Raw genomic sequence first — 61,717 nt, forward strand, 5'->3', positions numbered from 1 at the left:
TTAGGTGTTTAAGCGTCTCATGATCTGTATGAATAACAAACTCTTTAGACAAAAGATAATGTTGCCAAGTTTCAAAGTGATCTCACTAGAGCATAAAGCTCTTTATCATAGTAGGTTGGTAGTTCAAGGTTGCTCCACTCAGTTTTCTTGCTGAAGTAGGCCACTGGAGTCGTCCTTGGTAAGACGGCTCCTATACTGTCCCTTTGAGCATACATTCAATCTTCAAAAGTTTTTATCGAAGTTAGGAAGAGTAAGGACTGGTGCATGAGTCAACTATATTTAAGCTTGTTCTAAGACTCTTCTTGGGCTGGTCCCCAAATAAAGGATACGTTCTTCTTGATCACAGAGGTCAAGGCAGCGGCTATGGTGCTGAGTTCCTTGACGAACCGCCAATAGAAACTGGCCAGGCCGTGGAAACTGTGAACATGGCCAATGGTGGTAGGTGTAGGCCAGTCTTGGATCGCCTTGATCTTCTCTTCATCTACCTTCAGGCCCTGTGAACTAACAACAAAACCTAAAACACCAATTCATCAGTGCAAAACACACATTTCTTTAAGTTGGCATAAAGGCCTTCTTGCCTAAGAACTTTGATCACTTGTTCAAGGTGTCTAAGGTGGTCATCTAAACAGCGGCTATAGATCAGTATGTCATCAAAGTACACAACCACAAATTTCCCTATGAAAGGTCGAAGAACCTGGTTCATGAGTCTCATGAAGGAGCTGGGGGCGTTGGTGAGGGCCAAACGGCATGACCAGCCATTCGTATAGACCTTCCTGGTCTTGAAGGCTGTCTTCCACTCGTCTCCCTCCTTCATTCGAACTTGGTGGTATCCACTCCTGAGATAAATCTTAGAGAACACAACAGACCCACTTAGTTCATCCAGCATATCATCTAGTCTAGGTATTGGGTACCGATATTTGATGGTTATGTTGTTGATGGCCCGGCAGTCCACCCACATGCGCCATGTTCCATCCTTCTTTGGAACCAATAGAACCGGAACAGCACACGGAATAAGACTCTCCCGGATGTAACCCTTATCCATGAGGTCTTGGACCTGTCTCTCCAACTCCTTGGCTTCTTCTGGGTTAACTCGGTAGGCCGCTCGGTTTGGCAAGGGTGCGCCTGGCACAAAATCGATCTGATGTTCTATGCCTCCGATAGGAGGTAGGCCGGCTGGGATCTCATCAGGAAAGACGTCCTTATATTGCTCCATGAGGCCTTGTACTTCGGCTGGTAACTCCGTGGCCTCAATCTCTGCAAAACAACTCTCTCTAAAGACCATTAGCAGCACCTGCGTCTCATGGTGTAAAGACTTAACTACTAGGCTGGAAGTGATGTATAAGTTAGTCTTACTTACCTTGCTGGCATGATCCATTGCTTGTTGCATCTCATAAACCTCTTGAGGACTTAAAGGTACTAGGCTGTGCTTCTTGTTGTTGTGGCTGAAGCTATAGACATTGGTCCGACCATGATGAATGGTCTCCTTATCGAACTGCCATGGCCGTCCTAGAAGTATGTGGCCGGCTTTCATAGGCACAACGTCACACTTGACCTGATCATGGTATTTACCAATACTGAAAGACACAACCACTTGCTCGGCTATCCGGAGGCTCAGTCTCATCATTGAGCCACTTGAGCCGATATGGCCGCGGATGGGGGCGTCTTGGCCAAACCTACCTTATCAACAAGATACTTGCTGGCCACGTTAGTACAAGAACCACAATCTATGATCAAGCTACATACCTTTTGTTCCACGCTACATCTTGTATGAAAGATGTTTTCTCTTTGAACGGTTTCAGGATCGAAGAGAGCACTGAGAGATCGTCTGGTAACCAGTAGATCTCCGGTCTCAGCATAATCGACTACCTCTTCATCAGAAACCATGGTCTCAACTTCGGCCTCGTCTTGGGATTCATACTCACCATCAGCCTTGAGGATCATTACACGCTTGTTGGGGCAATCTCTGGCATAGTGTCCCTTTCCCTGACATTTAAAACAAGTAATGTCACGGGTACGTTGATTTTGACCTTGGGTCTTACCTTGGTCGGATGTGCCAGACTTGGACGGTTCGGTCTGATTTTTCTTGAACCGGTTCTCCACATCCACGGACTTGCCCTTGTCCACTCCTTTGGAAGCCGGTTGCGTCCATGTTCCTTTGCCTCTGGCTGTGGACGCGTTCTTCCGTTTGATGTGTTGTTTGGCCTGGACGGCAAAGTGAAGCAGGTCGTGGAAGGTCTCATACTGCTGGCGCTCGACCTTTCGGGCAATGCGGTCTTGTAACCCATCCATGAACTGAGCCATCAGGGTCTCTTGCGTCTCGCGTGTCTTGAGCTTGTTCCTGAGGGACTCAAACTCCTCATAGTACTCTTCTACAGTCCGCGTTCCCTGAGACAATTTACGAAAACGTTTCTGTAAGTCTCGTTGATAATAAGCAGGAACATACCTTGTGCGAAGCTTGGATCGCATCTCTTCCCAAGTCTCAACTCTATAGACTCGGCTGGTCTCGGACACTTCTCTGTCCCACCAAGATAGAGCGTTCTCGGTCAGTTGGGCCGCGGCTAAGGCTATCTTCCTGGCCTCAGAGTAATTGTAGTACTCGAAGATGTATTCCATGCGCCTTTCCCATTCAACGTAGGCGCCCGGGTTGACCTTTCCAGCAAAGGTTGGTGGGTTAAGCTTGAGGTCCTTTCCTCCTTGCCAAGGGATTTCATCCTCTCGGCGTCTCCTCCTGATCGGACTCCCATCTCCTTGGATCCGATGCTCTCGTCGGCCTTCTCGTCCGGCGTGGGCGGGTCGAGGCTCTTCTCGATCAGGTGGTTCAGAATCTGAACTGTCCTCATCAGAGAACAACCGTGGATCTTCCAAGTAAGGATGGTTCCTTCTCCTAGGAAGCGGATCATTGGGACGGTTGCGTTGTTCCAGTCAAGCCAGCTGCTCGGTCACGGCATTCATAGTGGCCGTAAGTTGGGCTTGGCCGGCCATTAGCTGTGCGTTGATGTCAGCCTGGGTTGGAACAGCATTAGCATTGACATCTCCCATGTCTCTCCTGTGTACAAGAAAGAAAAGAGATCAAGTGCAAAAGGGAAATAGAAGATATAAGAAGAGAACAATCAAATAAATAGATGCAAATGACTTGTTTATTTTTTTTTTAAAATATGAAAGATGAATTTCGAAAAGTTTAAAAAAAGGAAAGTTGATATATTTTTTTTGTTTGTTAAAGAAAATATGAAATTAGAATCTAAATTTTTAATTGGAAACTGGAAATCTTTTTTTTTTTTTTTAACTTTGAAAAGAAAAAATCAAATCAATCAAGAAAACAAAAGAGGAAAGTATAAATGCAAATGCAAATCAAATTTCGAATTTGAATCAGATGGAATATATATTTTTTTTTAAATTAAAAAGGATTGGTAATCAAAACTAAATGCAACTAATCAATCTAGCTAACTTGGTCAAGTAAGAATCAAATTTATTGCAAATTGGTCAATCGACCTCCCAATAAGGAAAGCTGGTCGATCAATCTCACAAACAGGTTGACTATCTTACTGATGCACGAAAATGATCTAGAAAAACTCTAGGATAAACAACCAAGAACAGCAAGAACAGCAAGAACAATTTTTTTTTAAAATGCAACTAGTTGATGAACAGAAAACCGGCAGACAAGATGTCTTAAGGAGAAGATGTAACCGATTTTTCAGGAGACTTAGGCTCTGATACCAAATGTTACAGGCTGGGATTCAGACTGCTAAAATGGACGATCAGAGGTTCAAGAACCGGACTGGACAGGACGGACGCACAGACGGCTAGGGCGCGGCTTGGTCGGACGCGAGAGATGGAGATGGCCGATCTGGTTCCTGAAACAAATGAGAAATATTTTTATGAGTTTTATGAATCAAAAATGATGAACAGGAAGAATACTAAATGAAAAATGAAGAACAGAAAGTAAATATGACTTTTATGGGTTTTTATATCAATGGATGATCTATAACTATATGATGCTGAAATGAAACAAAAACAAAAGAAGGATAGGGATGGAGGATGGATTCAGGTTGCTGGACTGAAATCTCTCTCAACAAGAACAGGGGATGGAGATGGCGTGAAGGTGGAATCAGGCTTGCTGGACTGAAGTCTCTCTCAAGGCCGGATTGATGGATGGAATGGAATGAAGAATCGCCACAAGTTTGGTGATGAAAACTTGATAAGATTCAAGGCTCTTTCTAGGTTGGCTTCTCATGCAAACTAGAGAGAAAAGTAAGGGTTTTGCTAGGGCAAACTATCTCATATATTTCATAAGCTAAAAAAAATACAAGGCTGCTTATAGTGGGGATTAAATACCCTGCAGCTATGCCCTTCTAGGGGACTTGAAGCAAAAACAACATGGACTCTCTTGGACAAGCTAAAATCGACAAGGCCTAAACAAAGTGGGCCGACTCTACTAGGACAAGCTAAAACAAAGGTTAAACAAAGGCCTTGAATTATTGGACTCAAGAAAATAAAGACTTAAACAATTTGCCCATGAGTTTTTGAATTGAAATTAAAAAGAACCAACACAAACCAGAAACATAAACCGGTTAGAAATCATAATTGAAATCTTACCTGCTTACCTTAAATGGATTGGGTGGATTACTCAGAACCGGCTGAGCTTGGGGAGGTGTCTGAACCGAGATCACATGTAGAGATGGTTAGCCGGTTTGGTTCTGGCCGAGTGATCTGAATTGGAGGGAACTGGCTTTGTCTTGAACCTCTATTGGACCGGCTGGATCTTGAATCTTCAATTGGACCATCTCTTCAATCAGCAGCTCTTCATCTTGATCAAGGATTTGTTGGACAGCTTTAGAGAATCCAAGTCTTATGGCCTTGGCTCCACTCCGGGTAGTTGGACCACTAGTAACTATGGGAAACTCTACTTGGATAGCCGCATCAGAGCGTGCTGAGTCCAAGGACCAACATGCTGATATGTGTACTGATGGACAGCCACTGATGTCATATGTGTGCTGACGGACAGCCACGGATGTCCTGTGTGTGCTGGCGGACACCCACGGACGTCATGTGTGTACTGAACAGACAGCCCACGTGGGCCAAATTCACCCAAACAGTCCACGGGAAGGGCCAGCGTGCTGAGTCCAAGGACCAGCGTGCTGATATGTGTACTGGTGGACAGCCACAGACGTCATGTGTGTGCTGCGGACACACACGGACACACACAGACAGCCACGGACGTCTTGTGTGTTCTGACAGACAGCCACAGACGTCCTGTGTGTCCTGGCGGACACCCAGAGACGTCCTGTGTGTACTGAACAGACAGCCCTTGTGGGCCAAAATCACCCGAACAGTCCACGGGAACGGTCAGCGTGCTGAGACCAAGGACCAACGTGCTGATATGTGTACTGATGGACAGCCACTGACGTTCTATGTGTGCTGACGGACAGCCATGGACGTCCTGTGTGTGCTGACGGACACACACGGACACACATGGACACACACGGACAGCCACGGACGTCCTGTGTGTGCTGACAGACAGCCACGGATGTCCTTTGTGTGCTGGCCGACACCCGCGGACATCCTGTGTGTACTGAACAGACAGCCCAGGTGGGCCAAAATCACCCAAACAGTCCAAGGGAAGGGTCAGCGTGCTGAGGCCAAGGACCAACGTGCTGATATGTGTACTGATGGACAGCCACGGACGTCCTGTCTGTGCTGACGGACACACATGGACTGCCACAGACGTCCTGTGTGTGCTGACGGACACACACTGATGTCCTGTGTGTGCTGACGGACACCCACAGACGTCCTGTGTGTACTGAACAGACAGCCCACGTGGGCCAAAATCACCCAAACAGTCTACGGGAAGGGCCAGCGTGTTGAGTCCAAGGACCAGCGTGCTGATATGTGTACTGATGGACAGCCACGGACGTCCTGTGTGTGCTGACGGACACCCACAGACGTCCTGTGTGTACTGAACAGACAGCCTACGTGGGCCAAAATCACCCGAACAGTCCACGGGAAGGGCCAGCGTGCTCAGTCCAAGGACCAGCGTGCTGATATGTGTACTGATGGACAGCCACATACCTCCTGTGTGTGCTGACGGACACACACGGACACACATGGACACACACAGACAGCCAGAGATGTCATGTGTGTGCTGATGGACAGCCACATACAGCCACGGACATCCTGTGTGTGCTGGCGGACACCCACAGACATCCTGTGTGTACTGCATAGACACCCCACATGAACCAAAATCATCCAAACAGTCCACGGGAAGGGCCAGCGTGCTGAGTCCAAGGACCAACGTGCTGATATGTGTACTGATGAACAGCCACTGACGTCCTATGTGTGCTGACGGACAGCCACGAACGTCTTGTGTGTGCTGGCGGACACCCACGGACGTCATGTGTGTACTGAACAGACAGCCCACGTGGGCCAAATTCACCCAAACAGTCCACGGGAAGGGGCAGCGTGCTGAGTCCAAGGACCAGCGTGCTGATATGTGTACTGGTGGACAGCCACAGACGTCATGTGTGTGCTGCGGACACACACGGACACACATAGACAGCCACGGACATCTTGTGTGTGCTGACGGACAGCCACGGACGTCCTGTGTGTCCTGGCGGACACCCACAGACGTCCTGTGTGTACTGAACAGACAGCCCACGTGGGCTAAAATCACCCGAACAGTCCACGGGAACGGTCAGCGTGCTGAGTCCAAGGACCAACGTGCTGATATATGTACTGATGGACAGCCACTGACGTCCTATGTGTGCTGACGGACAGCCACGGACATCCTGTGTGTGCTGACGGACACACACAAACAGCCGCAGACGTCCTGTGTGTGCTGACAGACAGCCACGGATGTCCTGTGTGTGCTGGCGGACACCCGCAGACATCCTGTGTGTACTGAACAGACAGCCCACGTGGGCCAAAATCACCCAAGGACCAACTTGCTGATATGTGTACTGATGGACAGCCTCGGTGTCCTGTGTGTGCTGACGGACACACACGGACTGCCACAAATGTTCTGTGTGTGCTGACGGACACACACGGATGTCCTGTGTGTGCTGACGGACACCCACATACGTCCTGTGTGTCACGCCCCCAATCCTGAATAGGATTGTCGGGACAGCCATGGTTCGAGGAAACATGCAAGCCAGTCTTAGGACATCAAGGCAAGCGTTCCATGGTCGAGAAATAAGGTTAAGGACATAAGGGAACTTAGACTTAACCTTATACAAGCTAAGAGACAGCTAGGACGAGTAAGACGGTAGCTGGACGAAGTGGACGAGTAGCTCGGACAGCTCAATGAAGCTAGGTTCAGTTCACACCAGCTCAGTCCCTACTAAGTCAGCTCCACTAGCTGGACTACTAGCTCACTCAGCTGAGGCAGCTGAGAGTCAGCTCATCTCAGCTAGACGGACTGTCCGGGCTTTAGGCAGATGGTTTGGGTCCGGGTCAGTGGCGGGCTGTGAGGTCCGGCCATGAGGCCATGGGCTGTTGGGTCTTTGGACAAGGCCGTGGGCTAAGTCCAGGAGGCCTGGGGCGTGGTTTGGGCTTGTGACCGACCCCAAACCCCATCAGAAAGGGCAAAAGGATGCAAGTGGCCGAAAGGGGACAACCCTTGGCCGATGGTGCCCATTCGCTAGCAAGTCGTGCCTGTTCATGGGGCAAGACTTACCCCCTCGTTTTCTATAAATATGGAGGCTCTCTGGTCGATTTCATTATCTAATTCCAGAGTAAAAATGCTCAGAGAAAAACGTAGAGAGAAAGAAAGAGAAAAAGAGAGAGTTTCGGCCAAGAGAAAGGCCGATTGTGGTGGTGTTGTGTTCCGGCGACTCTGATCGTTTGAGAACTAACTCCGGTGAAGAATGGGAGATCATGACAAGGAGAAGAGCATGGAGAACCCAGACGTGGTTCACAAGGTATGTGATGGGCCGTGGCTCCATTAGACCGAACGGACGGTCCATGCGACCGCACCGCGGCTCTGCTCGGTTCCTAAGTCCCATCCGGCTCTCCTTATCTGTTTCAATTCGTTTCTCTTCTCTTCTCTCTGGTTAAACACGAAAGGTTGTGTTGGTTGAGTCCAAGGGACACGTCCCTAGGCTTTGGCCGAACATAACCAAACCGCTAGCCTAGATATGGGTCGGTTAGTTGGATGATCCGATCGCACCAAGACTGGGCGGTTGGGAATGACCCAAAGGGCACGAGTTGTCAAGAGTCATGAGTGTCCAAGAGGCACGAATGGCCAAAGGGTGCATGTTCCAAATGGTGTCTTTCGGGACAGGTTAGGACCGATCCTTATGGATCAGCCTATGACTTGTCTAGTTAAGACAAGGTCACGGTTTGTCTAAGCCAAGATAGAGTCGCAAGGTCTGACCGGTTGCTAAGCCTTCCGGATTAGGCTTGACGCTTACTCGGCCGATTGGATCCAGGCCTAAGGCCGGATCAGGTAAGGATGTCCGTTGGGCCATTGAGCCGGACTTCATTGGCCGGTCGCACTTAGATTCTATCCGGTTAGACGGATTAGTCTTTGGGGACGATCCGGATCTGTTAGTGTGTTCTGTTTATCTGTTCTGGACTATCTATCTGATTCTAAGTCAAGGGGTGGTTGGTTGAATGACTTAGGATACGGTAGGTAGGTTCATACGTTTTATGATTATGTTGACTGAGGTTTATCTAAGTTCTAGGAACCAAGCCAAGCATTGTGGAATCAATCCGTTCTATTCTCGGTTATGATTAATGCTTAACTGGTTGTGGTTTCAGGAACTAAGGATGGTTCTGGTCAAGCCAAGGAGCCGTGGAGGCTCGGTCAGTGAGAGGCTGTGTAACGTGTGGTTAGATGATGCTAGGGATGAACTAGTGATTGTCTATGAGACTATTAAGAAGTTGTGTATTGAATCTCATGTTTCTAAGTAATACAAAGTTTATACATTGTTATTCCGCTGTGCAAATCTGTTCCTTTGTTTATGAACCTCATATTCGAATATGACTTAGTAAATAAAAGAATTGAAATGGATCAAACAAGCAAAGAAATTAATAAGGAAGTCTGGGGACTCCATAAGGTCGAGAGGCCACGGTTCGGGTCTTACACTGTGTGTACTGAACAGACAGCCCACGTGGGCCAAAATCACCCGAACAGTCCACGGGAAGGGCCAGCGTGCTGAGTCCAAGGACCAGCGTGCTGATATGTGTACTGATGGACAGCCACGGATGTCCTGTGTGTGCTGACGGACAAACATGGACACACACGGACAGCCACAGACGTCTTGTGTGTGCTGGCCGACACCCACGGACGTCCTGTATGTACTGAACAGACAGCCCACGTGGGCCAAAATCACCCAAACAGTCCATGGGAAGGGCCAGTGTGCTGAATCCAAGGACCAGCATGCTGATATGTGTACTGATGGACAGCCATAGACGTCCTTTGTGTGCTGACGGACACACACGGACACACTAGGAAACATATGGACATCCTGTGTGTGCTGACGGACACACACGGACGTTCTGTCTGTGCTGATGGACAGCTACGGACATCATGTGTGTCCTGGCGGACACCCACGGACACACACAGACACACATGGACAGCCACGAACGTCCTGTGTGTGCTGACTGACAGACAAGAACATCCATGAACAGCAACGGACGTCCTGTGTGTACTGGCGGACACCTACGGACGTCCTGTGTGTACTGAACAGACAGCCCACATGGGCCAAAATCACACAAACAGTCCTCGGGAAGGGCCAGCGTGCTGAGTCCAAGGACCAACGTGCTGATATGTGTACTGATGAACAGGCACTGACGTCTTGTTTGTGCTGACGGACACACACGGACACACACGGACAGCCACGGACGTCCTGTGTGTGCTGGCGGACACCCACGGACGTCCTGTGTGTACTGAACAGACAGCCCACGTGGGCCAAATTCACCCAAACAGTCCACAGGAAGGGCCAGCGTGCTGAGTCCAAGGACCAGCATGCTGATATGTGTACTGGTGGACAGCCACGGACGTCATGTGTGTGCTGCTAACACACACGGACACACACAGACAGCCACGAACGTCTTGTGTGTGCTGACGGACAGCCACGGACGTCCTGTGTGTCCTGGCGGACACCCACAGACGTCCTGTGTACACTGAACAGACAGCCCACGTTGGCCAAAATCACCCGAACAGTCCACGGGAACGGTCAGCGTGCTGAGTCCAAGGACCAACGTGCTGATATGTGTACTGATGGACAGCAACTGACGTCCTATGTGTGCTGACGGACAGCCACGGACGTCCTGTATGTGCTGACGGACACACACGAACAAACATGGACACACACGGACAGCCACGGACGTCCTGTGTGTGCTGACAGACAGCCACGGATGTCCTGTGTGTGCTGGCGGACACCCGCGGACATCCTGTGTGTACTGAACAGAGAGCCCACGTGGGCCAAAATTACCCAAACAGTCCACGGGAAGGGTCAGCGTGCTGAGGCCAAGGACCGACGTGCTGATATGTGTACTGATGGACAGCCACGGACGTCCTGTGTGTGCTGACGGACACACACAGACACACACAGACAGCCACAGACGTTCTATGTGTGCTGACGGACACACACGGATGTCCTGTGTGTGCTGACGGACACCCACAGACGTCCTGTGTGTACTGAACAGACAGCCCACGTGGGCCAAAATCACCCGAACAGTCCACGGGAAGGGCCAGCATGCTTACTCCAAGGACCAGCGTGCTGAATTGTGTACTGACGGACAGCCACGGACGTCCTGTGTGTGCTGACGGACAAACACGGACACACACGGAAAATATGGACATCCTGTGTGTGCTGACGGACACACACAGACGTTTTGTCTGTGCTGATGGACAGCTACGGACATCATGTGTGTCCTGGCGGACAACCATGGACACACACGGACACACATGGACAGCCACAGACGTCCTGTGTGTGCTGACGGACACCCACGAACAGCCACGAACAGCCACGGACGTCCTGTGTGTACTGGCGGACATCTACTGACGTCCTGTGTGTACTGAACAGACAGCCCACGTGGGCCAAAATCACACAAACAGTCCACGGGAAGGGCCAGCGTGCTGGGTCCAAGGACCAACGTGCTGATATGTGTACTGATGGACAGGCACTGACGTCTTGTTTGTGCTGACGGACACAGACGGACACACACGGACAGCCACAGACGTCCTGTGTGTGCTGGCGGACACCCACGGACGTCCTGTGTGTACTGAACAGACAGCCCACATGGGCCCAAATCACCCGAACAGTCCATGGGAAGGGTCAGCATGCTGAGTCCAAGGACTAACGTGCTTATATGTGTACTGATGGACAGCCACAGACGTCATGTGTGTGCAGACGGACACACACGGACACACACAAGGACAGCCATGGATGTCCTGTGTGTGCTAACGGAAAACCACAGACGTTCTATGTGTGCTGGCGGACACCCACGTACGTCCTGTGTGTACTGAACAGATAGCCCACGTGGGCAAAAATCACCCAAAAAGTCCATGGGAAGGGCCAGCGTGCTGAGTCCAAGGACCAGCGTGCTGATATGTGTACTGATGGACAGCCACAGACGTCATGTGTGTGCTGACGGACATACACGGACAGCAATAGACGTCCTGTGTGTGCTGACGGACAGCCACGGACTGCCACAGACGTCTTGTGTGTGCTGGCGGACACCCACGGACATCCTGTGTGTACTGAACAGACAGCCCACGTGGGCCAAATTCACCAAAGCAGTCCACGGGAAGGGCCAGCGTGCTGAGTCCAAGGACCAACGTGTTGATATGTGTACTGATGGACAGCCACTGACGTCCTATGTGTGCTGACGGACAGCCACGGACGTCCTGTGTGTGCTGACGGACACACACGGACACAAATGGACAGACACGGACAGCCACGGACAGCCACGGACGTCCTGTGTGTGCTGGCAGACACACGTGGACATCCTGTGTATACTGAACAGACAGCCCACGTGGGCCAAAATCACCCAAACAGTTCACAGGAAGGGCCAGCGTGCTGAGTCCAAGGACCAACGTGCTGATATGTGTACTGATGGACATCCACTGACATCCTATATGTGCTGACGGACAGCCACGGACAGCCACGAATGTCCTATGTGTGCTGGCGGACACCCACGGACGTCCTGTGTGTACTGAACAGACAGCCCACGTGGGCCAAAATCACCCAAACAGTCCACGGGAAGGGATAGCGTGCTGAGTCCAAGGACCAACGTGCTGATATGTGTACTGATGGACAGCCACGGACGTCCTGTGTGTGCTGACAGACACAGACGGACACACATGGACACACACGAACAGCCACGGACGTCCTGTGTGTGCTAGCGGACACCCACAGACGTCTTGTGTGTACTGAACCGACAGCCCACGTGGGCCAAAATCACCCGAACAGTCCACGGGAAGGGTCAGTGTGCTGAGTCCAAGGACCAACGTGCTGATATCTGATACCACTAAAATTACCCTAAGGAGTGTTACTCTCATCAAAAGAGGTTCAGATGTAGTACTTAGGGATCGAATCCACAAGGAGCTAGGGAACAATTAAATCTAGTGTTTATTAATTCTAAAGGTTGTAAATGTTTAAATGAAATAGCAATAGTAACAAGCGAGTAAATAATAAATGTAGCTTGGTTGGAAATGATATTAGATGTGCAGGGCCACTATTCAGGTGTTGGAGATTATAATACCTATAGATGCCTAACTGTTGCATGCATGATATATTAGAGCTCAATCGCTTAACCCAGTGATCAGCTGTCGCATGTATCACTGGTTAACAGACTAGATCTCGTATCCCAATGGTTAGTATGCCGACAGCGAGAGAGTGTCGATCGATGGTCAATTAAGATGTCGACCGATACACCTTTGCCAACGTCGATTGATTTTCAGTTGAGGACATCGATCGACAGGTTCTAGCCAGGCCTATGCGCGAGTATGAAATGCCCTATTAAGATACTAAATTGGCGGTTAACCCTCTCTAGCAGTCCTAATATGATAGATAGATGTCAGGATGGGATAACAATGGTGCTTGAATATGCAATCCTATGATCAAGTTCTAGATAGCAAAGCTAAAACAAGCAATGAATACAAATCTATCATGAATATCACAACAAGGCAGATCTATAGTTTGGGGCTAATCCCTCAAACCTATCTGAACCTTGGATCTAATAATTGAACTACTCAGACATAGCAAAGCAATTCATAACAATAAAGGAATAGAAACTCATAGTATAGATGAAAAGAAATGAAAACAAGGAGTTCCAATCACAAGTGATCTTCTCTCCCAATGAAACTTGTAACAAAACTGGGTCTAGAAAAAGCTCTCCTTGCCGTCAAAACACTTAGGCAGTATATAATCTACTAGGTTAAAAACTCGTCAGGGCATTTTGGTAATTTGGCTTGGCCTTGGTTTTTAAGTCTGCTGAATCCAAATGTCGCGTGCCTGGTGTCTCGACATCGATCGATGGTACTTGTGTACATCGATCGATATTAATCTTCATCTGTCAAGGCATCTCCTTATATCGATCGTCAGCACTGTTGCGCATCGATCGATTGTTCTTCCTCTCGTCGACCTCTACGTAATCAGCTCGGGTGAAATGTCCTTTAAGCTCCAAAATGCTCCAAAGTCATAGCTTTACTCCGAAATGCACCTGAACCTGAAAACATACCTAGAAGAGTAGAAAACATAGATATATATATATATATAATAAAATACTTATATACCATGGATAAAAATGGGTCAAATCCAAGGTATATCAACTCCCCCAGACTTACCCTTTTGTTTGTCCTCAAGCAAAACATACAGACAGTCTCTCTGAAAGAGATTTGAAAATATTGAAATCTTTCCTCAACAATTTTGTTGGGGTCAAAAACGGTTACGACAAATTTAAACATTCAAAACGTTCGAAGAAGAAAATAAGAGTTTCTCCGAAGAGTACTTTTCGAAATAGGTTCTTCCTTACGAAAAAGCTTGGCGGAAGAAAGAATCGAGACGTCCGACGAAAGCTCGAAACAGGTCGTTACGCAGCGACTGAACGTCCGTCCCGCTCGGTCGCTACGTAGCGACCGAGCGCTCGAGCCAAAGCTCGGTCGCTACGTAGCGACCGAGCGATCGTCCCGCTCGGTCGCTACGTAGCGACCGAGCTCGAGCCAAAGCTCGGTCGCTACGTAGCGACCGAGCGATCGTCCCGCTCGGTCGCTACGTAGCGACCGAGCTCAGCCAAGCTCGGTCGCTACGTAGCGACCGAGCGATCGTCCCGCTCGGTCGCTACGTAGCGACCGAGCTCGAGCCAAAGCTCGGTCGCTACGTAGCGACCGAGCGATCGTCCCGCTCGGTCGCTACGTAGCGACCGAGCTCAGCCAAGCTCGGTCGCTACGTAGCGACCGAGCGATCGTCCCGCTCGGTCGCTACGTAGCGACCGAGCTCGAGCCAAAGCTCGGTCGCTACGTAGCGACCGAGCGATCGTCCCGCTCGGTCGCTACGTAGCGACCGAGCTCGGCCAAGCTCGGTCGCTACGTAGCGACCGAGCGATCGTCCCGCTCGGTCGCTACGTAGCGACCGAGCTCGAGCCAAAGCTCGGTCGCTACGTAGCGACCGAGCGATCGTCCCGCTCGGTCGCTACGTAGCGACCGAGCTCAGCCAAGCTCGGTCGCTACGTAGCGACCGAGCGATCGTCCCGCTCGGTCGCTACGTAGCGACCGAGCTCAAGCCGAAGCTCGGTCGCTACGTAGCGACCGAGCACTCGTTTCGCTCGGTCGCTACATAGCGACCGGGCTCGAGCCAAAGTTCGGTCGCTGTGTAGCGATTGAACCTTTCCGAACATCGATACGACACCAGTCCTTGCATTCTCGTCAAACCTTCGAATGCTATCTCCCGAAGACCGTAGCAAGCTCAGTCTATGTTTCCCGCCATTCTAAATTCATCGATCAAACGTCGCGGATTAGAAACCGCGGAAAACTCGTAGTAAACGTGTCAAGTCGGAAGACGGCCCAAAGGGACCTAAAACACGACTCGAGGCCCATCCTACGATTTTTCCTAACCAAAAGCCCGTGAACCACAGCATGGTTCGCGCTTGGCCCGCGAGGAAGGATAAATGTCAAGTTTCCGCGGATAAATACGGAAGTTTTGAAGATAATTGTGAAGATCGGGAAAAATGGAATATCTCCATTTTTATGCTATGACGGCTTAAGGGCAGAAGAGTAAAAGCGTAAACCGACCTTGGAGCTAGTATATAAGGAGTCCTAGGCGAGGAGCAAGAAGAGAACTTTTTCAGAGCAAACTTAGCACTTAGAGCGATTTAGGCAACTTTCCGTTTTTGTTATTTCGAGCTGCGACTCAATTAGGTTTAGCCGTCTTAGGGTTGCTAGAACTAGGAATCTCGCCGACAGCTCTCGAGCCCAGGCTTATACCTTGTTGTAACGCTCATACGCAGATTCGGAATAAGATCTATTTTGCTCTCTTTTCGATTTCTTATTTTTATCGTTGTTATTCTCGTGTTCTGATTGCTTGACGTGTGGTAATTAACAGATATCCGGGTCCTCTGGGAAACTAGGGTTTTCTTAGTTTCCTTATTTAAACGGAAATCGACAGTGCGAATTTCGGTTCCCACAAATTTTGCAACCACATTTAAAAAGTCCTAATCACAAAAGTACACTATGCAATATCCTAGCTTAGCAACCATTTCTAACATACCACAACTCATCAATTCACGTCTGACATCCCCTCTACTGATTTCATTTCTTAGCATAAATATAAAGTGAATGCTTAACCTTGGGAGTATCGATCACAGGATGCAAGGATTTCAGACAGGTATTTGGAGCTGTAGGTAAAAGTTAGTTCCTAGTTTCTCTCTCTCTAAATTCCGCTCTTGAGTCAAAGTCTGCTTCCATTGCAGGATCACTGACCAAGATTGGACAGGCTTCCATGAATCAAAACTTAATGGTGGTTGCCACCAAGTTCTGTTCACTTCTTTTTGACCTATATCCAAGAGTTCTTTGCGAAAGCGAGCCTTGAAGATTACCGCCTCCATGTCCCGTTTCGAACTCTTTTATTTGAGTCTTTATGAATCAAGCCTTAATGGTTTTAGCCACCAAGTCCTGTTCAGACTCATCCTAATTAAACAATAGATCTTTTTTTGTTCATATACTCACTAACTAATCTAGGGTCAAAATTTAGAGAGAGAAAATATGATAAATAATCTAAACCAGGCGTTACCTTCCAGACCTGTATGAAGAATCCGATCCCATGTATACCAAGCCCCAAGACAAGCGGTTATGTCAGGTTTAGTGTTGGAAATCAGCTTTGGTTACTTCATACGGTTCAAGGCAAGTGTGTAGTTGATAGGTTGATCCTCTTTAGCATCTTTAGTGCTATCTGCAATAAGTAAATCTAAAATGGTGCTAAAGATTGGTTAGATATTCATGTTTAAATCAATATAAGGTTATAGTCCTTATTTTCAATAGCTAAGCATAATTTATTAAAATTCCTTTTTATATAAGAATAGAATAAATTATATCAGTAAATCTCCCCCCATACTTAAATTACACTGTCCCAGTGTAACTCAGCCGGAGTTATGATGAATAGTTCATTATGTAGGAAATGTAACATGTAAGAAAGATACATCTGACCGGATTAGATATCGATTGATGTGTAAGTGTTACATCGATAGTCGTGTGGTTGTCTATGTCGAGCTATTTCGACATCTCGTCGTCAGTCGATATTCAGGTCCTCCTACTTGGGTCTCCTAAATCTGAAAGAAATAAAACGAAAGTAAATAAATGCTAGCTAATAAAACCTAAATAAAATACCTAATAGTGGGTTGCCTCCCATTCAGCGCTTGGTTATAGTCATTTAGCTTGACTGCGGTAGTGATTGGCTATTGGGTGGAGAAACAGCTGCTTGTTGGAAAACAAGCATCCACGTCATCTCTGCACATTCTGGACCAAGATGCAATGAAACTTCTTGTGGCTTCATCATTTCTTGTCCATTTGTCATCCATCTTCTCAAGTACATTGGAGATGTTCTGTAGCCTTTCTTGAACGTTGTCAATACTGACCTGGTGCCAGCCTATGTTGTCATAGGCGTATGCTGAAAGATCTTTCAGTTCCTTTTGCATTGACTCTATCGTCTTGTGTATCAGTTGCTCGCTGATTGGTGTAGACTCGGCGTCGATCGATGCGATTATGTGTTGAGCTGCGAGTTGTCTGAAATCGATCGATTTCGCTCGTGTTCTGTCGATCGATGCTGATATCTGGTGTTGAGCTGCGAGTTGCCTCTGAATGGCTTTGACATCTTTCTGTAGCCATTCTGCGTGGCTGTCTAGTCCACTGATTTTGTTGTCTAATGGAAAGTAGATGTCATCGCAGTGTTTGTCAAGTTGTTCCTCCATGGTGTCTAGAGCAGTGTAGATCTTGGATGTGATCTTGTCAACTTCTGCTGCTATGTAAGGAAGTAACTCCAAAGGTTTCTTGCCATCGATCCAAGGCCCTCGTAGACTGTCCATCGATGCTGATTTTGCCTGCAAAAAACTTTGATTAGTAATGTTCTCAATATCATTTTGGGCATGAAGTAATTGACTAGACAATTTGTTTAAATCTATCGTGACTGGTGATATAAAGCGGTCATGCATGTCCTCGTAAGTCCTCAGCCTCTCATTCATGGCTGAGACTTTAGCGTCGAGCGATATGAAGGTACACATGTCGATCGATGTGGCTGGTTGTTGGTCCTTCTTGCGAATGGTGTCCAGATCTTGCTGTAGTAGCTCGATTTTAGTGTTGTTTAGAGGGCAGTAAACGTCGTTTATCCTTGTGTCGATGTATGAGATTTCCCATTCATCCATGTGTTGTGTTGAACATTGCGGTTTTGCAGGGATCTGAGCTGTAGGAAGACTGACGTCGATCGATGTTGCATGTGGTGCGTCGATCGATGCTGAGGTCGTAGCTTCCTTCTCAAGTTGCTGACGTAAACTCTCAATTTCTGTCCTCATTTCTGCCATACTTCTGAAAAACTCATTGTAGCCTCTATCCAAAGGATGATGTGTATCCTCTACCAATGTTTTGAGCTCCTCTCCCAGTTTCTCCTGAGCTCCACAAATACCAAACACCATCTCATCGATTTCATCTTTGGTGTAGTGTTCTGGTGCCAGTCTTGTGAGTGTGAAGGAAGTGGCATGTTCTGGAAGGCAGATGTGGCTCTCTTCAAAAAGAGATGCTCTTTCCAGTAATTTCCTGATGTTGTCCGTTGTGACAGGTATCATCTCACCAGCTATGCCTCGTGCATGTCCACACTCATCTCTGTAGACTCCATACTCGTCCCCTTGTTCCCAAGTGAACTTTCTGGCTCCGTACATGTCAAAAGCGCGGTTCCAAAATTCATACTGTCTGTCGATCGACGTCGGGTCATCTCTATCGATCGACGTCGGGTCATCTCTATCGATCGACGTTGGTGTTACCCTGTCGATCGATGTCTCGGTTGTTCCGTCGATCGATGCTTGCCTTTTTGGTTGGCGTGATAGATCTGAATTGATTTCTGTTGTGGTGACTCCTACGTGGTTGTTAGGATTTTTTTGAATGACGTCTGGAGTGCCACGTTGCTGTGACTTGTTTTTTTTTTTTTTTCTTGCATATCTTTTGATCCATTTTTGTGCATCTTTCATTCAAGTAACTTGTTTTTGGCATCCATATATTTTTACTTTCCTTTTTGATCGGATTTCCATTTAATTGCATTTAATTTTCTTGGCTTGCACTTCAAGTTTTTTTTTTCTCCATATTTAAAAAAAAAAAAATATTGTACTTTCCTATTTTTAAATTTTCGATTTTGAACAATAAAAAAAAAAGAAGATTTACATTCATTGCATACCTTAGTTAAATATCCTTTTCTTCTTCTTTGATTCTTTGCAAATCACCTTTTCTTTCCTCTCTTGTCGCAGGAAAAACCATGGGAGACCTTAATGGAGAACCAACACAAGCCGAGATTAATGCTCAGCTGATGGCTAACCATGCTGAACTCCAAGCCGCACTGGCTACTGTGACTGAGCAGCTGGCTCAGATAGCAGGAAGGGATCGAGCTAATGTTCCACGGCCAAGGAGGAGAAACCAACCCATTCCGGAGGAACAACAGTCCCAATCCAGTGAGGACAACTCGGACACTGACCATACCGAACCGGAAGAGCCACGGCGCGAACGGGCCGGACATGGGAACCGACGGGATTATCGGGTCCAAGGCGATGGGAGCCCGGTCCGAAGGAGATTCCGAGACGATGAAGTAGCTTGGCAAGGAGGCAAGGATCTCAAACTTACTCCTCCAACCTTTGCTGGAAAGGTTGACCTGGACGCCTACATTGAATGGGAGAGGCGCATGGAGTACATCTTTGAGTACTACCGCTATACCGAGGCCAAGAAAATTGCCTTAGCCGCAGCCCAACTGACGGACAATGCCCTAACCTGGTGGGACAGGGAAGTTGCCGAGGTTGGCAGAGTCTATAGGATTGAGACTTGGGATGAGATGCGAGCTAAGCTCCGTGCAAGGTATATTCCCTCATACTATCAGCGGGACTTACTAAAACGTTTTCGCAAGTTGTCTCAGGGTACTAGGTCCGTAGAGGAGTACTTTGAGGAGTTTGAGGCTCTCAAGAACAAGCTCAGGACGCGCGAGACCGAAGAGGTTATGATGGCTCAATTCTTGGAAGGCCTTCAAGACCGCATCGCTCGCAAGGTGGAGAGGCAGACCTACGTCAACTTCAATGATCTCCTCCACTATGCCATCCAGGCCGAGCAACACATTAAAAGGAAGAACGCCTCAAGTGCCAGGAGCAAGACGCCATGGGCTTCATCCGGATCCAAAGGGGCTGAGAAGAACAAATCCATTGAAGTGGAAAACCGGTTCAAGAAGAGCCAATCCGACCAGTCCAAACCAGGTTCATCCGAACCAGGTAAGGGACAAACCAAGCTCAAAGAACTCGTGATATTAATTGTTTCAAATGTCAGGGGAAGGGGCACTACGCCAGGGACTGTCCGAACAAGCGTGTCATGATCCTTAAGGCAGACGGCGAGTATGAGTCCCAAGACGAGGCCGATGTAGAGATGGCTGACTCAGGTGACGAGATAGTGGACTATGCTGAAACTGGTGAGCTGCTGGTGGTCAGACGAGCTCTCAGTGCTCTCTTTGATCCAGAAACCGTCTAACGAGAGAACATCTTCCATACTAGATGTAGTGTGGAGGGCAAGGTATGTAGTCTAATTATTGATGGTGGCTCTTGCACTAACGTGGCCAGAAGGTACCTTGTTGAAAAGTTAGGACTAGCAAAGTTGCCACACCCCAGGCCATACAAGCTCAAGTGGCTCAATGATGAGACGGAGCTTAAAATATCGGAGCAAGTTGTTGTTTCCTTTTGTATTGGTAAGTACCAGGACCAGGTGAAGTGTGATGTGGTTCCTATGCAAGCCGGCCATCTACTGTTAGGGAGGCCTTGGCAGTTTGACAAGGAGACCATTCACCATGGGAGGACTAACATCTACAGCTTTACTCACAACAACAAGAAGCACAGCCTGGCTCCTCTCAGTTCACAAGAGGTGTACGAGATGCAGAGGGCCATGGATCAGTCTGGATTGTTTAGTAAAACTAACCTTTACATCTCTTCTAGTAAATTGATTAAATCATTGCAGCAAGACACACAGGTGCTACTAATGGTTTTCAAGGAAGGTTGTTTTGCAGGCTTTGAGGCACCAGATTGTCCAGCTGAGATGCAAGTACTAATGGACCAGTACAAGGACGTGTTCCCTGAAGAGATCCCAGCCGGCTTACCACCCCTCCGAGGCATCGAACATCAGATAGACTTTGTGCCAGGCGCCCCACTTCCAAACCGAGCCGCATACCGAGTCAATCCGGAGGAGGCTAAGGAGCTGGAGAGACAGGTCCAAGACCTCATGGACAAGGGGTACATTCGAGAGAGTCTCAGCCCATGTGCAGTTCCCGTCCTATTGGTGCCTAAGAAGGATGGAACATTGCGTATGTGTGTTTATTGCCGAGCCATCAACAACATCACCATAAAATATCGGTACCCCATTCCTAGACTTGATGATATGTTAGATGAACTGAGTGGTTCCACAGTGTTTTCCAAGATTGATCTTAGGAGTGGCTATCATCAAGTTCGGATGAAGGAGGGAGACGAGTGGAAGACTGCTTTCAAGACCAAGCAAGGCTTGTATGAGTGGCTGGTGATGCCTTTTGGTCTTACCAACGCCCCTAGCACCTTCATGAGGCTTATGAACGAGGTTCTAAGGCCATACATTGGTAAATTTGTGGTTGTCTATTTTGATGACATATTGATCTATAGTCAGTGCTTATCCGATCACCTTAGTCATGTAGAACAGGTTTTGAAGGCGCTCAGGCAGGAAGGACTCTTTGCCAATCTCAAGAAGTGTGTATTTTGCACTGACCAGTTAATATTTTTAGGCTTTGTTGTGAGCTCACAGGGTTTGAAGGTCGATGAGGAGAAGATCAAGGCCATCCAAGACTGGCCCACACCGACCACTATTGGGCAAGTCCGAAGTTTCCATGGCCTAGCCAGCTTCTATAGGCGGTTTGTCAAGGACTTCAGCACCATTGCTGCTCCCATGACCTCAGTGATCAAGAAGAATGTGTCCTTTGTTTGGGGCCCTGCCCAAGAGGAGTCTTTCAATAAGCTTAAATATAGTTTAACTCATGCACCCGTTCTTACACTCCCTGATTTTAATAAAACTTTTGAGATTGAGTGTGATGCATCAGGTACAGGCATTGAAGCTGTCCTCACTCAAGGGGGCCGACCAGTGGCATTCTTTAGTGAGAAACTGAGTGGAGCTGCCCTCAACTACCCAACCTATGACAAAGAGCTATACGGTCTAGTAAGGTCCCTTGAAACTTGGCAGCATTACCTTTTGTCTAAGGAATTTGTTATTCATACAGATCATGAGACACTTAAGCACTTGAGGGGACAGACCACACTCAAGAAGAGGCAAGCCAGATGGCTCGAGTTCGTGGAGACCTTTCCCTATGTGATCAAGTACAAGAAGGGCAAGGACAATGTGGTGGCCGATGCACTGTCCCGGAGACACACTCTCATTGTGACCATGGAGGCCAAGATCATGGGTTTCGAACATATTAAAGAATCTTATGCCACTGATCTTGATTTTAATGAAGTTTTCAGGAACACTGAGAAGGGGGCTTTCGGGCCATACTACCAGCATGAGGGGTTCCTGTTCAAGGGAAGGAGGTTGTGCATTCCCAAAGGAGCCATGAGGGAACTGCTGGTTCGGGAGGCCCATGGTGGCGGCCTCATGGGACACTTTGGTTGGGACAAGACCTTGAGTGTCCTAACTGAACATTTCTTTTGGCCAAACATGAAGAGGGATGTGGAGAGCATATGCGCCAAGTGCACTACTTGCCTTAAAACCAAGTCCAGGTCACATCCTTACGGTTTACAAATGCCATTGCCGATTCCTAACCACCCTTGGGTAGACATTTCTATGGACTTTGTGCTGGGCTTACCCAAGATAAACCACAAGGATTCCATTTTTGTAGTGGTAGACAGGTTCTCCAAGATGGCCCATTTCATAGCCTGTAACACCACTAATGATGCCACTCAGACCGCCGACCTATTCTTCAAAGAAGTGGTTCGACTACATGGTGTTCCTCGAACCATTGTGTCTGACCGTGATGCCAGGTTCCTCAGCCATTTCTGGAGGACACTATGGGGGAAGTTCGGAACCAAGCTACTATTCTCGACCACTTGCCATCCCCAGACCGACGGCCAGACTGAGGTAGTAAACCGTACACTCTCTCAACTGTTGAGAGCTACGGTTGGTAAGAACTTAAGAAAATGGTTGTCTTGTTTGCCTTTTGTTGAGTTTGCTTATAACCATGCTAGGCACTCTACTACTAACCTGTCACCTTTTGAGATTTTTATGGGTTTCAGCCAGAGACTCCTTTAGACTTCACCGAACTGCCCAGCTCCATGTACCGCAGTCGTGATGGAGTCGCCAAGGCAGAGTTTGTTAAGAACATGCACCTGAAGGTCAAGGAGAGGATAGAAGCCAAGGCGGCTAAGGTCAAGGCCAAGTATGACCAGAAGAGGAAGGAGGTACTGTTTGAACCCGGGGACTTGGTGTGGTTACACATGCGGCCCGAGAGGTTTCCAGAAGCCCGGAAGTCCAAGCTCTCTCCTCGTGGGACAGGACCATTCCGCATCCTAAAGAAGATCAACGACAATGCCTATATCCTTGACCTCCCAGCTGAATTTAAAATTTCACATACTTTCAATGTCTCGGATTTGTCTCCTTTCCATGCAGATAGTAGTGATGACTTTGCAGATGATGGTGTTCTGAGGCCAGAACCTCTTCAAGAGGGAGGGAATGATGAGGCCATCCAAGTAGAGGTTCCCATAGTTAGGCGCGGTCCGACTACCCGGAGTGGAACCAGGGCCTTGCGAGAAGGTTTCACCAAAGCTGTCCAACAAATCCTTGATCAAGATGGACAGACTGACCAGGACCAGCTGCTGATTGAGAAGATGGTCCAGTTGAAGATTCAAGATCAAGCTGGCCCAAAGGAGGTTCAGGACGCGGCCGACCCGATCCAGTTCAGACTCAACCAAGCCGGACGTCTCATTTCCACATCCGAGCTTGGTCCAGACTCAGTTTCCATTTCATCCACTCCAACTCTTCCCGGTTCTGAGATCTAGCCAACCACCAAGGGGAGTAGCATGTGTTGTACTCTTTTTCCTCACCAGGTTTTGTCCCATTGGGTTTTCTTGGTAAGGTTTTAATGAGGCAACATGCAAGCATGCTATTAGCCTTGGTCTAGGCCTTCTCAAACCGATAACCAGATGTCTGGTTTATTTTAATGTATTTGGTTAAGACCTTGGGCTATTGTTTCAGCCTCATTTTCGGCCAGCTTGTTTAAGGCCTTTTTTCTTTGAGTCCCATAAGGGGTAAACCCTATATAACTCCATGAAGCTGGCGATTTTGGCCTAAGTCTTTTATGAAATAATTTTGCCTTTACAAACCTAAAACCCTAAGTCTTTTTCAGTGAGAAACAAGAGAGAGCAGCCGAATCTTCTCAAGCTTCAAACCACCAAGCTTGTGGCGATTCTTCACCTCCATTCCATCCATCGATTTGCCTTGAGAGTGATACACATCCAGCAAGCCAAATCCCATATCTATCCACCTCCATCCACTGTTCTTGTTGAGAGAGATACACATCCAGCAACAAGGATCCATCCCCCATACCTCTATCCTTCTCTTATTTTGTTTTATCTTGCACCATATAGTTCTAGATTTTTCCATTCATTATAAAAACCCATAAAAAGTCCTATTTGCTTCTGTTCTTCATTGATCATATAGTTCTCTTTCTGTTCATCATTTTGATTCATAAAAACTCATAAAAATAGCACCCTTTTGTTTCAGGAACCAGATCGGCCATCTCCCACTCCATCGCGTCCGTCTAGCTGTCCCATAGCCGTCCGTCCGTTCTGTCCAGTCCGAGTTCTTGAACCTCAGACCATCCGTCCGTGCAATCTGATTCCTGGCCTGTATCACCAACGTGCTGATATGTGTACTGATGGACAGCCACAGACATCCTGTGTATGCTGACGAACACACACGGACAGCCACAGACGTCTTGTGTGTGCTGACGGACACACACGGACGTCCTGTGTGTGTTGACGGACACCCACGGACGTCCTGTGTGTACTGAACAGACAGCCCACATGGGCCAAAATCACCCGAACAGTCCACGGGAAGGGCCTGCGTGCTGAGTCCAAGGACCAGCGTGCTGATTTGTGTACAGATGGACAGCCACGGACGTCCTGTGTGTGCTGATGGACACACACGGATAGCCACGGACATCCTGTGTGTGCTGACGGACAGCCACAGACAGCCACGGACGTCCTATGTGTGCTGGCAGACACCCACGGACGTCTGTACTGAACAGACAGCCCACATGGGCCAAAATCTCCCAAACAGTCCACGTGAAGGGCCGGCGTGCTGAGTCCAAGGACCAACGTGCTGATATGTGTACCGATGGACAGCGAAAGACGTCTTGTGTGTGCTGACGGACAGCCACAGACGTCCTGTGTGTGCTGACTAACAGCCACGGACGTCTAGTGTGTGCTGACGGACACACACGGACGTCCTGAGTGTGCTGACGGACACACACGGACGTCCTGTGTGTACTGAACAGACAGCCCACGTGACGTCCTGTGTGTGCTAACGGGAAGGGTCAACGTGCTGAGTCCAAGGACCAACGTGGTGATATGTGTACTGATGGACAGCCACTGACGTCCTGTGTGTGCTAACGGACACACACGGACAGCCACAGACGTCTTGTGTGTGCTGACAGACACACACGGACGTCCTGTGTGTGCTGACGGACACCCAAGGACGTCCTGTGTGTACTGAACAGACAGCCCACGTGGGCCAAAATCACCCAAACTGTCCACGGGAAGGGCCAGCGTGCTGAGTCCAAGTGTAAGACCCGTTCCTGGTCTCTCGACCCAACTGGATACGAATGCTTACTTATTAATTTCTTTGCTTGTCTGATTCATTCTAAGTATTTTCTTTACTAAGTCATATTCGAATATGAGGTTTATAAACAAAGGAATAGATTGCACAGCGGAATAACAATGTATAAACTTTGTATTACTTAGAAACATGAGATTCAATACACAACTTCTTATAAGTCTCATAGACAATCACTAGTTCATCCCTAGCATCATCTAAACACACGTTACACAGCCTCTCACTGACCGAGCCTTCACATCTCCTTGGCTTGACCAGAACCATCCTTAGTTCCTGAAACCACAACCAGATAAGCATTAATCATAACCGAGAATAGAACGGATTGATTCTACAATGCTTGGCTTGGTTCCTAGAACTTAGATAAACCTCAGTCAACATAATCATGAACGTATGAACCTACCTACCATATCCTAAGTCATTCAACCAACCACCCCTTGACTTAGAATCAGATAGATAGTCCAGAATAGATAAACAGAACACACGAACAGATATGGATCATCCCCAAAGACCAATCCGTCTAACCGGATAGAATCTAGGTGCGACCGGCCAATGGAGTCCGGCTTAATGGCCCAACGGACTCCCTGACCTGATCTGGCCTTAGGCCTGGATCCAATCGGCCGAGTAAGCCTCAAGCCTAATCCGGAAGGCTTAGAAACCGGTCAGACCTTGCGACTCTACCTTGGCTTAGACAAACCGTGAACTTGTCTTAACTAGACAAGCCATAGGCTGATCCATAAGGATCGGTCCTAACCTGTCCCGAAAGACACCGTTTGGAACATGTACCCTTCGGCCATTCGTGCCTCTTGGACACTCACGACTCTTGACAACTCGTGCCCTTTGGGTCATTCCCAACCGTTCGTCCTAACCGCCCAGTCTTGGTGCGATCGGATCATCCCTCTAACCGACCCGTGTCTAGGCTAGCGGTTTGGTTATGTTCGGCCAAAGCCTAGGGACGTGTCCCTTGGACTCAACCAACACAACCTTTCGTGTTTAACCAGAGAGAAGAGAAGAGAAACGAATTGAAACAGATAAGGAGAGCCGGATGGGACTTAGGAACCGAGCAGAGCCGCGGTGCGGTCGCATGGACCGTCCGTTCGGTCTGATGGAGCCACGGCCCATCACATACATTGTGAACCACGTCTGGGTTCTCCATGCTCTTCTCCTTGTCTTGATCTCCCATTCTTGACCGGAGTTAGTTCTCAAACGATCAGAGTCGCCGGAACAGAACACCACCACAATCGGCCTTTCTCTTGGCCGGAACTCTCTCTTTCTCTCTTTCTTTCTCTCTACGTTTTTCTCTGAGTATTTTACTCTGGAGTTGGATAATGAAATCGACCAGAGAGCCCCCACATTTATAGAAAACGAGGGGGTAAGTCTTGCCCCACGAACAGGCTTGACTTGCTAGCGAATGGGCACCATCGGCCAAGGGTTGTCCCCTTTCGGCCACTTGCATCCCTTCAGCCTTTCTGATTGGGTTTGGGGTCGGTCACAAGCCCAACCCACGCCCCAAGCCACCTGGACTTAGCTCACGGCCTTGCCCAAGGACCCAACAGCTCATGGCCTCGTGGCCGGCCCTCACAGCCCGCCACTGACCCGGACCCGGACCATCGGCCTAAAGCCCGGATAGTCCGTCTAGCTGAGATGAGCTGACTCTCAGCTGCCTCAGCTGAGTGATCTAGTAGTCCAGCTAGTGGAGCTGACTTAGTAGGGACTGAGCTGGAGTGAACTGAACCTAGCTTCATTGAGCTGGCCGAGATACTCGTTCACTTCGTCCAGTTACCGTCTTACTAGTCCTAGCTGTCTCCTAGCTTGTATAAGGTTAAGTCTAAATTTCCTTATGTCCTTAACCTTCTTTCTCGACCATGGAACGCCTGCCTTGATGTCCTATGACTGGCTTGCACGTTTCCTCGAACCATGGCCGTCCCGATAATCCTATTCAGGATTGGGGGCGTGACAAGTCTCCCCCCCCTTGGGATGGATTCGTCCTCGACCATTACAGTTTCCCAAGTGATTATATCCTGACCATTACAGTCCCAGACGACCTTGACCATCTGGACCGTCTTCTTCCTTGTTGCTTTTTCCATCCTATCTATGATTCGAACTGGCCTCGTTTCCAAGGTTAGGTTCTTACCAAGATCGTCTGGAATGACAGGAAGAGCGATGTCTTGGTCCGTCAAACATTTCCGAAGTTGGGAGACGTGGAACACATTATGAAATGCGTTCATCTTGGCCGGCAAGTCCAACTTGTAGGCCACCATCCCAACCCTTTCAATGACCTTGAACGGCCCCAAGTATCTCGGATCTAACTTCCGTTTTCTGGAAATCCGGACCCGTCCTTTGAAGGTAATCATTCTGAGATACACCAAGTCACCTACTTGGAACTCGAGATCTTTCCTTCTTCGATCCGCATAGTTCTTTTGGCGGTCTTGTGCCTGTCTCATCTTGTCCCTCAAGAACATGATCTTTTCGGTTGTCTCTTCGACAATCTCCGGACCAATCATGCTGCGTTCCCCAACTTGGGTCCAGCATAAGGGTGTCCTGCATGGATGCCCATACAGAGCTTCGTATGGCGACATGCCAATACTACTATGGAAGATATTGTTGTAAGCAAATTCTACCAGAGGTAGATGTTTCTCCCAAGAATCACCCCAGTCTAGAACACATGCTCGCAACATATCTTCCAATGTCTGGATCGTACGTTCAGACTGTCCATCCGTTTGTGGGTGATAGGCTGTACTCATGTTCACTCTTGTTCCTAAAGCCTTTTGGAAAGCCTTCCAGAAGTAAGATGTGAACCTTGAATCCCTATCTGAAACTATGCTTGCCGGCACACCATGTAGTCGGACGATCTCATCAATGTACTTACGTACAATCTGATCTACCCCATCCGACTTTTTGATAGCCAGGAAGTGTGCTGATTTGGTTAGGCGATCAACCACAACCCAAACCGCATCTTTCTTATTCCTCGTGGTTGGGAACCCAGTCACAAAGTCCATTGTGATGTGATCCCATTTCCATTTCGGAATAGGCAAGCTTTGCAATAACCCACTAGGCACTTGATGTTCTGCTTTGATGAGTTGGCAAGTGGAACACTTGGCCACCCATTCCGCGACATCTGCCTTCATACGGATCCAATGATAGAACTTCTTAAGGTTCTGGTACATCTTGGTCGCACCAGGATGAACCGAGAATCTGGACTTATGAGCCTCCCTCATAATCTCTTCCTTTAGACTTCTATCATTAGGAACACTGATCCGACCGTTTACTAGGATGGTACCATCCTTTGCAGTTTGGTACTCCGTCCTATCATTCTGAGCAACCTTGTTTAGGTTCTCGTCCTGACCTTGAGCCAACCGAATTCGGGTAAGCAGGTCGGCCTGATTGACCGCCTCTAATCCGAGTGGTTCAGACTCTTTGGTCGATGCGTTCAACCGTAGGGCACGAACCGTACCGTCCAGGTCGTCCGCTTCTCATTCGGCTGATACGTCGGCCCTTCTTCGGCTCAAGGCATCTGCGACCAGATTAGCCTTTCCCGGATGATAGGTGATATCCAGATCGTAATCAGCTACAAACTCCATCCACCTTCTCTCCCTTAAGTTTAACTCAGGCTGTGTGAATATATACTTAAGACTCTTATGGTCCGTAAGTATCTGAACCTTGGCACCATACAAGTATGATCGGCAAATCTTTAAGGCGAACACTACCGCGGCCATTTCAAGGTCATGGGTGGGGTAGTTTCCCTCATGTTTTCTCAACTGCCTTGAGGCATAAGCGATGACCTTCCCATGCTGGGTTAATACGCAACCTAGTCCTGTTATGGACGCGTCCGTATAAACCACATAAGGTTGGTCGGCCTCTGGAAGAACCAGAATGGGTGCGCTAGTCAGCATGTCCTTAAGCGCGGAAAAACATTTCCCACACTCCTCAGACCATGTGAACTTAACGTCCTTCCCGGTCAACCGTGTTATAGGCTGAGCCAAGCTTGCGAATCCTTTCACAAACTTTCTATAATAACCTGCCAGCCCTAGGAAGCTTCTGACCTCCGTGGCACTGCGTGGTCGAGGCCAATCCTTGATTGCCCTGATCTTCTCTGGATCCACCGAGACGCCCTCACCGGACACAATGTGGCCAAGAAACCCAATGCTCTTCTGCCAAAAACTGCATTTACTGAGTTTTGCATAGAGCTTGTGTTCCCGTAATCGTTCCAGCACGGCTCTCAGGTGTTTCCGATGAGATTCCTCTTCCTTGGAGTAAATCAGGATATCATCAATGAAGATGATCACTGGTTCATCCAGGAAGTATCGGAACACGCTGTTCATCATTTTCATGAATGCAGCAGGCGCATTGGTCAGACCGAATGGCATAACCATAAACTCGTAGTGGCCGTACCTGGTCCGGAATGTTGTCTTTCTAATATCATTTGGCTCTATAGGGATCTGATGATACCCTGAGGCCAAATCAATCTTAGAAAACCACTTGGCTCCTTTGAGTTGATCCAACAACTCGTCTATTCTGGGCAACGGGTACTTGTTCTTCACAGTAACCCTGTTCAACCCTCGATAGTCAATACAGACAGCCCACGTGGGCCAAAATCACCTGAACAGTCCACGAGAAGGGCCAGCATGCTGAGTCCAAGGACCAGCGTGCTGAGTTCAAGGACCAACGTGCTGATATGTGTACTGATGGACAGCCACAAATGTCCTGTGTGTGCTGATGGACACACACAGACACACACGGATAGCCACGGACATCCTGTGTGTGCTGACGGACAGCCACAAACGTCCTGTGTGTGCTGGCGGACACCCACGGATGTCCTGTGTGTGCTGGCGGACACCCACGGACGTCCTGTGTGTACTGAACAGACAGCCCACGTGAGCCAAAATCTCCCAAATAGTCCGCGGGAAGGGCCAGCGTGCTGAGTCCAAGGACCAATGTGCTGATATGTGTACCGATGGACAGCCACGGACGTCCTGTGTGTGCTGACGGACACACACGGACAGCCACGGACGTCCTGTGTATGTTGACGGACAGCCACAAACGTCTTGTGTGTGCTGACGGACACACACAGACGTCCTGTGTGTACTAAAGATACAGCCCACGTGGGCCAAAACCACCCGAACAGTCCATGGGAAGGGTCAGCGTGCTGAGTCAAAGGACCAACGTGCTGATATGTGTACTGATGGACAGCCACAAACGTCCTGTGTATGCTGACGGACACACACGGACAGCCACTGACGTTCTGTGTGTGCTGACGGACACACACGGACGTCCTGTGTGTACTGACGGACACCCATGGACGTCCTGTGTGTACTGAACAGACAGCCCACGTGGGCCAAAATCACCCGAATAGTCCACGGGAAGGGTCAGCATGCTGAGTCCAAGGACCAACGTGCTGATATGTGTACTGATGGACAGCCACAGATGTCCTGTGTATGCTGACGGACACACACGAACAGCCACAGACGTCTTGTGTGTGCTGACGGACACACACGGACGTCTTGTGTGTGATGACGGACACCCACGGACGTCCTGTGTATACTGAACAGACTGCCCACTTGGGCGAAAATCTCCCGAACAGTACACATTAAGGGCCTGCGTGCTGAGTCCAAGGACCAGCGTGCTGATATGTGTACTGATGGACAAGCAAGGACGTCCTGTGTGTGCTGATGGACACACACGAATAGCCACAGACATCCTGTGTGTGCTGACGGACAGCCACGGACAGCCACGGATAGCCACGGACGTCCTGTGTGTGCTGGCGGACACCCACGGATGTCCTGTGTGTACTGAACAGACAGCCCACATGGGCCAAAATCTCCCAAACAGTCCACGGGAAGGGCCAGCGTGCTGAGTCCAAGGACCAACGTGTTGATATGTGTACCGATGGACATCTAGAGATGTCATGTGTGTGCTGACGGACACACACAGACAGCCACGGACGTCTTGTGTGCGCTGACGAACAGCCACAAATGTCTTGTGTGTGCTGACGGACACACACGGAAGTCCTGTGTGTGCTGGCGGACACCCACTGATGTCCTGTGTGTGCTGGCGGACACCCACGGACGTCCTGTGTGTACTGAACAGACAGCCCACGTGGGCCAAAATCTCACAAATAGTCCACGGGAAGGGCCAGCGTGCTGAGTCCAAGGACCAACATGCTGATATGTGTACCGATGGACAGCCACAGACGTCCTATGTGTGCTGACGGACACACATGGACAGCCACGGATGTCTTTTGTGTGTTGACGGACAGCCACGGACGTCTTGTGTGTGCTGACGGACACACACGGACGTCCTGTGTGTTCTGACGGACACACACGGACGTCCTGTGTGTACTAAACAGACAGCCCACGTGGGCCAAAATCACCCGAACAGTCCACGAGAAGGGCCAGCGTGCTGAGTCCAAGGACCAGCGTGCTGAGTTCAAGGACCAGCGTGCTGATTTGTGTACTGATGGACAGCCACGGACGTCCTGTGTGTGCTGATGGACACACACGGACACACACGGAGAGCCACGGACATCCTGTGTGTGCTGACGGACAGCCACAGACAGCCACAAACGTCCTGTGTGTGCTGGCGGACACCCACGGATGTCCTGTGTGTGCTGGCGGACACCCACGGACGTCCTGTGTGTACTGAACAGACAGCCCACGTGAGCCAAAATCTCCCAAATTTTCCGCGGGAAGGGCCAGCGTGCTGAGTCCAAGGACCAATGTGCTGATATGTGTACCGATGGACAGCCACGGACGTCCTGTGTGTGCTGACGGACACACACGGACAGCCACGGACGTCCTGTGTATGTTGACGGACAGCCACAGACGTCTTGTGTGTGCTGACGGACACACACAGACGTCCTGTGTGTACTTAAGAGACAGCCCACATGGGCCAAAATCTTCCAAACAGTCCACGGGATGGGCCAGAGTGCTGAGTCCAAGGACCAATGTGCTGATATGTGTACCGATGGACAGCCACGGACGTCCTGTGTGTGCTGACGGACAGCCACGGACGTCTTGTGTGAGCTGACGGACACACACAGACGTCCTGTGTGTGCTGACGGACACAGACGGATGTCCTGTGTGTACTGAACAGACAGCCCACGTGGGCCAAAATCACCCGAACAGTCCATGGGAAGGGCCAGCGTGCTGATATGAGTACTGATGGACAGCCACAGACGTCCTGTGTGTGCTGATAGACACACATGGACACACACGGACAGCAACGGCCGTCCTGTGTGTGCTGGTGGACACCCACGGACTTCCTGTGTGCACTGAACAGACCGCCCACGTGGGCAAAAATCACCCGAACAGTCCACGGGAAGGGTCAGTGTAATAACCCTCACGAGCCAATAAATTTTTGGTCAAGAAAAATCCCACTCGACCAGTTTTTAGTTGGTTCGACCATGATTAATAAAAATTAAAATCGACCCGGTAAATTAATTTCTCGACGGGACTGTCTTGTGGTCGAAAGACCTTCACTTGATAGTTTGGTCGAGTCTTAAATATTTTGGTTGAATTTTTATTAAGTTGAACGAGACTTTCCGAGAACAAGACGAGAGACAAAGACAACGAATATTTGGTTGAAAAATTATTTAAATGATCGACCACCTGCGTAATTAATTTTGGACCAGACTCATGTCTTCCACCAGCCTGTTTGCTCAGTATTTAATCACATGACTTGCACCTGTCTGCTTACTTAGCTTCTTCAGTAAATGGCACATGACAATCACAAGCTGCCTGTGTGCTTGCTTCCTCCTTTAATTATTTATGATTGGGTGGAAACTGCTTCATGGGAGGGAAAGGACAGTATGGTGTTGATGATGAAACAGGTTGCCAGCTGTCTGCTCCTAGCCAAGCTTTGTTATGAGCTAAACCCTCAGGTGAATCAACCACAGCTTGTATTTAACCCTCCTCCAGCTGCTTCCCACGTTCTGAAACCTACAGAAAAACCTAGAGAATTTCAGAGAGAAAGAGAGAAAGAAGAACAGAAAAATCAGTGAGAAAAATCAGGAAAATAAATCAAGAAAAAATTGGTGGTGATCTAATCTATAACCCTAGCTCAGTTTGGTTCTTGAGAAAGATCAGAAGGTGATATTTTTAAATAAAACCCTAGACCTAGTTGAGTTCAGATCATGATCAGACCTTGATCTTTCTCTTTGATCAGTCCAGCCACAAGCTTACCTTGGAGAAGAGGATCAGCTGAGGCCATCTAGTCCTTTAGTTCGTCTTGGTAAGCTTTGGTCTCCTTGCCTCAGTCAGTGTCTGATCAGAACATTTGATGTTTAGTGTAGGTCTTGGTCGGATCAGTTGTTTAAGTTATGATACAGTTCAGTTCTTGTTTAGTTTCGGTTTGAATCCATCTCCTAAAACAGTTTGCTAAGCTGTTATGGTTTGATTGGAGAAACGAAACTAAACTCAGTCTGATATTGTCTTGAACTGTTGTTAACTGAATAGAACTGAACTGATCTAATCTGGTCTGAAAGTAACCGAGCTTGAACTGATTTGATTTAAGTTGTTTAGCTTGAACCGAACTGTCGGATTGTTGATGTTCTGAACCTAACCTTGCCCTGTTTTGATCAGCTAAGGTGTGGAGCTTTGCTAGTCCCATCCTATCCATTCAGTCTCTTGGTAAGCCACAATCAAGTGAGTCAGATGAGTTGTTGAGTTAACCATAGTAACCGATCAGAACCTTGTCCATTCTCAGGTCCATTCAGCTTTGTTCAAGAGGTACTCAAGTCTTGTCCAAGCCAGTTTCAAGACTGTTCTATAGGTGAGTCTAGACAGATGTTGAGATAGATCATGAATGAGTCCTTGATTAAGTTAGTAAAGTGTCTGAATATTTAAGAATGGTGTTGTGTTTACTCATGGTAAACACTTACACTTAAAGAATAATTTTAAAGTGAGGTTAATCCTAATCTTAGTACTTGTCCTCAAGTACTAATCATAACTATGAAATAATCATGGTTTTGATTAAAGATTAATCTTGGTTTAATTAAAGTTTAATCTTGGTTTAATTAAGGATTAATCTTAGTTTAATTAAGGATTAATCTTGGTTTAACTAAGGATTAATCTTGGTTTAATTAAGGATTAATCTGTGATTAATTAAGGATTAATCTGTGATTAATTAAGAGTTAATTATGATTAATTAAGAATTAATTATGGATTAATTTTGGAAGTAAAATCATGTGAAGTCTTGTTATATTCACTATCCCTAAAGCCCCCGCATTACCGTGACTTGGTCCTGCGAACAGAACAAGGTCATGAAGACACGATGATGGGGTAGATCCCTGGAGACCGTGTACTGCATGACGATGCAGTGTCGGATTGTTCATACCGGACATTCGACAGTGATGGTGATGCTAACTCACAACTCTCGGTTAGCCTTAGTGGTTTCTCGGGTCTAGTATATATATTGTATTATATGATTATGGTCACGGGCGGGTGTTGTGGAAGTGATGTTTAAAATAAGAATTCACAATGATGATCGATATTGAAGTATAGTACTAGTACTTGCATGATCATGTATATGCATTTGATAACTGTTTGGTTTATTATTGATTGTGTTGTGATTCTAGATTCACTGAGTAAATTAGTTGCTCATGACTCATTCGTGTGTGAAAGTAACCCTTAGGCGGGAGACACTTTACTTTTTGGACGGAAGGAACGGCCAACCAGCGGTAGTATTTTGTTGTCCTTGCAACGTACCTTTTGATGTATATTTACTTAAAACGTTGTTGGGCAATAGGCCATAGGATAAAACTATAACACTTTGTAAGATGTTTAAAGTAAATAAATAATGTATAAAATATGTTTATAAACCATGAGTTCTCATATGATATTAGTCCTTGTCCGAGACGAACTAACTATCGAATATTGCTTTATCGGGTTGCAAAGCCTAGAGTAATATCAGATAGGAGCGTCTGTGTTCTTTGGTTGTTGGTCTAAGGCGATCGGATTTATTTTGAGAACCTCGGGTCGACCATCAGGGAACATCGACTGTGTCATTTCCGGTTATCTATGATCGGGGGTGTCACAGTCAGCGTGCTGAGTCCAAGGACCAACGTGTAACATCCCGGATCCTGAATAGGATCATTGGGATGGCCATGGTTCGAGGAAACGTACTAGCCAGTCTTAGGACATCAAGGCAAGCGTTCCATGGCCAGATAAGAAGGTTAAGGACGTAAGGAAACTTAGACTTAACCTTATGCAAGTCGAGAATCAGCTAGACCGAGCAAGACGGTAGCTGGACGGATGGAACGGGTAGCTCGACCAGCTCAACGGAGTTAGGTTAAGGTCACTCCAGCTCGGCCACTACAAGGTCAGCTCCACTAGCTGGACTACTAGCTCACTCAGCTGAGGCAGCTGGGGGTCAGCTCATCTCAGATGGACGGACTGTTCGGGTTTCTGTCCGATGTGTTGAGATGAGCTGAGTAATATGAGGAGAGTTGTGCAGGTTTGAAGAGGATGAGATGTTGAGTAGAGGAGAAGGATTGGTCTTAGGAAGACCCGTCCATACAGGTCCATACCATGGCCGTACGGCTGTACGGACGGTATCGATCATGCGGTAAAGAAATGTTACCGCGGGAAGAAGTTACTCGACCAGATCATGTTTTATCTCGACCAAATGAAGCATATGACCGTTGGTGGGAAGAGGAGGAGCGTCTCTACAGGCTGGCACAGCTGGATGGATGAGGTTCGCTTTTAGAATAGTGACCACGCGTGTGGAGAGGCTAATTGGTCCGGTTTATAGTAAAGGCTACCTTATCTTTGACCTCACATGCTTAGTCTCTCTAAAACCTTTGTATCACAGTCCTATATATTGTAAACACTCTCTCATCAATAAGTTTAAGCGGATTATGTCACTCTCTCTCTTGTTCATCATGGATCATACATAATCTCTCCATTTCTTCCACAATCTCTCTTAAACTCCACTAATCTTTTATTAAATCTCTCTTAATCTCTCAATACCTACTCTATTCTCTAAAATCTCATGGTATCAGAGCCAGGTTGGCGGCTTTGGTATTGAGAGAATCCATTTCCTTTCTTTGCACTTGCGAGTTTGTTCTTTATTCCTCTCCACTTGAAGGTTCCGAGAAGCTGGTGTGATAAAGAAGAGAAGATGGAGACGACAAACTTTAGCAAACTGATAACTGTTCCGGTCGCACTGAAAGGACGTTCAAACTACTTGATGTGGTCTCGGTTGGTGAAGACTACCATTGGAAGGCTAGGGCTGTGGAACCACATTACAGATGATGGTCCGGAGCCAGTGGCCAAAGATGATGAAGAAGAAGGCGACGGGAAGACTCTGGCGGTAGCTGAAGAAAAGAGATTGGTCCAAGAAGATTTGATGGTGCTGTTTGTGCTCCATGCCTCTCTGGAACTCCCCATCCATGAAGCTTACGTGCACTTTGAGAGTCCTAAGCGCCTTTGGGACATGCTCCACAAGAGGTATGGAAACAAGTCCAACATAAGCCGTGTGTTTGATCTGAAGCAAACCATCAGCGCATTGAAGCAAGATGGAGAAGACCTCACCAAGCACATGGGGAAGTTTGGAGCTTTGTGGTCTGAACTTGAGAGTCTTAGACCCAACACTACTGATGAAGAATCGCTCATTGAGAGGAGGGAGCAAGATCAGGTGTTTGGGCTGTTGATGACTCCAGATGTAGCTACCAGGATGTGATTAAACATATCTTGAGATCACCTACTCTTCCATCCATGGAGGAGATATGCGCGCAACTTCAGAAGGAGGAAGGATCTCTTGGTTTGTTTGGAGGAAGGAAGGGGATGTCCACGGCTCATCAAACAGAAGAGGCGCAAGCAAACAAGGCAGCGTACCGTGGAGATGGAAGGAAGTATGAAAAGTATGAGGGAAGCTGTGAGCATTGCAAGAGGCAGGGGCATAAGAAGAGTCAGTGCTGGATTCTGCATCCACACCTCAGGCCGAGCAAGTTCAACAAGGATAGAGAAGCTAAAGCTCACCTTTCTGCCGAAGCAAGTTGTGCTGGTTCATCCGGGGCTAGTCCAAGTGTCAAGGCGGGTGAAAGTGAAGGCAGAGCTCTAGCTTTTCAGGAGGTGATCACCAAGGCTCCTTGCTTATCTAGGGATGATTACAAGTATTATGTCACATTCATTGATGAAAAATCCAAATACACCTGGTTAACATTGATTAAAACTAAAGATAGGGTCCTTCATGCATTTAAAAATTTTCAATCCTATGTGACTAACCAATATCATGCAAGATTAAGATTTTCAGGTCTGATAATGGTGGGGAGTACACTGGCCATGCATTTCGTGATCACCTTGCTCAACATGGGATTCTTCACCAGACTAGCTGTCCATATACTCCACAGCAGAATGGAGTTGCAGAAAGGAAGAACAGACATCTCATGGAGGTTTCCCGGTCCATGATGTTCCACAAAGGGGTTCCCAAGAGGTATTGGAGTGATGTTGTGATGACTGCGTGCTATCTGATCAACAGGATACCAACCAGGATCTTAGCAGATCAGTCTCCATTTTAAGTGCTTAACAAGAGCAGACCAGTCTTGGATCACCTGAGGACTTTTGGATGCGTGTGCTATGTTCTAGTACCAGGCGAGCAGAGAAACAAACTAGAAGCAAAGAGCACCAACGCTATGATGATTGGGTACTCCACTTCACATAAGGGGTATAAATGCTATGATCCTACAGCTAGAAGAGTCTTAGTGTCACGGGAGGTCAGATTCATGGAAGACAAAGGGTATTATGATGAGCAGACATGGGAAGACTTGGAGGATCTATCGCAGCCATCAGAAAGAGCTGCTTGCTTGAGAAACATTCTAGACGGACTCGGCATTGGAGTGTCTCAGGATCAGAGTAGGCGTCCAGAACCTACTCCAGTTGCAGCAGAAGAACCATCCCACTTTGCACATGAGGGGGGAAGTGAATCAGTATCTGAACTAGAGAACCAAGGCTTAGAAGAGGCGGGTGAGCTAGGAAACAGAGGAAATGATTCTCCTGTCCAAAGTGGAGAAGGATCAGCAAGGGAAGAGCTGAATGAAAGTCAGAATGAAGAAGATCAGAGACAAGAAGAGGCTGAAGCTGAAGCTGAAGAACAGACTGAAGCGGCTCCACAAGTAGAAGCTCTTCCATTGAGAAGAAGCACACGGGTGAGAAAGGATCCTTCAAGTTGGATCAACACACGAGTATACTATAATGCTCAAGCTGTTGAACATCCTTTTCAAGCCGTGTGCTCATTTGCTGAGTACCCTGAAGAACACTGCGCATTTATGGTGAGCTTGGATGAGAGTTATGTTCCAAGAAGCTATGAAGAGGCTATGTTGATTCAGGAATCGAGGGACTCAGTAAATGATGAAGCAGATGCCATGATCAAGAATGATACATGGTATGAGAGTGAACTACCTAAAGGGAAGAGAGCTGTGTCGTGCAAGTGGATCTTCACCATTAAGTATCTACCCAATGGGAAGATAGACAGGCGCAAGACAAGGCTGGTGGCGAGAGGTTTTACTCAGACCTATGGAGAAGACTACATTGATACCTTTGCTCTAGTTGCAAAGCTTCACACCATTCGGATAATTCTATCAGTGGCTACTAACCTTGGGTTGGATCTTTGGCAAATGGATGTGAAGAATGCCTTTCTCCAAGGAGAGTTAGAAGATGAAGTTTACATGCTACCACCTCTGGGCCTAGAAGGGATGGTGAAACCAGGAAATGTGCTGAGATTGAAGAAGGCCATCTATGGGTTAAAGCAGTCACCAAGGGCATGGTATCACAAGCTGAGCACAACAATGAATGGAAGAGGTTTCAGGAAATCAGAGCTTGATCACACTCTCTTCACCCTTACTACTCCCGCAGGCATCATTGTACTTCTTGTATATGTGGATGACATAGTTATCATAGGCAGCGATAAGGTGGGAATCAAGGCAACCAAGGAGTTTCTGAAATCTGTGTTTGACATCAAAGACTTGGGAGAAATGAAGTATTTCCTTGGGATTGAGCTGTGCAGATCAGAAGAAGGGTTGTTCATCTCACAAAGAAAGTATGCCTTAAATCTGTTGAAGGATGCCGGTGCTTATGGAGGAAAGACAGCCAAGATGCCCATGGAGGATGGGTATAAAGCTCCACGTGAGGGGGAGCTAGAGGATAGTAAGGCATTTCATGATCCAAAGCTATACAGGAAGCTTGTGGGGAAGCTAATCTATCTAACCATCACTAGACCAGACATCTGCTTTGCTGTGAACCAACTGAGTCAGCATATGCAAGCTCCAAAAGAGCATCACTGGCGCATGGTAGAGAGAGTCCTCATGTATCTGAATGGAACTCAAGGGCTTGGTATATGGATGGGTTGTAATGGAAGCACTGAAGCAGTGGGATATTGTGATGCGGATTGGGCTGGAGACAGAACAGACAGAAGATCTACAACTGGCTATTGCACATTCATTGGTGGAAACATGGTTACTTGGAAGAGCAAGAAGCAGAAGGTGGTTTCATGCTCTAGTGTCGAGGCTGAGTATAGAGCAATGCTGAAGCTCACAAATGAGTTGGTATGGATCATAGGTATACTGAAGCACTTGGAGATTGAGCAAGCAACACCAATGACTATGCATTGTGACAATCAAGCAGCCATTCACATAGCCACAAACTCGGTGTTCCATGAAAGAACCAAGCATATTGAAGTGGACTGTCATAAAGTGAGGCAGATGATAGTATTGGGAGAGATACTGCCATGCTACACCAGAAGTGAGGATCAGTTGGCAGATGTCTTCACTAAGGCGGCTAGGCAAAATACAATGGAGTTAATTCATGTATGGTTGGGACTCCTTGATCTTTCGCCTAAGGGCTGATCTATACACTCTCCTGATCATGAGGTCCTTACTCTTTTTCCCTCATCAGAGTTTTGTCCCAATGGGTTTTCTTTGATGAGGTTTTTATAGAGGGGGAGCTCATGGTCATTCCAAGCTTGACTTGTTCCACATGGTCAAGCTTGAGGGGGAGTGTTGAGATGAGCTGAGTAATATGAGGAGAGTTGTCCAGGGTTGAAGAGGATGAGATGTTGAGTAGAGGAGAAGGATTGGTCTTAGGAAGACCCGTCCGTACAGGTCCGTACAGGTCCGTACCATGGCCGTACGGACGGTATTGATCATGTGGTAAAGAAATGTTACCGCGGGAAGAAGTTACTCGACCAGATCATGTTTTACCTCGACCAAATGAAGCATATGACCGTTGTTGGGAAGAGGAGGAGCGTCTCTACAGGCTGGCACAGCTGGATGGATGAGGTTCGCTTTTAGAATAGTGACCTCGTGTGTGGAGAGGCTCATTGGTCCGGTTTAAAGTAAAGGCTACCTTATCTTTGACCTCACATGCTTAGTCTCTCTAAAACCCTTGTATCACAGTCCTATATATTGTAAACACTCTCTCATCAATAAGTTTAAGCGGATTATGTCACTCTCTCTCTAATCTCTCTCTTGTTCATCATGGATCATACATAATCTCTCCATTTCTTCCACAATCTCTCTTAAACTCTACTAATCTCTTATTAAATCTCTCTTAATCTCTCAATACCTAGTCTATTCTCTAAAATCTCACGATGGTACGGGTCTGGGCCGTTGATGGGCCATGGGGGTCCGGCCATGAGGTCATGGACCGTGGGGGCTTGGGACAACGCCGTGGGCTTAGTCCAGAGGGGATGGGTAAGGCTTTGGGCCTCTGTCCGACCCAAACCCATGTGGTATCGGCAAAGGGATGCATGCGGCCGAGAGGGTATAACCCTTGGCCAATTGTGCGCATCCGCTGGCCAGTCATGCCTGTTCGTGGGGCAAGACTTACCCCCTCGTTTTCTATAAATACGGGGTCCTCCCTGTCGATTTCATTCATCTAACCCAGAGTAAAAAAATACTCAGAGAAATCATAGAGAGAGAGAAAGAAAGAAAGAGAGAGTTTTCGGCCAAAGCAAGGCCGATTGTGTGGTGGTTAGGTTTCCGGCGATCTGATCGTTTGTGAAGCAACCTCCGATCAAGTATGGGAGACCGAGAGCAGGAGAAGAGCGTGGAGAACCATGACCTGGTTCAGAAGGTACGTGGTGGGCTTTGGCCGCTTCAGTCCGAACGGACGGTCCTTGTGACCGCACCGCGGCTCTGGACGGTTCATTAGACCTGACCACTTCTCCTCTTCTTATTTCTATCCGGTTCTTTTCTCTTCTTTCTGATTATGCACGAAGGGTTGTGTTGGTTCAGTCCAAGGGACACGTCCCTAGACTTGGCCGGACATAACCAAACCGCTAACCTAAACGCTGGTCGGTTAGACGGTTGGTTCGAATCGCACCATAGACTGGGCGGTTGGGGCTAAACGGTTGTGCATGTCCTAAGAGGCACGAGTGGCCAAAGGTCACGAGTGGCCAAAGGTCACGAGTTACCAAGGGTTGTGAGTTACCAAAAGGTGTAAGTAACCAAGGGTTACGGACGCCAAGAGGTACGATGACCAAGAGGTACCAAGGGCCGAAGGGGTGCATGTTCCAAGCGGTGCTGGTTGAGACAGGTCGTGTCCGTTCCTTAGGGATCAGACCATGTCTTGTCCGTTGATACAAGTACACGGTCCATCCAGGCCAGGGTAAGAGTCGCAAGGTCCGATCGGCCATTAGCCTAACCGGATTGGGCGTTAGGCTTACTCGGCCGTTGGATCCAGGCCCAAGGCCGGATCAGGTAAGGAAGTCTGTTGGGCCATTGAGCCGGACTTCATCTAGGCCGGTCGCACCTAGATTCTATTCGGATGGACGGATTGGTCCTCGGGACGATCAAGACTGTTCGTGTGTTCTGTTTATCTATTCTGGACTGTCTATCTGATTTTAAGTCAAGGGGTGGTTGGTTGAATGACTTAGGATACGGTGGCAGGTTCATATCTTTTTATAAGTATATTGTCCGAGGTGTATCTATGTTCTAGGAACCAAGCCAAGCATTGTAGGATCAACCAGTCCTATTCTCGGTTATGATTAATGCTTACCTGGTTGTGGTTTCAGGAACTAAGGATGGTTCTGGTCAAGCCAAGGAGCCATGAAGGCTCTGTCTGTGAGAGGCTGTGTAACGTATGGTTAGATGATGCTAGGGACGAACTAGTGATTGTCTATGAAATGATTAAGAAGTTGTGTATTGGATCTCATGTTTCTAAGTAATACATTTTATACACATTTATATTCCGCTGTGCTATCTGTTCAATTGTTTTAGAACCTCAGATTCGAACATGACTTAGTAAATGAAAAACTTAAAATGAATCAAACAAGCAAAGAAATTGATTAAGTAGCTAACGGGTTCAGTTTTGTCGAGAGGCCGGATTCGGGCGTTACAAGTTGGTATCAGAGCCAGGTTGATTCTAGGATAGTTGGGTTATGTAGTCCACACACACGCAGCCAGCTGATTCAGTCTCACAGTGAGGTTTGATAGTTAGGTCTAGGGATTAATTGTCTCGGTTATGTTATGTATATGTTGTACTAACAATGTCTGAATCCTTAGGCTGGGAAAAGCAAATCAGGAAAGACCCGAAGGAGTAAGAAAACGGATGGTCCGTCAAGTCAAGCGGCCGCAGATGGAATTAATCTGTCCGGGTTACCAACTGAGCTGGCTGTAACTAAGACTGGTGATGTGTTACCGACTGACCAGGCCAATCTTACGGGAACGCAACAAAAACGTCAGACACACCAGGAGAGCGACGAGGAAGTGGAATCCTCGAACGCTAACCGTGATGGTGACCAGTGTGAGCAAAGGGCCGAGGGAATGGCCAACATGCCCGCAGTACTGTCCCGAGAGGACTTGTTAGAGGCCATGAAAGTAATGGGTCATCAGGTGGCGGTTACGACTCAGCTGTTCACTCCACTAGTGAATTCATCAGTTGGTCAAGCTACACCTGTAGCTAAGGCTACACCTATTGATACGGGTCCAACTGTGGACGCGGTTGATGTGATCGAGATTGATCCACCGGAAGGGTCTGTAAAGAAGGTTGACTATCTGATTTTGCTTCAACATCTATCAAGATTGGGTACGAAGCAATTCTCAGGCAGCACTGACCCGGTTGTGGCAGATGAGTGGAGGAGTAGGCTAGTCCGAAACTTCCAATCAACTCGCTGTCCAGAGGATTACAGACGAGACATTGCGGTTCACTTCTTGGAAGGGGACGCACATAATTGGTGGCTTGCAGTGGACAAGCGCACCAATGGAAGTCTCACAAGTTTTGCGGACTTTGAAATTGAATTAAACCGCAAATACTTTCCTGCTGAGGCTTGGGATCGTCTGGAAGCTAAGTTTCTAGATTTGGTCCAAGGTCGCAGGACCGCACGGGAGTACGAAGAAAAGTTCAACCGACTCAGACGGTTTGTTGGAAGAGAGCTGGAGGACGAAGCAGTCCAGGTCTGTAGGTTCACCCGAGGCCTAAGGCCGGAACTGAAGACCCACTGCTCGATCCACACTTTCAACACTGTCGGAGAACTGGTGGAACGGGTGGCTTTGTTGGAGTCTAACTTGGCTGAGGAAGCTAAGCCTAAGGCTAAGCCACAGTCTGGCCCATTGGGCAAGACTAATGTTAAAAAGAGAAAATGGGACCAGGTGGACGGAGGTAAGACCTCTGGTGGCCGACCTGTGTGTTCCCAATGTGGACGGAACCATCCCGGTGAGTGCTGGAAGGCCAAGGGGGCTTGTGCTCGTTGTGGCAGCATGGACCATGGGGTTCAGAACTGTCCTCGACCAAACCAGTCTGGTAGAAGCGGCCAGATGACCTGTTTCCATTGTGGCCAACAAGGACATTTCCAATCAGAGTGTCCCAAGCTGCAAGGAAGTCAGGGTAAGGGCCGTGGAGATTCAGGAAAGGCGTCCCAAGGCAAACCAACCACAACACCGAGGGTGTATGAACTGTCACGAGAAGACGGAGCTTCCGTGTAAGACCCGATCCTGGATTCCTCAATCCAACCAGACCGCGGCCTCACCAAACAATGCAACCAGTTCCATCTTTCATATTCAAGTTCAAGTGTTAAATAATTCTAAGTCTTTTTCAGAGTTTTGAGGTTCCAACATTCACACTTAAACAATCAAGCAACAACTAATGCAAATAGATATTTCATAGATATTAACCAAGGTTCATACATCATTCATCATCCTAATAAATAGATTACACACTAGAATCGCATAAGTTCACAAGTTGCACAATAGGCTACAATAATCACACAATTTTCAGAATCAACCCAATCACCACACATCTTCCCATGGCCGCGGTCCTCATGGTGCTTTTCCCTTACCACGGTCCATTTCTGGTCCTGGATCCAACACAAACAAACACACAATCCCAAGGTTAGATTACAAAACAAGAATCAAATCATATTGCATGGTCGGATCCAATCTAGTCAAGAACAATCATCAAAAATGTCAAATCTGACCCCTTTAAAAAGAGATCCAAATACCAAATAAAATTCATGAAAACTCATGATAATTCAGAAGAAAAATATTCCCATAATCAGATTCAAAAGAATCGGCTCAGATCATAGTGATCTCGGCCATGAACAGCCCATACAAGGACAAGGGACTTTCATGGGAATTTGATCAGGCCAAAGCCTTAGGATCAATGAATCCTTTCCTGTAACATCATAAAAGAAGAAGTCAGAGTAAGGAGTGGCCAATCGATCCAAACCGGCCAGGCTCACACGGCCATCATCCGTGGCCTTGTCCGGTTACTCTTGGCCACACCTCTCACCTTAGGAGTTCGGTCTCCAGGGGCGACTTCCTTCTCTTTCTCCTTTGCCTTCTCCTTGTCTTTCTGTCTCAAATCCATCCTCTTGATCACACGCCCAAACACACCAGGAACACTCAAGAACAATCTCTTGGATCAAATCGGCCGATCCAAAGTTTCTGTCTCTCTTTCTCTCTTGAATTTTCTCTGTGTTTCTCTCTGTGTGGAATGAGTAAAAACCGACCCGAATGATCAGAAATGAGAGAGAGAGGACGATTTAAACTGTCCCCAACCGCCTGGGCGAACAGTTACCAAAATCCCATCCCTTCTTCCCAAAGCCGTCCCATAACCGTCCCATAACCGCCCCTTGGCGGTTTCTCCCCTTTTCTTCCTTTGGCAAATCGATCACTGAGCCTCAGCTCACACTCTGGGAGCTTGCCCGCTCCCTGTGCCAAGCCTAAGACCCATTTGGTCGAACCGTCCTGCACCCGGACCATCGGCTCGCCCAGTAACCGTCCCAGACTCACCCACACTGATCCGAACCAGGACGCACCGTTCACCGGATTGAGCTGACCTCCAGCTGTTCCCAGCTGAGTGAGCTAGTCCACCAGCTCCTGTGAGCTGAACAGATCATGGTGAACTGAATACCAGCTGAACTGAGCTGATTGAACTCAAACCAACACTCGTCCAGCTGCCTAAACACTCACCCAGCTCCTTTACCCTTGTTTCCATCATATCCTGGTTAAGTCTCAGCTGACTGATGCCCTTAACCTTCATTCAGGGCCATGATACGCTTGTCTCAAGGTCTAATGACCTGACTGGTGCGTCTCCCCGCACCATGGCCCGTCCGGCCGATCCTATCTAGGATCGGGGACATCAGGAAGGAATTGTCTGTACCACTCCGGATACATAGTTTTCATCTTTGCTTCTGTTTCCCAAGTGATGAGGTCTTTACCATTATAATCCCACACCACTTTGATCATGGGAACTGTCTTCTTCCTCATAGCTTTCTCTGACCGATCCACAATCCGAACCGGCAAAGTTTCCAAAGTCAGGTCTTTACCAAGGTCAGCAGGAACCTCGGGCAAGACAATGTCTTGTTCAGACAAGCATTTCCGGAGTTGGGATACATGGAACACATTGTGGTATGCATCCATTGCTGATGGCAAGTCCAACTTGTATGCCACTGCACCCACTCTCTCTATGATCCTGAATGGACCCAAGTACCTAGGGTCCAGTTTCTTTCGTCCAGAAATCCTGGTCCTACCCTTAAAGGTAATCATCTTGAGATACACCAGGTCATTGACCTCAAACTCAAGATGTTTCCTACGCTTGTCTGCATAGCTCTTTTGGCGGTCCTGTGCCTCTTTCATCTTCTCTTTGACCATCCTGATCTTCTCAGTGGTCTGTTCTACAATCTCAGGACCCAATATGCTACGGTCCCCCACTTGGGTCCAGCATAGGGGTGTCCTGCATGGCCTACCATACAAAGCCTCATATGGCGACATACCAATGCTTGTATGGAAGCTGTTATTATAAGCAAACTCCACTAAGGGTAAGTGTTTTTCCCAAGACTCTCCCCAGTCTAACACACATGCCCTTAGCATATCCTCCAAGGTTTGGATTGTCCTTTCAGACTGCCCATCCGTTTGAGGATGATAAGATGTGCTCATATTCACTCTGGTTCCCAAGGCCTTTTGGAAAGCCTGCCAGAAATAAGATGTAAATCTTGGATCCCTGTCCGAGACAATGCTTGCTGGAACACCATGCAACCTCACTATCTCGTCTAGGTACACTTGCACAATCCTGTCGACCCCATCCCCTTTCTTGATGGGCAGGAAATGAGCCGACTTGGTCAGCCGATCAACCACAACCCATACTGCATCTTTCTTATTCCTGGTCGTGGGAAATCCAGTCACAAAATCCATTGTGATGTGATCCCATTTCCATTCTGGTATGGGTAGGTTCTGAAGTAGACCACTGGGAACCTGATGTTCTGCCTTCACCAGTTGACAAGTGGGACACTTAGCCACCCACTCTGCAACATCAGATTTCATCCTCACCCAATGGTAGTACCTTTTCAGATCCCTATACATTTTGTTCAGTCCAGGATGAACTGAAAACTTAGACTTATGAGCCTGTCTCATAATCTCTTCTTTGAGTTTCTTATCATTAGGAACACTGACCCTACCATTGACCAAGATGGTACCATTGTCAGTTGTCTGGTACTCAGTCTTGTCATTGGCGGCTACCTTCTTTAGATTTTCATCCAGGCCCTGAGCTTGCCTGATCCTGGTCAGGAGATCGGCCTGGTTCACCGCCTCCAACCCCAGTGGCTCATCTGAACCAACCAAGGTAATGAGGTTCAAGGACCTGATCATCCCTTCAAGTTCATCCGCCTCCCTCTAAGATGAGACTTCAGCCCTTCTGCGGCTCAAAGCATCAGCCACTAGGTTAGCTTTCCCAGGATGATAAGCTATGTCCAGATCATAATCTGCAACAAACTCCATCCATCTCCTCTGCCTTAAGTTTAACTCAGGCTGAGTGAATATGTACTTCAAGCTCTTATGGTCTGTGAGTATTTGCACCCTGGCACCATAAAGATATGATCTCCATATCTTTAATGCAAATACTACTGCAGCCATCTCCAAATCATGGGTTGGATAGTTACCCTCATGCTTCCTTAGCTGCCGGGAAGCGTAGGCTATCACCTTCCCATGTTGTGTCAAAACACAACCAAGACCAGTTATGGATGCATCCGTATACACCACATAAGGCTGATCAGCCTCAGGCAACACCAGGACAGGTGCATTAGTCAACATGTTCTTGAGTGCTGCAAAACTTTTCGCACACTCCTCATACCATGTGAACCTCACGTCCTTGCCTGTCAGCTTAGTCATAGGTTGAGCTATGCTCGAGAACCCCTTGACATATTTTCGGTAATAACCAGCCAACCCTAAGAAGCTTCTCACTTCCGTAGCCTTCTTTTGCTGTGGCCATTCCTGGATACATTTGATCTTATCTTGATCCACTGAGACTCCTTTATCAGACACCACATGCCCAAGGAACCCAATGCTCTTCTGCCAGAAGCTACACTTGCTTAGCTTAGCAAAGAGCTTCTGTTCTCTCAGGCGGCCCAACACCGCCCTAAGGTGTCTTTCATGGTCCTCCTTTGTCTTGGAATACACGAGTATATCATCAATGAAGATGATCACAAACTCGTCCAAGTATTCCCTGAAGATGCCGTTCATCATCTTCATGAATGCAGCAGGTGCATTGGTCAGTCCGAACGGCATGACCACAAACTCATAGTGACCATACCTAGTTCGGAACGCTGTCTTCCTCACATCACCTGGTGCAATGGGGATCTGATGATACCCAGAGGCCAGGTCAATCTTGGAGAACCACTTGGCTCCGCGGAGTTGGTCCAACAACTCATCAATCCTGGGTAAAGGGTACTTGTTCTTCACAGTCACCCTGTTCAAACCCCTATAATCAATGCACAACCTAAAGCTACCATCCTTTTTCTTAACAAATAGGACTGGTGCTCCCCAAGGTGATACACTAGGGCGTATGAACCCCTTCTCAAGCAACTCCTCAAGTTGCTTCTTCAGCTCTGCCATCTCAGCTGGTGCCATTCTATATGGACTTTTTGATAATGGGGCCGTTCCAGGTTCCAATTCAATGATGAATGGGTCAGCCCTATCAGGGGGAATGCCCTGTAGTGCCCCAAAACACATCCTGAAATTCTCAAACCAACGGTATACCCTCTGGGTCACAGGCCCCTACAACCTCATCAGTGTAAATGGTAGCCAAAAAGGCCTCACAACCATTTCCAAGCATCCGTTCTACTTGGACTGCTGAAACCACCAAACTACAAGAGGTTGGCTTGATTCCTTGGTACTTGATCGGGGGTCCAAACTCATTCTCAAGTTGCACCCTTCCCCGGTGACAATCTAGAGTTGCCCGATACTTTCCCAACCAGTCCATGCCCAAGATCACTTCATGATGCTTGAGGGGGACAACAATCAGATCTATAGGCATCGGCCTATCCAAGATCACCACAGGGATGTCCTTAACCAGACCGAGTGAGTTCATAACTTGCCCTCCGGCCGCACTCACTCGTTCAGGACCATCCCATGTTCCATACTGGAACAAACCTTTTCCTATCATACTTGGACTCACAAAACTATGTGTAGCTCCAGTATCAAATAATGTGTGTGTTTCCACACCACCAATACTTAAGGTCCCTACACAAGACCCATCAAAGTATATCTATCCATCCTAGGTTCCATACCATGCAATTCTACTGAAATTGTAAAAGTAGTAGTCTAGAGTGTTACCAGTGATTGCTTGGAAAGGCCGAGCCCCATCCACATCCTTGGATAGCTCATACACACGAGGTGTTGAGGTCTGGCCTCGTCCCTGGACTGGCCTGCTAGCCTCCCCACGTCCCTTACTTTGGTTGCCTTGCAACTTAGGGCAGTCCCTGCGGTAGTGGCCCTTCTGGCCGCAGTGGTGACAGGTCCTGGACTCACCCAACGGACTTGGACAATCCTTGGCTGAGTGATCCATCTTACCACATCGAGTGCAGGCACCCATGGCCTTCCAGCACTCTCCACCGTGGTATCGTCCACACTTAGGGCACTCTGACCTACCACTTGAGGTTTTACCCTCCTCGGTCGAGTCCCTCTTCCTCTTCTTGTCACCACTCTGACCCGAGGATACCACCACACTCTTCAGCTTCTGCTTACCCTCCTCGGTGAGGTTGGTCTCCAGCAAGGCCATCCTCTCAACCAACTCAGAAACCGTGTGGAACTTACAAACAGAACAGTAGGTTCGAAGTTCCACCCTTAGGCCTCGGATGAACCTTCGGACTTGAACCTTCTCATCCTCCAGTTCTCTTCCCACATACCTTCTGAGTCGGTTGAACTCTTCTTCATACTCACGAACAGTCCTCCGTCCCTGAGTCAAGTCCAGGAACTTGGACTCCAAACGATCCCACGCCTCAGCAGGAAAGTACTTATGGTTGAACTCAACCTCAAAGTCAGCAAAATGCTCAATGGTGCCATTGGTACGCTTGTCCAAAGCTAACCACCAGTTATGTGCATCTCCCTCCAGGAAGTGTACTGCTATGTCCTTCTGGTAGTCCTCAGGACAACGTGTGGACTTGAAGTTCCGAACCAACCTGGTTCTCCACTCGTCCGCCTCCATAGGATCAACACTTCCAGCAAAGTGTTTGGTTCCCAACTTGGAGATATGCTCCAGCACCTTCAGGTAGTCCATACCATGCACTGGCCTGACCGGTGGGTCTATCTCAATCACCTCAGCCACACGGCCAGCACCAACATCAGTCACTCCAGCAGCAACCCGAACCGGGGGATTAGCCTGTCCCACGGACGAGTTCACCAATGGTGTGAACGCCTGTGTCAAGGAGGCTATCTGAGCTCCCATAACCTGCATAGCCTCCACCAAGCCCCTTATGGTCGGCTCAATGACCTCCTCGGCACCAGTGACCCGAACATTGTTTGCATCAACATTCTGGCCACTCCCAGCACCAACGTTGGACGACCCAGAATCGTCTCCATGGACTTGCTCTTGTTGCTCGTCCACATTAGTTTCATTAACCTCAGTAGGAAGAGTTGGACCCACTGGAAGTCCAGTGGCATTATCCACCTGCTCCACCAGAGCCGGTAGCACTGTGGTTGGAATGGTTCCAGCTGGTAACACTCCGGTCTGTTCAGCACCATCCTGCCCCACTGCTCCAGACGCCCCAGTTGCCTCCTTTCCCTTCCGAGATTTATACCTTCTTGTACCCTTAGGAGTTACAAACACAAACAAAAGGTTAGTCCATAACTGAACACACAAACCTCAATCACTCCTAAGTTAATCAGTAGAAAAGATTACTTAGAACCCAACTTTCTCACCATGAGTCCAAACGGCCAAGTGTGTGGTGAACCAATAACCCAACAAATCCTAGAATCAAGAATGCTCTGATACCAACTTGAAAGACCCGATCCTGGATTCCTCAATCCAACCCGACCGCGGCCTCACCAAACAATGCAACCAGTTCCATCTTTCATATTCAAGTTCAAGTGTTAAATAATTCTAAGTCTTTTTCAGAGTTTTGAGGTTCCAACATTTACACTTAAACAATCAAGCAACAACTAATGCAAATAGATATTTCATAGATATTAACCAAGGTTCATACATCATTCATCATCCTAATAAATAGATTACACACTAGAATCGCATAAGTTCACAAGTTTGCACAATAGGCTACAATAATCACACAATTTCAGAATCAACCCAATCACCACACATCTCCCATGGCCGCGGTCCTCATGGTGCTTTCCCTTACCACGGTCCATTTCTGGTCCTGGATCCAACAAAACAAACACACAATCCAAGGTTAGATTACAAACAAGAATCAAATCACATTGCATGGTCGGATCCAATCTAGTCAAGAACAATCATCAAAAATGTCAAATCTGACCCCTTAAAAAGAGATCCAAATACCAAATAAAATTCATGAAAACTCATGATAATTCAGAAGAAAAATATTCCCATAATCAGATTCAAAAGATCGGCTCAGATCATAGTGATCTCGCCATGAAATGAACAGCCCACACAAGAACAAGGACTTTCATGGGAATTTGATCAGGCCAAGCCTTAGATCAATGATCTTTCCTGTAACATCATAAAAAATCCATAGCACAACATATATGAAGAAAGAGTAGAAGAAGTCAGAGTAAGGAGTGGCCAATCGATCCAACCGGCCAGGCTCACACGGCCATCATCCGTGGCTTGTCGGTTACTCTTGCCACACCTCTCACCTTAGGAGTTCGGTCTCCAGGGGCGACTTCCTTCTCTTTCTCCTTTGCCTTCTCCTTGTCTTTCTGTCTCAAATCCATCCTCTTGATCACACGCCCAAACACACCAGGAACACTCAAGAAAATCTCTTGGATCAAATCGGCCGATCCAAAGTTTCTGTCTCTTTTCTCTCTTGAATTTTCTCTGTGTTTCTCTCTGTGTGGATGAGTAAAAACGACCGAATGATCAGAAATGAGAGAGAGAGGACGATTTAAACTGTCCCCAACCGCCTGGGTGAACAGTTACCAAAATCCCATCCCTTCTTCCCAAAACCGTCCCATACCGCCCATAACCGTCCCATAACCGCCCTTGGCGGTTTCTCCTTTTCTTCCTTTGGCAAATCGATCACTGAGCCTCAGCTCACACTCTGGGAGCTTGCCCGCTCCCTGTCCCAAGCCTAAGACCCATTTGGTCGAACCGTCCTGCACCCGACCATCGGCTCGCCCAGTAACCGTCCGGGACTCGCCCACACTGATCCAGAACCAGGACGCACCGTTCACCGGATTGAGCTGACCTCCAGCTGTTCCCAGCTGAGTGAGCTAGTTCCACCAGCTCCTGTGAGCTGAACAGATCATGGTGAACTGAATACCAGCTGAACTGAGGCTGATTGAACTCAAACCAACACTCGTCCAGCTGCCTAAACACTCACCCAGCTCCTTTACCCTTGTTTCCATCATATCCTGGTTAAGTCTCAGCTGACTGATGCCGTTAACCTTCATTCAGGGCCATGATACGCTTGTCTCAAGGTCTAATGACCTGACTGGTGCGTCTCCCCGCACCATGGCCCGTCCGGCCGATCCTATCTAGGATCGGGGACATGACATTCCGGATCTTTTGATTTGATCTCTGGTAATTTCTAATATTATATTTTTACAAGGTCTAATGACCTGACTGGTGCGTCTCCCCGCACCATGGCCCGGTCCGGTCTGGACGGACTGCTTCCGGATCTTTTGATTTGATCTCTGGTAATTTCTAATATTATATTTTTACATTCAAGTAGTAATGCTTGGTCTGGAACCTAGAATATGGTTACATTCAAGTAGTAGGGGATTCTGATAGGGGTCTCTGATAGGAACCCTCATGATCGGTGGGGTAAAAACCCACGTGCTTTTGGACACAGGGGCTACACATAGTTTTGTGAGTCAGGGACTGGTCGGAAAGGGTCTGTTCTGTCTGGATGCTGGTGATAATTTTGGGATAGTGAGTGTGATAACCCGCCCTTCGGGATAAAATGGTAGAGCAAGGGAAAGTCAGAATCTGGAGCCAAGCTTTTGGGAGATTACATATTTGGAGTAATGTTGAGTTTTGGTCACACAAAACTTAACATGGTTCGGAGAAGACAGAAGATTGGTCGAGCATCAACTTGATGATCAAACCGCGGGCGGTACGGGCCAACCGAGAAGTTTGAAGTAGGATGTGGTCGAAGAATGGATCGTGAGTGAACCATGAAACATATTAAGCTGCTCTACCTTTCTTAGAAGAGTCTTAGATTGATCAGACGAAGATTTTGGAAGAATCACATTTTTGGAAGCACGACGGTTTAGAAGCTCGACGTTTCAGAAACCCGACGTTTCTTAGCCACTAAGTTTTCCGCGAAACTTCACATCTATCATGAGAATATTATTTCAGAGATATTATAATTTGGAAGCATGACGGGAGTAAGCAGGACGGGAAGCAAGCACAACGGGAAAACCCAAAGTTGGTCGAAAACCCTAATTTCGGTTTTCCGAAATTATTGGAAGAAGCCGGAGGCTCGGGAAATATTTTTAGAGGATTTCAGTATTCATCTGGAGTTTATTAAAAATATTTAGAGAATCAGAACGGGAGCGGAAAAATATTCGGGATTGATCGCGGGACGAAAATTCACCAGAAAGACCGAAATCGCACAAATCAACCGGGAAGCTCGAGGTGGCCCTATCTGAGGGATCGGGACGTGCTGTCCTTCATCCAAGCATCTTAGTGTCTCCGTAGCACGACATGTCTCCGCAGGATGAAGCCTCACATGCAGCATGACACCCAAAGCACGACATGGCATCGTCTTGACACCCAGAGGCCCATGTGTCGCGATGCATGAGCTCCAGCCATGCTGAATGACATCTGGACGTGGTGCTGGCTTCTGGCATGCAGAGGAGTCATGCATGGTGACATTTGGACGCCCGTGTGTCGCCGCGCATGCGACCGGAAGCATGCGGGACGACACACAGGCGATGGAGTGGCACCATTTCAATGGTTGGCCATATCTATATAAACCCAGCTCCACCAGCTCGTTTCATTCATTCCACACACTCAAACATCACTCTAAAACTTGGGCTAGAGAGAGAAAGTGAAATAGAAAAAGGAAGTGAAGGATTTGGAGCTGTTTTGAAGAAGTTAGAGCATTTTCAAGAGCCATTGTTCTACCGAAAGTCCGAGAAGAAGATCCAGAAGTCCGAGGAGGTTCTGTCCAAGTCCTGATTCGTCCATACCAGTCCATTAAAGACAGAGGCATTGGGTTTTGGCTAGGCTCTCTCCGATCAACCAGCTGCAAGAACACTGTGAGTTGGTTTGTTTGAGTTCCACTTGGAACTTAGGATAGATCGAGTTGCATATAGAGTAGTAATATCACACTGATGCATGATAGAGTCCTAGGGTTATTTTTATTTATGAATTGGACTCAGTTTAGCATGGGCTAAGCTGAGATATAATGGAATTAAGACTGAGTTATAACCTGACTAGGACTAGGATGAATGATGCATTAACCGGTATAGTATGATAAATTATGGCGTAGCTGAATTGTTAGGATTGAGATGCATGTTTTCCTTTATTTATTTATGGGTAGTTTAGTAATGGAGAGACCTGCCTTAGAGATATTAGGACTATTGAATGCTTGGTTTGGTAGTGATTGTTGTTGTGCAAGGATGGTATTGTTCAGGAGATCTTAGGCCATATAGGCCGATTTCCTTCCGTGTCGAGTTTAGTACTACGAATTCTATGCCATATAGGCTGGACTACGAGTACTGGTGTTAGTGTCGTAGACTCCTTAGTGTATTTAAGTTTGTGGTAGGAGTCCTGGTCTTATTAGGATTAGTGTGTTGTAGCCGACAGTATGAGCGTAACTCGTCCATACTAGGCTTGTTTAGGGGTGATTAGTGTTTCCTCAGCCTCGTACCCAGCAGGTTTAAGGAAACCCCTTATGCGTTGGATCGGGAAGACTCAGAGAGACGGGATCATGGCCTAGGGCTGAGTTATTACACGACGGTGTAATGTGGCAGTGACCCGAAGGACTGTGGGCTGTCGCGCGGTGACCCGAAGGACTGTGGGCTGCGGTCGGTTGAAAGTTCCTTCTTCTGGCCTTTGTGGTAGGAAGATAGGATATTGCCGATAGAGAGGATGAACACTAAGTCACCATTTCACGGGGTAGTGTGTTGTGTTGTGTTAGAGTGTCGTAGAGGGTTATGGAACCCTCGAGTCAGTGTAGCACAGATTTACGGTGTTACTAGTTAGATCGAGTCGTGATACTCATAGTTATTATTGTGATTGTGGTTGATTGATTTGCTTGCAGGTTATGACATTAAGTCCTATGTCTGGTTTAGGTACCAGATTAGGCTTGATGTGTATTTCGTTAGTGTAGGCCTGACGTTGGCCTGTATGTGTTTGAGTGATTGCTTGTGAAGGGTGGTGGATATTAAAGCTATGCGGTATCATTGGTTGGCCGATCATGTTCTTGTTTGATTGTTGGTCGATCGATTAATGATACTTGCATAGTCTAAGTGTCTAACACTACATGAGTATTGATCTCAGGCGTATATATGGTTAACTAGGGATTGTTTGTTGACTTGTTTTAATGCAGGTTCCCATTACTTGAAGCCAGATCATGGCAGGAGGCCAAGTCTAACTTAGTAACGGTTTGCTTAGCCTTAGCTTTTATTGCATGCTAGGGCTAGATTGATTGTTATTTTGGGTTGTCTGGGTAGAGTCTAGGTTGCGGGTAGAGGCCGCCAGCTCACTGAGTAATACTAGATTACTCATCCAACTCCGTTGTCCTTTTTGCAGGTCGCTTTAGGTAAGGATGATCGGATAGCTTGGTGCTGGACGTTAGGACCGCCGGTGTAGATTTTCATGCCTTTTGTAAACGGTATTGTGAATTGTGTTATGTTGACTCGATTTGGCATTAGGCCGGGCCCAGTCTTGAATTATTCAATGTATGAATATTTCTTGAATCAATAAAAGTAATTGTTTTATATGCGCTTCATGAGTACTCTGATATTTGACTAGTCCGGTCTAACACAACGTTAGGTCGAGGTACGGGTTGAAAAGCCTTAGGCCTTGATCTAACGGAAAACGCTAACTCTAGGTACGGGTTGCAAAGCCTTATGCCTTGACGCAGCGGGACGAGTTAGTGGATGAACTGGTCTAGGTCATGGAGTAAAGTTTGTGACTCTGACCGGATTGTCCCTAGCCCGTCACGTAGCGCTTCCGGACCATGGTGCTGGGTTGGACGGTCAGTCATGTTCTTGTTTGATTGTTGGCTGGCCGGTTGGCCTTTCATCTCCAACACTTGGTGTGGGTCGTCCGTCGGTCATGTTCTTGTTTGATTGTTGGCCGGTGGGTCGACCTATGCTTAGGACGGTTCGGGGGTGTTACAGAGGTGATATCAGAGCATGGTTTCGTCCATGCTTCCAGAACTCATGATTTAATCGGTTTTAAATATTTATCGAATCAAATTGAGTCACAAAAGGCACTAGGGAAACCGGTCACGTCCAGCGATAGGATTTGTGGTTTTAGGAATTAGGATTGAGATAGTGGAATCTAGAACTGTTAGGTTGCTTGGGTAGAACTGTTAGGTTTCTGGTTAGAATTGCGTTTAGGTTGAATTGTTAGTATTTGCTGGGTTAGTAGATTATTTGATTAATTGTCTACTAACTTGCATGTGAAGTGTTCTTTTGAGTTGCAGCTTGTGTGTTCGTTGATCGGAACTTTAAGGAATGGAAACCTTAAAGTGAAAAGAGTTCAAGGCTAAAAACCCAAAGTGAAGAGAGAGAGATTCAGAGGGACTGCACAGTGGTATGGACTGGACAAGTATGAGCAAGACTTCGTTGAGAAAGGACTTCATCAGTTTTGGGAAAAGAAAGGTTTCAGTGATCAGAAGCAAAGATGGTGCGCGTTATGGCAGAGTAAATGCAAGAAGACGATTCAGTATTCATCAAGTGAAGAGTTTTGTGGCAACTTTGAGAAGGAGACTCATGGGAGAGCAGTAGATACGGTGAAGCAATATGAAGATGAATTCAGCATGAGAGTGAAGCGATATGGAGATGAGTTAAGAATGAGTGAAGCATGGGAAATCAAGAAGTGAAGGACGGATTCAAGACTAAAGGAATGCTTTGAGATGTATCAAGACGGAGTGAGTTCAGAACCAGAAGTTTGGGTGGAGACCAGAGAAACCGAAAGGAGGAAACCAAGGGCAAACCGATAAAGAAGCACATCAAGTGATCAAGACCGCGAGACAAGTGATCCAAGGAGAAATTTTCATCAAGGGGATGAACATGTCGTGAAGCTGAGCCATTGGACAACTAAGAATTCGAGGACGAATTCTACTAAGGGGGAAAGAATGTGATAACCCGCCCTTCGGGATAAAATGGTCGAGCAAGGGAAAGTCAGAATCTGGAGCCAAGCTTTTGGGAGATTACATATTTGGAGTAATGTTGAGTTTTGATCACACAAAACTTAACATGGTTCGGAGAAGACAGAAGATTGGTCGAGCATCAACTTGATGATCGAACCGCGGGCGGTACGGGCCAACCGAGAAGTTTGAAGTAGGATGTGGTCGAAGAATGGATCGTGAGTGAACCATGAGACATATTAAGCTGCTCTACCTTTCTTAGAAGAGTCTTAGATTGATCAGACGAAGATTTTGGAAGAATCACATATTTGGAAGCACGACGGTTTAGAAGCTCGACGTTTCAGAAACCCGACGTTTCTTAGCCACTAAGTTTTCCGCGAAACTTCACATCTATCATCAGAATATTATTTCAGATATATTATAATTTGGAAGCATGACGGGAGTAAGCAGGACGGGAAGCAAGCACGACGGGAAAACCCAAAGTTGGTCGAAAACCCTAATTTGGGTTTTTCGAAATTATTGGAAGAAGCCAGAGGCTCGGGAAATATTTTTAGAGGATCTCAGTATTCATCTGGAGTTTATTAAAAATATTTAGAGAATCAGAACGGGAGCAGAAAAATATTCGGGATTGATCGCGGGACGAAAATTCACCAGAAAGACCAAAATCGCACAAATCAACCGGGAAGCTCGAGGTGGCCCTATCTGAGGCATCGGGACGTGCTGTCCTTCATCCAAGCATCTTAGTGTCTCCGTAGCACGACATGTCTCCGCAGGATGAAGCCTCACATGCAGCATGACACCCAAAGCACGACATGGCATCGTCTTGACACCCAGAGGCCCGTGTGTCGCGATGCATGAGCTCCAGCCATGCTGAATGACATCTGGACGTGGTGCTGGCTTCTGGCATGCAGAGGAGTCATGCATGGTGACATTTGGACGCCCGTGTGTCGCCGCGCATGCGACCGGAAGCATGTGGGACGACACACAGGCGATGGAGTGGCACCATTTCAATGGTTGGCCATATCTATATAAACCCAGCTCCCCCAGCTCGTTTCATTCATTCCACACACTCAAACATCACTCTAAAACTTGGGCTAGAGAGAGAAAGTGAAGTAGAAAAAGGAAGTGAAGGATTTGGAGCTGTTTGAAGAAGTTAGAGCATTTTTAAGAGCCATTGTTCTACCGAAAGTCCGAGAAGAAGAACCAGAAGTCCGAGGAGGTTCTGTCCAAGTCCTGATTCGTCCATACCAGTCCATTAAAGACAGAGGCATTGGGTTTTGGCTAGGCTCTCTCCGATCAACCAGCTGCAAGAACACTGTGAGTTGGTTTGTTTGAGTTCCACTTGGAACTTAGGATAGATCGAGTTGCATATAGAGTAGTAATATCACACTGATGCATGATAGAGTCCTAGGGTTATTTTATTTATGAATTGGACTCAGTTTAGCATGGGCTAAGCTGAGATATAATGGAATTAAGACTGAGTTATAACCTGACTAGGACTAGGATGAATGATGCATTAACCGGTATAGTATGATAAATTATGGCGTAGCTGAATTGTTAGGATTGAGATGCATGTTTTCCTTTATTTATTTATGGGTAGTTTAGTAATGGAGAGACCTGCCTTAGGGATATTAGGACTATTGAATGCTTGGTTTGGTAGTGATTGTTGTTGTGCAAGGATGGTATTGTTCAGGAGATCTTAGGCCATATAGGCCGATTTCCTTCCGTGTCGAGTTTAGTACTACGAATTCTATGCCATATAGGCTGGACTACGAGTACTGGTGTTAGTGTCGTAGACTCCTTAATGTATTTAAGTTTGTGGTAGGAGTCCTGGTCTTATTAGGATTAGTGTGTTGTAGCCGACAGTATGAGCGTAACTCGTCCATACTAGGCTTGTTTAGGGGTGATTAGTGTTTCCTCAGCCTCGTACCCAGCAGGTTTAAGGAAACCCCTTATGCGTTGGATCGGGAAGACTCAGAGAGACGGGATCATGGCCTAGGGCTGAGTTATTACACGACGGTGTAATGTGGCAGTGACCCGAAGGACTGTGGGCTGTCGCGCGGTGACCCGAAGGACTGTGGGCCGCGGTCGGTTGAAAGTTCCTTCTTCTGGCCTTTGTGGTAGGAAGATAGGATATTGCCGATAGAGAGGATGAACACTAAGTCACCATTTCCCGGGGTAGTGTGTTGTGTTGTGTTAGAGTGTCGTAGAGGGTTATGGAACCCTCGAGTCAGTGTAGCACAGATATACGGTGTTACTAGTTAGATCGAGTCGTGATACTCATAGTTATTATTGTGATTGTAGTTGATTGATTTGCTTGCAGGTTATGACATTAAGTCCTAAGTCTGGTTTAGGTACCAGATTAGGCTTGATGTGTATTTCGTTAGTGTAGGCCTGACGTTGGCCTGTATGTGTTTGAGTGATTGCTTGTGAAGGGTGGTGGATATTAAAGCTATGCGGTATCATTGGTTGGCCGATCATGTTCTTGTTTGATTGTTGGTCGATCGATTAATGATACTTGCATAGTCTAAGTGTCTAACACTACATGAGTATTGATCTCAGGCGTATATATGGTTAACTAGGGATCTCAGGCGTATATATGGTTAACTAGGGATCTCAGGCGTATATATGGTTAAGTTCACATGGTCCAAAGAGTGTATGAGATGTTTCTCCGCACTTAAGGATATGCTGACTAGCGCACCCGTCCAGGCTCTCCGGGAGGCAGACCAACCATATGTAGTCTAGACGGATACGTCCATCACTGGACTCGGTTACGTGTTGACCCAACATGGGAAGGTCATTGCTTAGGCGTCTAGGCAGCTGAAGAAACATGAGGGAAACTACCCCACCCATGACCTTGAAATGGCTGCGGTAGTATTCGCCTTAAAGATTTGGCGATCATATTTATATGAGGCCAAAGTCCAGATACTTACGGACCATAAAAGCCTGAAGTATATATTCACCCAGCCTGAGTTGAACTTAAGGCAGAGGATGTGGATGGAGTTCGTGGCCGACTACGACCTAGACATCACTTAGTATCCGGGCAAGGCTAACCTTGTGGCTGACGCCTTGAGCCGGAAACGAGAAGGTGTTGCTGCCGGTAGCAGAACGGACAAGCCGGATGAGGCAGGATGTTTTGTCCGTTTAAATGCTTTGAACGGGACGGACGGACCACGGGGTTTAGAGGCAGTGAATAGAGCCGACCTGCTTACCCGGATCCGTGCGGCCCAAGATCAGGACGAGAACCTGAAGACGGTCGCTCGGAACGACCCGACTGAGTATATAATCGCCAAGGACGGTACGATCTTAGTTCATGGTCGGATCAGCGTACCCAATGATAGGAGTTTGAAGGACGAGATCCTTAGAGAAGCTCACAAGTCTAGATTCTCGATCCATCCTGGAGTGACCAAGATGTATCACAATCTCAGACAGTACTATCGTTGGATACGGATGAAGGTCGATGTGACAGAATCGGTGGCCAAATGTCCTACTTGTCAACTCGTCAAGGCCGAACAACAAGTTCCGAGTGGACTGCTTCAGAGCCTACCTATTCCAGAATGGAAGTGGGATCACATCACGATGGACTTCGTGACCGGATTTCCCACGACCAGGAATAGGAATGATGCTGTCTGGGTAATTGTGGATCGACTGACCAAGTCTGCCCACTTCCTGGCCATTAAAAAGACTGATGGAGTCGACCGGATTATGAGTAAGTACATTGACGAGATTGTGAGGCTACACGGAGTACCCTCGAGTATAGTTTCGGATAGAGATTCGAGGTTCACTTCTCACATCTGGCAAGCTTTTCAAAAAGCTCTAGGAACAAGAGTGAACATGAGTACGGCTTATCATCCCCAAATGGATGGGCAGTCGGAAAGAACTATACGGATGCTGGAGGACATGCTTCGGGCATGTGTTCTCGATTGGGGTGATTCCTGGGAACGGCATTTGCCGTTAGTGGAGTTCGCCTACAATAACAGCTTC

General features: G+C 47.5%; 1 protein-coding gene and 1 long non-coding RNA gene across 2 annotated transcripts; both read right to left on the reverse strand.

The window, feature by feature from the left end:
- Positions 1-290: 290 nt before the first annotated feature.
- LOC117129534 lies at positions 291-4,781 on the reverse strand. The gene is made up of 7 exons (XM_033282965.1): positions 4,724-4,781; positions 3,725-3,851; positions 2,936-3,046; positions 1,744-2,830; positions 1,358-1,552; positions 579-1,291; positions 291-501 (listed from the first exon to the last, which is right to left on the reverse strand). The coding sequence occupies exons 1-7, from the start codon at positions 4,779-4,781 to the stop codon at positions 291-293; spliced, it is 2,502 nt and encodes an 833-aa protein (XP_033138856.1).
- Positions 4,782-15,860: 11,079 nt separating this feature from the next.
- LOC117129533 lies at positions 15,861-36,634 on the reverse strand. The gene is made up of 3 exons (XR_004453174.1): positions 36,427-36,634; positions 29,373-29,378; positions 15,861-15,872 (listed from the first exon to the last, which is right to left on the reverse strand). It is a non-coding gene; the product is annotated as an uncharacterized LOC117129533 (long non-coding RNA).
- Between the last annotated feature and the right edge of the window lie 25,083 nt (positions 36,635-61,717).

The sequence above is a fragment of the Brassica rapa genome, unplaced genomic scaffold (genome assembly GCF_000309985.2).
Source record: "Brassica rapa cultivar Chiifu-401-42 unplaced genomic scaffold, CAAS_Brap_v3.01 Scaffold0011, whole genome shotgun sequence".
Taxonomy (NCBI): Eukaryota; Viridiplantae; Streptophyta; class Magnoliopsida; order Brassicales; family Brassicaceae; genus Brassica; species Brassica rapa.

Bases quoted from the DNA above. Each gene is read 5' to 3' on its own strand.
- LOC117129534 (XM_033282965.1), bottom strand. From the start codon at position 4,781: ATGGTCCAATTGAAGATTCAAGATCCAGCCGGTCCAATAGAGGTTCAA. The intron at 3,047-3,724 runs GTAACATTTGGT...TCTTGTACACAG, and splicing joins AGCAGTCTGAATCCCAGCCT to GAGAGACATGGGAGATGTCA. The intron at 502-578 runs GCAAGAAGGCCT...TTTTGTTGTTAG, and splicing joins CAAGTGATCAAAGTTCTTAG to TTCACAGGGCCTGAAGGTAG.